General features: G+C 48.3%; 2 protein-coding genes across 3 annotated transcripts in view; both read right to left on the bottom strand.

The window, feature by feature from the left end:
• The window catches only part of ST3GAL3 (ST3 beta-galactoside alpha-2,3-sialyltransferase 3), a gene marked incomplete at its 5' end in the record, with an annotated part of 189,068 nt that extends 173,309 nt beyond the window's left edge, over nt 1–15,759 (bottom strand). Inside the window, one exon of one of the 2 annotated variants that reach the window (XM_081085824.1) lies at nt 15,535–15,759. The remainder of the gene's footprint in view (nt 1–15,534) is intronic. The other variant, XM_081085823.1, reaches the window with a different exon arrangement.
• Nucleotides 15,760–17,781: 2,022 nt separating this feature from the next.
• KDM4A (lysine demethylase 4A) lies at nt 17,782–60,421 on the bottom strand. Its single transcript, XM_081085820.1, has 22 exons — nt 60,305–60,421; nt 57,516–57,692; nt 56,494–56,669; nt 53,574–53,688; nt 52,197–52,390; nt 50,135–50,184; nt 49,289–49,392; nt 48,192–48,329; nt 47,259–47,506; nt 45,852–46,051; nt 44,369–44,754; nt 33,893–34,013; nt 29,502–29,683; nt 27,799–28,003; nt 27,269–27,345; nt 26,541–26,596; nt 24,833–24,941; nt 24,225–24,410; nt 21,971–22,141; nt 19,526–19,645; nt 19,164–19,256; nt 17,782–19,035 (listed from the first exon to the last, which is right to left on the bottom strand). Exons 2-22 carry the CDS (start codon nt 57,651–57,653, stop codon nt 18,895–18,897), a joined length of 3,210 nt encoding a protein of 1,069 aa, XP_080941946.1. The 5' UTR covers nt 57,654–57,692; nt 60,305–60,421; the 3' UTR covers nt 17,782–18,894.
• Between the last annotated feature and the right edge of the window lie 11,104 nt (nt 60,422–71,525).

The raw sequence follows: 71,525 nt of genomic DNA, 5'->3' as shown, positions 1-71,525 counted from the left end.
CAGAAATGTCATAGTCCTGGAGATTCTCCTTTCGGTGAAGACCATTGATTTTGCCTTCACTTTCCTGTCCTCGATGCCCACTTTGTTGCCACACAACACGATGGGGATGTTCTCACACACTCGCACCAGCTGGCTATGCCAGTTAGGCACATTCTTCTCAGTAACTCTCCAAGTTCCTTCAAACACTGCAATGGCTCACGGGGCTTGGATGTCACAGCCGTCTCGCAGTCCCCTGAGCTTCTCCGGGCCGGCCGTGTTCCCTTTGTCGGTGTGGCACACGAGGGAGGGAGTGCACCTCCATACCCAGGGTGGCTACGTACTTCTTCTCAAATTCACCCGTCAGGTGGTGTTTCACCCAGGTCACTGTCCCAGTCCCACCGTCACCAACCAATACACGTTTGAACTGAACTTTGGGCGGCCATGGTGATTGATGTCACTTCTAGAACCGTCTTGAAAATATTTTAATAATATTAAGATACAAAAGTATCATATACTCAACTAAAAAATAAACTAGAATGAAACATAAAAGGCTAACCGATGAGTGCTGAGGACTTTTCTGGCTGGTGGGATGCACCTGGCCGCCTTGCACAGCCATAAAGGCACACGGGTGAAGGGGGCGGCTGCTCACAGGCGGCTCCTCAGCGTGGACCAGGCGCACAGCAGTCTGGCCGTAGCCCCTGCTCACATACTCATCTTATCTCAGAGGTGGTGTCCCTCTTCTGTCCAACACCAATGCCACAAACACGAGTGCCAGAGACTGTGCAAGGCACAGAGGATGCTAAGACCATCCAACTCAGACCCCTGCCCTAGGCGCTGTCGGTCTTGTCACTTCCTGTTCATTCTTCAACCCAACACGACCCGACCTGGCTTCCGCCTGGCATCTGAAACTGTGAGAAGAGATACCGCATGGTGCCGAGAGCCCCTTCTCTGCTTTCTTTGCCTCGCAATGCCAACCCACCTTCCAGGCCTCTGTCCAAGTCTTGGCTCCTTCGGGACGCTTTCCTTAAATACAGCCCTCTCCTATGGCTGTGTGCGCTCCCGTAACACCCCATGCTACCTCTGTCACGGCATTTATAAAAAAAGTTGTTTATTTTGGCTTTGCAAAGAATCAGCGTACAGTTTAAAAGCAGAATCCATAACTTAGGTCTCTGAATCATCTGCATTTAACAGCATAGCATCTAAGGCATAGCAACAGTGTGTTTAAAATTAATTTCTAATTAATGGCCCAATGTAGACATAATTAATATAGTTTGTACACATTCTAAAAAGTAATATGTACTAGAGGTATAATTTGTGTATGTCTATGTATATATATAAAATTTATATGTATATAAATTTTAAATATAGAGAAAGGTTTGGAATGCTAAGGCTTTTTTAAATTCTCATTCTACAGATATCTCCAAGGCAATCTCATTCCACTTCTGTGACTTCGTTTACCATCATTATCCCGAACTTTACATACTCTGTCTAGATATCTCTAAGTTCCATGTCCATTTTTTAACTTCCTACTCTATACGAAGATCAAGCACGTCAAACTCAAAGGCTAACACGAGCCAAATAAACGAGGTATGAGGCCCATGGGCCGCGAGTTTGACATGCTTGATCTAGATGTTTCACAGATGCCTCAGACTTCCCCTTAAGCCTCCTCTTTCCCTGTGTTCACTATCTCAATAAAAGGCAACACCTTCACAGATGTTTTTGTCAGAAGCCTGGAAATTATCCTTGACACCAATCTCCTTCTCACTCTCATCTCACCTTCCAAATATAATCAATCATCAGGTCCTATGAGTTTTGCCTGTTAAATACTTCTGAAATCCGTCCTGCCACCATCCCATTTCAAGTCACCATAATCTTTTGCTTGGCCTACTACTATAATCTCCTAATAAGCCTCCCATATCTATTCTTGATCCTAATTCATTCTCCACATAGTAGCCAATGTGAATTTATTTCACTTTGTAAAATTCCCACTATCTGTAGGGTAAGTCCCAAACCCCTTAACAAGGCCTATAAGACTCTGCATAGCCCTGGCCAGTTTGTCTCAATAGACAGAGTGTCCCCCTGCAGACCAACGAGTCCCAGGTTCAATTTGGTCAAGGGCACATGCCTGGGTTGTGGGCTCAATCCACAGTACAGGGCGTGCCGGAGGCAGCTGATCAATGATTTTTTCTCATCATCATTGATGTTTCTCTCTCTCCCTCTCCTTTCCTCTCTGAAATCAATAAAAAAATAAATAAATAAAGACTCTGCATAATCTGGCCCCTGCCCACCTCTCGTCCCACATCTCTTGCCACCTCTCACCACCTCCCCTCTGTGAGTCTGCAATATGGCATGTTTTGAACAGGTTCTCTCCCAACGTCAGGCTAAATCTTCCTTGAGCCCAGCATTTCATCTAACCAACTCCCAATCATTCTTTAAGTCTCAGCTTAAAGGCTAATTCCTGAGGAGCCTCACCTGTCTCTACACTTCAGGTTAGGTCTCCCTCTTATAAATTCTCACAACCCCTATATATTCCCATCCCGTTACTTAATACACTTATAATCTTACTAGAGGCCCAGTGCACAGATTCGTGTACCAGTGGGGTCCCTCGGCCTGGCCTGCAGGGATCGGGCCAAAACTGGCTCTCCGACATCTCCCGAGGGGTTCTGGATTGCGGGAGGGCACAGGCCAGGCTGAGGGACCCCACTGGTGCATGAATCCATGCACCAGGCCTCTAGTACGCATATAAAATCTTTGGTTAATCTCTTCCCACCTTCCCCCCTTACCCCCTTCCTCTGAGATTCATCAGTCTGTTCCATGTTTCCGTGCCTGTGGTTTCCACTCCTGCATTGAGCATCTAACCCCTGATGGTCAGTGTGCATTATAGCTACCAGTCGATGGTTGCTTAGGCTTTTATATATATAGAAGAGTATTTGTTAAACATTTATATTCTGATTAATCCAGGCAGGAAACATGTCTATTGTATCACTGCTAGGTATTCAAAAATTATCTGTTCACTAACCGAATAGTCAGTCAGTAATAGTATGCACAAAAAAGGTAAAAAGGAAGTAAGGTACATAAAGCTAGGTTATTATAATTAACCATAAAAAGAAAACTAAAATTTAAACTCACTGAAACAAACTCACCAAACTCCTGTCATTTCTGAAACATCCTACAATAGGGTTTGTAGTTTTGGGGTTTTTTTGGTTTTTTTTTTTTTTTCCAGAATTATACCAAGCAACAACTTTTTGTCTGAAATGTCAGAATTTTGCCAACTTTCAAATATCAGCCATAATGGATATGAACTCAATTATAATAAAATTACACAGCGCAAAAACCACAAAGTATTTCCTGAGCATGTCTCCTGTGAATATTTTTGAGGCAAGCTAATTAGAAGTTATTACGTACTATCTATTATCCAGCTTCCCAAACAAGTTACTGAAAAGCTCATTAATTTTTTTATAACATTTTTGTTGAATGCACACCTCCTATTCAGACTTTATGCATGACTAAGCAGATTTAAGTAGTCAATTAATATGCAATATATTAAATTATCCTATGCAAAAGAACTGTACGTTTTCTAACTGCAAGTCAACGTAAGAGATAAAATAATTCATACTGCTAATATTCATCTATCACTTACTATGAACCAACTACAGTTCTAAGCATTTTGTATGATGTAACTCACTGAATCTTCTCAACAATCCTATGAAGTTATCATTCCCATTATACAGAGAAGAAACTGAGGCCCAGAAAGGTCAAATTGTCTTACCTAAGGTCATAGTGTTAGTAAATGGCAGAGCCAGGATTCAAATCCAAATGGCCTGGCTTCAGTTATATAACATTTTTCATTTGAAGAGGCAAGAGTTTATCCGAACAGTAATAAGAAGGAATCAGTACAGGATTTAAACAAAAATACTGCAACAAAAGTGAAAAAAAGGAATGGGGAAGGGGAAGGAGGAACATGGTAGAAAAAATTTTGTCACAGAACAGATAAAGGTCATTAACAAAGATCCTCCCAGCTGGCCCACACCCAAGTGGCTCTTTAAGCCAAGAGCAAACTGAGAGCAGAGAGATTAAAGGCAGAGCTCAGGGAAAAACCAGTAAAACAACATTTTAAAAATAAAATTCAATTAGCCCTCATAAAAGTGAACAAAATCTTCAATGGAAGAGAGCATAGTGGACATTGCTGAAAATACGAGTCATGAAGGCCATGCTGGATTAAAAAAAAAAAAGAGCAAGTTAACATGAAAAATAAGTTTAAAAGGAATGCCAAAACAAACCCCAGAAAATATGTAGCAATGGCAGTTATAGGAGACCCAGCATAAGCATAACTGGTATGTGAAAAACAGAACCAAGCAAATGGAACCAAAAAAGATATGCAAAAATGGATGGAGATGGGCGAAGGGGTAAGCATCTCACTGTGGTGTTGCTTTGCATCCCCCTGATGGCTGATGACGTTGGGCATCTCCTATGTGCTCAATTCTTTATTTCTTATCAGCCTGCCTCGTGTTGCTCCAATTCTGTTATAGCTAATAATTCTTACACTAAAGTTTACCTGCTCAAAGTACCATGTGGTTTCATTCTCCTGACTGAACCCAGACTCCTGTAAATATGGGCAGTCAGTAACTTTCTAACTAGAACTCAGATATCTACCAAGGTTTAAAAAATAGAAAACAGTCACGGCCGGTGTGGTTCAGTGGTTGAGCGTCAACCTACAAACCAGGAGGTTGCAGCTTGATTACCGGTCAGGGCACATGCCTGGGTTACGGGCTCGATCTCTAGTGTGGGTGTGCAGGAGGCAGCGGATAGATTCTCTCTCATCATTGATGTTTCTATCTCTTTCTCCCTCTCCCTTCCTCTCTGAAATCAATAAAAATGTATTAGAAAATAGAAGACAGAAAAGCTGAAAAATATTTTGTCCCTGATCAAATGCTCCCTTTAGAAGTACTAAGAAAAAGCCTGGGGGGGGGAGGTGGTGGTGGTGGTGGTGGTAAAAGTCCAAGGAAACGAAAGCTTTAGTTTTCATTTTGTATCTTTTTTTTTTTTTTTCAAACCAAAAACAAACTTTCTGAATAGGAGCTGTGAAGGTTTGGTTTTATTGGGTTTTTGCTGATTTTTGGAACGGTGTTCAGAGGATGAGGGTTCTAGGCATACTGTTTTTAACTGGAGAAAGGTGACTTCTATGTGAAAGATGTAAAATGCTGAATGCAATCGGTCTTGAGAAAGTTTACCTGGAATGTTAGAAAAGATAACCTTCCTTTGCCGGGCCAAATGAACTAAAAGGATGGCTAGTGTTAAAGGGAGATGGCAATATGTCCAGAAAACTAGCAGCAGAAAATTGTAGCACGAAAACAGTCAATACCAATACTGAAACGAATGGGCATGGCTGTGTTTCAATAAAGCCTGCAGGCCAGGTGGCCAACCTCTGCTATGTTCTGTATATGGACACACAACATGTAGCAAAAGCATAAGAACACGTGTGAGAATTTAACACTTTAAATTCAACACAGTGTATTCTCTGGTGAAACAGGGAGGAGACTGGCAGGAAATACACAAGAGGCATTTGCTAGAAATGTAATATTCTATTTATTTTTTTAAAAACCTGACACAATAGGAATATTAAGATTTAATGATAACTATCACCATATTGTTCTGTTCTTGTATGTGTGAAATATATCATAAGAATATATGACATAAATGTTCCCTTTCATAACTATTATTTCTCTGAGACTTTAGATGTCTTAGACCTAGGTAGTAGTTCCATACTATTTATCTGCCCATATCTTTAAAAAAAAAAAAAAAAAGCAGGGAAAGAAATTAATATTGCAGAATTATTATACTGAACTATGCTGGAAGCTATGCCATCTTATCAGTCCAGGAGGAAGCCATTATTATGCACCTGAGTAGAGCAGTGGGAACACAGTGTGATGCATGCAGCTAGAGTATAAACAAGGTACAGGCATTATGAGATAGTGGAAATTAGTAACTGGCTGTGAGGGTTAGGAAAAGCTTCAGCGAAGTAGATGAACCAGCAAAAGGCTAGGAGAGGCCTTGGAGGCCACGCTGAGGAGTCTGAAATGTATCCCACTGGCAGTGAAGAACCACTTAAGGGATTAAGTAGAGAAATGACCTCGTCAGATCTGTATTGTAGAAAGGTCACTCAAGTAACAACATGGAGGGCAGACTGGAGAAGGCTCAGGCGAGAGCAAGAAGACACCACGTAACAGCCAGGCCCTTCGCTTCACAAAGGATGTACAGCCCTAAGATCCCGTGGATGCCCAAGGGCCTTACATAAGATGGCCGAGTATTTGCATAAAACCTATGCACATTCCCACATATACTTTAAATCACCCCAAATTTTTTATAATACCTAATGCACTGTAAATAATAGTTGTTACACTGTATTGCTTAGGGAATAATGACAAGAAAAAAGTCTGTGCATGTTCAGCACAGACTCAACTACCGATTCCTAACTACATAGTACATGTCAGCAACAACGTAACACTTCACCACCCCCACGCCCCAAATGTTTGAGCCTCTGTTGATTGAATCCACAGACAGAGCAAGCCAACTGTTCTCTCAAAGGGTACGCAAAATGATTCACCACGGTAGCAAAGGAAAATACCAGCACTCAACCTGAAGAGTATCATGCTAAGTGAAGTCAGTCAGTTACAGAAAGACAAGTATCACATGATCACACGCATATATGGAATCTAAGTAACAAAATAAACTGATGAACGGAGTGGATCCAGAGACACGGAAGCATGGAACAGAGTGCGGGATCTCAGAGGGAAGGCGGGGGGAGGGTGGGTGGGTGGGAGGTAATCAACCAAAGGCCCTGTATGCATGTATGCATAACCCATGGACACAGAGAACAGGGTGCTGAAGGCCTGGGGCGGGGCGGGGCACATGGGAGGGGGTTAATTGGGGGGGGAGGGTGGGGGAACATATGTAATACTTTCAACAGTAAAGAATTATTTTTTAAAGAAGAAAATACCAGCCGAAACCGGTTTGGCTCAGTGGATAGAGCGTTGGCCTGCGGACTGAAGGGTCCCAGGTTCGATTCCGGTCAAGGGCATGTACCTGGGTTGCAGGCACATCCCCAGTGGGAGATGTGCAGGAGGCAGCTGATCGATGTTTCTCTCTCATCGATGTTTCTAACTCTCTATCCCTCTCCCTTCCTCTCTGTAAAAAATCAATAAAATATATTTAAAAAAATAAAAAATAAAAATAAAGAAGAAAATACCAGAACTCTTGTTTATGAACTTCATTGACGCTGGCCTCCTCACACAATCCCTATGTCATACGTCTGTGGCACATGGGGTTCAGGAAGTGGGGAAGCTCCACAGCCTGGGGGGTGGTGGTGTCATCACTCTTTGTTTTGTGATGCAGTGCAGTTCAGGTGCCACACAATGACACCAATGTGGTCAGTTCCAGAAGAAAACGGATCTTTTCAATAAGATCACAACCAAACTTGACAATGAGGTGGTGAGTAACCATGAAACTCTTGCAGCTCAAAGAAGTTCTCTGGTTATCATCTGGTCAAGTGCATATAAAATTTTTGGGACTTAAAGAGCATATGTATATTTTTCTCGTACAAAAATACTAGTGTTCCAAGTTCAATGAATGACCTCTTCTGGGATGACAAATGTCTATTAGAAGGATGCACCTAGCAGATATTCCAAAAATACACACATCTGTCCTTTCAAAATAAAGGAGGTCTAACAAGAGGTGGAAACTTTAAAATAATAAAATATGCGGAGTACATTTTGAAAATGTGTCAATTTTTCTATCCTTATATTTTCGTTGCAAAAAAGATGTAAAGGGCCCTAACCGGTTCGGCTCAGTGGATAGAGCGTCGGCCTGCGGACTCAAGGGTCCCAGGTTCGATTCCGGTCAAGGGCATGTACCTTGGTTGCGGGCACATCCCCAGTGGGGAGTGTGCAGGAGGCAGCTGATCGATGTTTCTCTCTCATCGATGTTTCTAACTCTCTATCCCTCTCTGTAAAAATCAATAAAATATATATATATTTTTAAAAAAGATGTAAAAGAGTTTTTTTGGTTTGAGCCACACATAAAAGCTCTCACATCTGCCCTGCCCAGGTGGCTCAGTTGGTTGGAGCATCATCCCATACACCAAAGGGTGGCGGGTTTGATTCTTGGTCAGGACACATACATAGGTTTCAGGTTCGATACCCGTTTGGAGTGTGTACAGGAGGTAAGCAATTGATGTTTCTCTTTCTCTCTCTCTCTCTCTCTCTCTCTCTCTCTCTCGCTCTCTCTCTCTCTCAGGAGGTAAGCAATTGATGATTCTCTCTCTCCCTCCCCCCGCCCTTTTCTTCCTCTCTCTTTAAAATCAATTTTAAAAAATAATAAAATAAAAACTCTCACATCTGTATGCCAGGAATTTTCAAACTGTGATCCAAGACCCCAAACCCCTTCCAGGGAGTCCACAGGTTTAAAGCCATTTTCATAATAAGTACCAGACAGTACCTGCCTTGTTCACGCTCATTCTCTCACAAGGGTCCAGCAGAGTTTTCCGGAGGCTAATGGGGTGCGTGCTTGTGTATGCTTGTGATTTAAAATCTTCTCAGTAATTTTGGGACATTAAATATCAATAGACAAACCTACAAAAATGAAAGTTCTTTGGAGTCGTGAATAATTTCTTAATTTGTAAAGGAGTCCTGAGACCAAGAAGTCTGAGAATCACTGATACACACTTTAAAACTTAGTAACTGAGTTTTCTAACCTATGTTCAACATATTTCAAACACAAGGTTTCCGTGGCTTTTCAAGTCATGTTAAGAATACATTAACATGCCATCTTTCCATTGTTCTGTAAGAAAACTGACAGCAAGAAAAAGGGAAATTTACTGACACGTAGACAAATAATAAGGCAGTAGATGACATTCAATCAGAATAACATAAATTAAGTTGTACAGGAGTTCAGAGAGGAGGAATTCCTGTCAGCCAGGATGACCAGGGAGGAACCTAATGGAGAACAAACCTAAATTAAAACCCCATTACTGTCTTTAAAAACATGTTCAGAAGACTGAGGAGGAGCAACATTTCAGGGGGAGGCAGGCAACAGTAACAATGACGACAGGCTGAAGGAAAAGGGCATACATTTTAGCAGCCCAAGCAGTGAGCACATAATAACATCAGTGTCACAAGTGTATGCACACATGCATGTGGGACTTCTGAGTGAGGGCTGGGACAGCTGAACAGCCATATGCAATCTACTGGCACTTAAAGAATGTTTAAGTTGGTATGATATTCATATCAATTCTTCCCTTCTCGATCTCAGAATAATTCCCTCAGGCGTAACAGTCCCAAACCAGAAGCATCAATCATTTAAGATGTATAAGTAAAACAATAATGTTGGCAATGGTTATCTCTAGGTGGTGGGATTTAAGGCTAAAGATCACTTATTATGAACCAGGTAATATACTAAACATTAGGAATTCTAAAGCTAGTACTTTATTATAAGAGGTATCTTATGTGTCTAATAGCATAGTACTTTATGTGTCTAATAGCACAGTACCAGGGGTTTTTTTTATTATAAGAGGTACTAGAGGCCCGGTGCACGAATTTGTGCACCAGTGGGGTTCCTTGGCCTGGCCTGCAGGATCAGGATGAAACCAGCTCTCCGACATCCCCCAAGGGGTCTCCCAGATTGCAAGAGGATGCAGGCCAGGCCGAGGGACCCCACCGGTGCACGATGGGGGCTGGGGAAGGACATGGGAGGTTGGCCAGCCGGAAGGGACCGCAGGAGGGCTCCAGGGCGTGTCCGGCCCGTCTGGCTCAGTCCCAATCGGCTGCACCCCAGCAGCAAGCTAACCTACCAGTCGGAGCGTCTGCCCCCTAGTGGTCAGTGCATGTCATAGCAACTGCTTGACCGGTCGACTGTCTGCCCGCTGGTGGTCAGTGCACATCATAGCGAGCAATTGAGTAATCTTAGCATATCATTAGCATATTACACTTTGATTGGTTGAACGGACAACCAGACCACCGGACACTTAGCATATTAGGCTTTTATTATATAGGATATGTCTAACAGCACAGTACCTACGCATTTCACTGAGCCAAGCAACCTTGAAAGATGAGTATTTTAATCCCAATGTAACAAATTTGGGAACCAGAACCAAGAAGAAACAGAGGTTCTGCCCATAGTTGCACCATAGAAACTGGTGAAGCCATGACCAAAACGCTGGCCTACTGACTCATGTATAGTCCTCTCTTCTACTCCTAGGAAGGACATGGGCACAGTCCTCATGTTTCTGCAGCGGCCTAACTGGTATCCTTCCCGCCAGCCTCACCTCATTCTAATCTCTCCTCGTACATAAATATTGTATGGCTCTTGTGTAGGAGGCACGGTACTATGTTTGCAAACCTCAGAACTTCCCATGTCAGGGAAATAGGATATTCGCTACTCTGCTTCCTTCGCGTGCAGTAATCTTCTGAGAAGGTAAAGCTGATCTTTTCCTACCTTTGAATCCTTCAAGTGGCTCCTGATCATCTGCAACACAGAGCTGTAACTCCAGGACTTGCAAAGCCTTCACCATCTGACTCTGCAGCCCCCACACACTCCCCAGACACAGCCTGATCTCTTACCATTCAAGCATCTTCAGGATGCAGTCGCTCTTTCGTGTATCTAGGCCACTGTACACACTGTTTCCTGTCTGAAAAGCCTTTTAAACCCACATCCACCCAGCTAATCACTAGTGATTCTTCAAGACTGAGGTTAGGCGTTAACTTCTGGAAAACCATTATTTATATTCCCAGTGTGACTACAGGAGAGTCCCACAGGACCCACAAACACCCTTGTTACAATGTATGCTAACTGCTCCTTTACTGGCTTCTGGTTCCACCCACTATAGGGTCTTTGAGGCCAGGGACATACCTCTCATGTTTATCATGCCAGCAGCTGGCATAGAGCCTCGCACAGAACTTGTGTTCAATAAATATCTGTGGGATGACAAGAGTGCCTAGTCTAGTGGGAGACACAAACATATATACAACTAAGTAAATTAAGCTAGATGGCAAGAATGCTATCCAAGAAAGGGAAAAAACGGTAGGAAGCCCTGGGGGGACCTTCTACCTACATGCCCGGAGTCGCCTTACCTGATTTCTCAGTTTCTTCAAATCCTGCTGCCGCCGCTGATGACAATAAGCATGACCATGAGTGCGTACTCTGACAGGGACTGTGTGAAGCGCTTTACATCAACAAACTCACTGAATCCTCCTAACTGCACTTCATTGGTAAGGAAACTCAGGCCCAAGAAGGAGGCACTTGCTCAGTGTCAGACAACTGGTGGCAGAGCCAAGATTTCAAACCAGGCCTCATCTCCTGAACCAAGGCTCCAAAGAGCACCCTATGCTGCTATTCTTCATCAAAAGTGAAATCTCCTCCCCAGTTATCAAAGTTGGAGAGACTCAACTGAACCCAATTAAAGCAATAAGGTTGAAGTAAGATGCCTTTTGATGTTAACCATTCAAGTGAAAATGTATCTCAAGTTATTACACACCTCCGGGCTTTTTAAAATTATTATTATTTGATTTTTAGAGAGAGAGGAAGGGAGATGGATAGAGAGGTAGAAACATCGATGAGAAACATCATTGATCAGCTGCCTCCTGCACACCCCCTAGTGGGGATGGAGTCTGCAACCCAGACATGTGCCCTGACCAGGAATCAAACCAGCAACCTCTTATTTCATGGATCGACGCGCAACAACTGAACCACACCGGCCTGGCCTGGCTTAAGTTGAATATCTTAAACATAATTTAACTTTTGTGGATGCCTCATGACCATTCTTGTGCTCATCACAGAGGATGCTGTGAAACAGTGTCCCCTTAGGAATGACTGCGCTGGGGTAGAACCGATTGCCCTTGTATCCTGTGAGCACGTATAATGCTCATAATGGAGTTCCCAATCCACCCGCATGCCCATGCCTAGTTGAGCTATTATTTCTTGCTACTGTCAAAGTTTGTCTCTAGTAGCCAATCCGCTTTTGCTCCCTCTAATCTTCTATGAGCCATGATACCCACAGAGGTGTAACAGTCATTTGTGCTATTCACAAATCATTTCTGGCTCTTTGCTTCCCAAGCACATGCCAAGACTGCAACTCCCTGTGCTCTTTAAAGTTAGGCATGGCCAGCGCTGGCCAAGGAGCTCAGATGGATTGAGCATCATCCCGATATGCCAAGGAAATGGGTTTGATTCCTGGTCAAATCTCTCTCTCTCTCTCTCTCTCTCTCTCTCTCTCTCTCTCTCTCTCCCCTCCCTCTCTCTTCCTTTCCCATCAATAAATTAAAAATAATTTAAATCTAAAGTTAGGCATGGCCATGTCAGCCGATGAAATGTGAATAAAAGTGACATATGCCACTTTGGGACAGAAACTTTAAAAGCCAGTTACCCTGAGCACCATCTTTCAGTCGATCAAAATTATCATGGAAATATCATGTCAAATGGAGTTTCCATCAGCCCGGGTCCGTGTGACTGTGCGGAGCAGAGCTCTCTGTGCACTCGTGTGGGACATGTGGACTGAAAGAGAGGTCCACTTTTATTCTGTGAAGCCACTGAAGTCTTGAGGTTTTTGTTAATGCAGCTTAAACACAGGCTCCAAACCAATACCCCAGATCTCTCAGGAAGCAATTCTCACACACAAGTCACTTTATTTGCAGATTTTATGATGAATATTTTTTTGGTGCAAAGAATTTTTCTTTGCAGCCATCCTGGTCCAAAGCTATATTCAATATAAAATATATTGGCCAAACACCTACTATGTACAAAACACTGTGCTAGATGAGAAAGAAGACAACCCATGTCTTGAAAGAACTTAAGTCTGGGATTGGCAACTGTGACAAAAAAGGCAGACTCTGGTGTTATAATGGTTTAAATGAGAGGCAAGTCCCATCCAGATGGGGAGAAGAGTACAGAAAGGTTTCACAAAGGAAATTTCTTATCAAATGGCCCTGAAACATGAGAACCAACAACTAGAGATTGAAAGGGGTCATTTAAGATAGAAAAAGCAACATGAGCAAAGATATAGAGCACAAAGAGCAAACAGTTCCACTGATCTGGAAAATATAATGAAATCTAAGGGAATGGCAAAAAATGAATTTACCCATACTGCCCATGCCAGGCTTGGTCTGTGCTTAATTCAAAAGACAGTAAAGAGCCATTAAATCTTGGCTGGGGAAGTGATGGTAGTACACAAGATGAATGGGAAGAAAGAAAAAAATTAAGGGGGTTTCTGCAATAATCCAAGGGAATGGTATATCGAAGGCCCTAAATCAGTGTGATGAGAGGAGGAACAGAAAGAAGCAGATCCCAGAAACAGCGCAGAGGCAGTAGCAAAAGACTGCGTCCCAGCTGGTTTGGCTCAATGGGTAGAGCGCCAGCCTACGGACTGAAGGGTTCTGGGTTCGATTCCGGTCAAGGGCACGTACCTTGGTTGCAGGCTCGGGAGGCAACCAATTCAATGTGTCTCCCTCACACTGATGTTTCTCTCCCCCTCCCTTCCACTCTCTCTAAAAATCAATGGAAAAATATCTTCGGGTGAGGGTTAAAAAAAAAAAAAAAGAAGAAGAAAGAAAAAAAGACCCAGCCACCAGCTGAACCCAGGGGGAGAAAAAAGGCAAGAATGATTCTTGAAGCATGAACCCCGAGTAGTGGAGAGCACTGTTATTCCACACAGCTGAGGTTGATCAGCAAAGTCACAAGGCAAAAAAGGTGGCGCTGTGCCTCTTTTCTAGTGGCTGGCTCCAGCGTCACCTGAAGTAAATACTACTTGTTTTTCTTTTGCTCCATCTAGGAAAAGTTGCCTCTTAATTTGTTACTAGCTTACAGCCTGCTTTTTCCAACAGGAATCTCCCTGGAACCACCACAGGCATTCCAGGTTCTCCCCTGCCGCCTTTACCATCCTCACTTTCTCATCTCTTCACTTCTCCTTCCTCATCATCCACCCAGGCCTTCCCACCCGTGCTCAACTGCACTCCTTTTCCTGCAGTCTTATAGTGTCCACTGCCTCAGAATCCTGGAGACCATATCATTACTTAACCAATTTCCAGTGTGCTCTTTATCCCCACAACTTATAGGCCCATTAGAGTAAGTCTCGAGTTCCCCACATCTGTATTGCTTTGCACCCAATATATACTCAATAGACACTATGGATTATCCAAAATCAGTTGGTTTCTAAGAATATGCACTCTTATTTCCTCATGTGACATGTGAAATGGAGAGATTCATCACTTCATACTTCAAAATGTCCTTTAGTTAGTCTTTAATCTTAGGAGCTGCTATTGCCTTAAGAAATTATTTGAAAATATCATTTTGTCATAAACCTTCATGCCAGCTTCCTTTTAATCCTTTTGACTTGAAGGTATACCTCAGTTCAGTGATCATCACTGCAGGGTGATTATGACCTAGAAATAACCGAATTTTCCATGCTGGTTATTTTACTTTCAGAATCCTAATAAGTGCATTTTCCCCACCTTCCTGTTCAACTCGCTAAAGTATATGTATAGATTATGGATTTTCAACCTTTTTCATCTCATGGCACACATAAACTAACTACTAAAATTCTGCGGCACACCAGAAAATGTTGTTTTTTGCTGATCAGACCAAAAAAAAAAAATGGTGACATTTTGATTCGTTCACACCGGATAGCTATTGTTGTGTTGGCTGATGTCCTTTGTTATTTTACAGCCTAAGGGAAAAGAGTCAGTACCCCTGACTCTATAGTGAGTTACTGCATGTTTTAAAAGTTCTTGCCGCACACTGGCTGAAAATCGCTGGTATGGATCACTCAAGGTGTATCCATAGAAAAGTGTTGTGAGTGTGTGTTAACAAAGTAACAGCTGTCTTCCCTGGTCCCTCTCCCAATTAACTACAATGACTCAATTCCGTTTCACTCCTTCCTCGTGTCAGGGGAACACAAATAGAAATAACGTTTATTCAGGAATTATAAAAATAGCCCTGCTGTAAAAAGGAATCCAAAATATTCGTGGGACACTGTCCTAACCAAACCTCATCACTAAGACATTTCCTCGTGCAAGCGCGAGCGAGTCAACAGCGGGGAGAAGTGTCGCGGGAGAGGAAGCCGGGCGGCGTACTTGCCGATCAAACTGGCCCCGGCCCCGAACACCTGGTGCCAGCGGGGCATGAGCACCGAGCCCGCTCCCCGTCCGCCGAGGCCCGCTCGGCTGCCCTGCACTTTCCCCCCCTCCCCACGGCCAGGCCGGCCTGACCGCGTCCTCCCTCCGCGCCCAGGGGCGCGGCGCGGCGGGGTCTCGCGCGCGATGACCTCAGGCCGTTCGGTCTGGGCCAGCCGTCCTCTCCCGCAGGCCTGGCAGCCCCGGGGTGGCCGTCCAGGGACGCGTCTTCCCGCCCGAACCCCCAGGCCCACCCGGACCTCATGATCCCCCTGCGTTAGCGCGCGCCGGCTCCGCGCCCGGCCCAGCCCGGGACGGCGGGGGAGGGGAGAGCGGGGCGCTCGGTGACCGTTAGCTGCGGTGGCGGCTGCACCCCGACGCACGCAGGACGGGCCCTTACCGCAGCGGAGAGGACGGCAGCGGGGAGGCGGCGCCCGGCCCGTCGCGGGCGGGAAGGCGGAGGCGACGGCGGAGGCGGCGGCGGCGGCAGCCGCGGGGGACCCCGGAGGGCGCCCGGGACACGGTGGGCGGCATGGGCGCCGCCATAGTGGGGACGCAGCGCCAGGCGGAGCGCGCGGCCGCGACCCGGGGACGGCGGGACCACCAATCCCGCTCTCCGCCTCAGCGCCTCGCCGGGAGTCGGGCGTCCGCGGCCAATCGGCGCGCGCAGGCCGGGCAGTGGGCAGGCGCGGGCACCCGTGGCCCAATGGCACGGCAGCCCCGACTTTCCCGGCCCGCCCACCGCGCCCTCCTCGGGGGCTGGGGATGCGGGCGGTGCGGGGCTGCCTGCGGACGCCGCGGTCCCGGCGTGCGCGCTCGGCAGGCGCCCCAGCAGCACGTCCCGCCGGAGGCTACCTTCTCGCCTGGTTTCACTGCCCAGCGGCGCGCGTTCTGGTGCCCGCAGGCCTCGCTGGCCTCCGGCACGACCCAGCCTCCCCAGGGCCTGTTTCTTCACCCGCGCGGTGGCCACGGGCGTTCCACGCCGAGGAATGCTGCCAGTGTTTCCCGAGGCCCGAGGCTTTGGACCTCCAGGGGCTGGGAGACCCTGCCCCATCTTGTGGGATGAGAGCGGACGGGGTTCCCAAGCTGCGCTTCAGTACCATCAGTTTCAGAGCCTCGCAAAAAGATTTTGTCGGGGGACAGGACCACTCCTCCCTGCCCATCCCGGCCCAGTCCGGTTAGCCTTTGCAGCTCTGGAGGTCCTAGCCCTCTCCCACTCCCCCCCCCCCTTTCCCGCTCAGCCCGGCAGGTGGGAAGAGGTACGCCCCGCTGCAATCCTTGGTTGCCAACCCAAAAATCCTAAAAGGAAGGCAGTTTGCCCTGGCAAACAGGCCTCGGAGGAGGAGCCTGCCTGACAGGCTGGCACAGTGAGGGAGTTCCGAACTGCAGGCTGTGTGTGATCTAAATAAAATCTCATTACCCCTTTAATCGTTGGTTTCCCCGTCGTTACCAGGCTGACCAAAATAAAAAGCATAAACTTTCTAGAAAAATTGATAAGAACTCTGCTGGGATAAGAGCAAGAATCCCAGCTATGCAGGTGCTCAAAGGCAGTTGGCCGTGGAGGTGGTGGGACCCTGCCAAGTCTGAGGAAGTGTTCCTCTCCAAAGGTACTGCTCCCCAGGCTCGCCAATCCACTAAGGCTTGCCTCTGCCCATCTTACCAGTGACCCCTGGGAATCACTGGGTGCTGCACAAAAAGGCCAGCCTCCTTTCTTGGCCCCAGGAGGGAGCTGGCATAGAATAGTGTCTTTGAGACCTGCTGCTCCGAGCCCCAGAATGAGACCCCAGGAAGCAGCCGCCTCCCAAGCCCCAGGACCAGAGAAGCACTGAGAATTGCTGAGCTGACCCACGCCTCTCCTGCACCTGGACTGGCCATGGAACCAAGAGGCCACCCAGGGACCAACGAGAGCAGCTGTGTTGTGCCAGGTCCGGCACCTATTCCCCGCGCCTCCCTGGCCTGCTGCTGTGCTCTCCCCGTCCACCTGGACCTCAGGGGCCCACCAGGCACAGGGACCAGGTCTTCCTGCAGGAAAGCTTCTCACCCACTAGACAGCTCAGAGCAGTTTCAAGACCCCCCTGGGGTTCCTCTGGGGGTCAAGTCCCTTGCTCTTCTAGCACCTAAAATGTACTCCCTTTCCAGCTGGCTCCACAATTTGTACGGAATAGAGATTCTGGGATGAACTTGACCAGCTCAGGAATGAGCCAGAAGTGAGAGATCAAATTCAGTTCTACAGGCTGAGTGGTGGTCTGGTCTTTCCTTGACTCCTCCTCCTTCCAACCTCTAAAGCATCTGTCCCCGTCCCACCACACTACAGCACCAGAACTTGACGAGGAACTCATGTTCAGGAGTCTTCTTAATACATGGCCCTGCGCCAGAGCCTATGCCTCTAGACCAGTGGTCGGCAAACTGCGACCCCTTGAGTGTGGCTCTTCCACAAAATACCACGTGTGGGCACGCATGTATAGTGCGATTGAAACTTCGTGGCCACACTCAAGGGGCCAAAGAGCTGCATGTGGCTCGCGAGCCGCAGTTTGCCGACCACTGCTCTAGACACACTCTCAGCCTGACCCTGGGCCACTCCGGCTCCTGGGGGCAGACACAGCCAATTCTCTGCTCAAGACATGTTATTGCTAAGGACAAGGTGATGCACCAGTTTTCAAAATAATTTGGTTTATAGCGTTCATAAGTAACAAAAACCAGGGAAATATTATAAATTTGATTCTTGTATACACAGGGTACAGGTGTGAAGACCTCCAATCCTGGGCCCAGGCAAACAAATTCATGAGGAGCAAAATCAGTGGGCCCCTTCAGTGTTGCCCCCCAGCCCCACCCTCACCCCCCCATATCCACTCCCTCCCACCCCCAGACCAGGGGCAAACCTGCCCCTGGCCACCAGTGGCCCCAATTCATCTTAACCCTCCCAGCTCCCACACTGATTGCAATTTTCTGTCAAATCACCACCAGGCTCTGCCTGCTTCCATCATTAAGATCCTCCTGCATGGTATTCCCCACCCACACCCTCTAATACTGTGCCACAGGGGTTCTGTGTCTAGAGAGATGTGGGCACACACCCATGTGACCCCCCTCTTCTTCAAGAGGGGACAGAAGAGGTGGCCTTAGCTCCTTAGTATCGCAACACTGCAGCTCTGCCAGCATTCCCTTGAGGCAGTTCAAGGGACAGACGCCACACCCATCTCCAGCCAACCCCAGGGGCCCTTATTCAGCTCAGCTGAGGGCAGAATTTCACATTTTGTTTGCCCTGGATAGGCAAAGGAAGGAAGTAAAGGCCAGGGGCTGGCAAAAGCTGGTCCAGACCAAACACACACACACACACACACACACACACACACACACACACACACATAAATACAAAAGGGGGAAGGGAGGGAGCAAGCACCAGCACCTCTTCCTAGTTGGTGCAGGTGATCATTAGGAAACTAAGTTCTAGGCCGAGAACAGGGCAACCAGTCCAGCTAGCAGAGTCGACCCCATTAGAGACCATGCGGCCACAGCATTCCTGTGCTCAGCCCCTCGGTGGGAGCTCAGCGGCTGCTGCCACAAGTCCAAGAACGGCTTATCCTTTCACTAGAGGTGAATGCGATGAGGGTGGGGTGAGAAGACGATGGGGTTGGTTATTTCATTCCTTTGCATTTTACAACTTCATTTTAGAGACTTCAGAGTTCGAAGGGTCTGCTGTGCTGTGGAACCTCCAGAGTGTTCTCGCCTTGGTGGCTGGGAATCTCTTGGCTCCTGGAAGCACCTACTCCATGATGGCCCGGTAGAGTGCAGGCTCAATGTAATCTTCCCGGTATCTTGAGTTGATAACTCGCTGCCGTTTCTTTTCCTGTTTAACCTCCTTCTCTGTGAAAATCTCGTTGAAGCGCATGTCTGAGGCTACTGACTACAGAAGAACAGGCAAGCCAAATGAGCACTTTGTGGCCAACCACCATGCGAATAAAACAAAGGGCACATCCTTGCCTTGTTCCCTTCCCCCCAGTCAGGGACCAAGGGCACACAGAACACACTCACCAGTCTAGACTTGACTCTCTTGGGAAGCTCTTCATCCAGCGTGTATACATCATCTCTCTTAACCACAAGCTGTGAGCCATCCTCAAACTCCACCTACCAAGGAAACACAGGCTTTGCTAAGATATCCCTGACTCTCTCTCTGGGCCACCATGCACACTGGCCATTTCCTGCAGTCATGGGAAGAAATCAGAACACTGAAGGACTGCCATGTTAGAAGCCACAGCTGGACACAGAGCAGCCCCTAGCTCTGAAAGGGTTATTCCTGAGTCCCTCAGCTCTCTGAAGAGCAAAGACACACCTCTGGCCCGAGAGGAAACACTGAATTAATCAGGTACTTTCCCAACCCCCAAACCTTTGGCTACCTGGTACATCTGGATGGGGTGGGAGGCCACGAACTTGGCTCCATAGACTTGGCCATCTGTCCACCGCACTTGAACCACTTCCCCTTCAGCAGGAGGACCCAATTGGAGACAATCCTGACTCTGAGGGAACAGTAAGAGAAAAGAGTGAAAGGATGTCCATCTGAGCACAGTGGTAACCACCGTCTACCTCAGGAAAGAATAGACCAGGACGAATTCCTGCTCCTGTGGAAATACTCAGGCACTGGCTCATGCCGAGGCATGATGCTGGTCTTAAGTGAAAATACTGTGTAACTGTTTGAGTTGTGAGTTGAAGCAGCTGCTCATTGCATGGAACATAAGCTTTACTTGAAAAAACGACAGAGAACTAACTATGGTTATGGTTACAAACGTATCCAGATTGGGTATTGGCAGACATCTTGAAAATGAATGAAGTGAACCTGTCACTTCAAAGAAAACAACTGACATTATCAAGTATTGCCAATGACAAAAATCTAAGCTTTCAAACACAAATTAGAATTTCAGTAAAGTTTTATCACCAAATTGAGCTTGAAGCCTCCCAAAATTTAAAGATTTTTCTGAGATTAGTTATACAAATGAATGTGATTTTGAGAGTGTATAAGAAAATTTAACATTGGAAAGGTCTGCAGACCCCTTGCACCAATATGTACAATGTTATAAAATCATGCACAGGTGAGAAATCCATTCTCAGTACAGACAGACCAATGGACTTCAATGTAACAGACATGCAAAGTTCACTGACCTGCTTTCAGATTCAATTATCTGAAAGGCTAGTAAAATACTCCTCCCCTTTCCAATTCCATTTGTCTGCAAGACTAAATTTTCTTCATATATTTTAACCAAAACAATAAATTGCAACGGAATGAAGACATGACATTAAAGATATTTTTAAAATTATAGAAAAATGTCATTCTTCCTAATATTTTTGTTTTAAAAGGAAGTTAATTTTACCCTCAACAATAAAGATAAGTAAACTTTAAAAAAAAATTAAATAAAAGAAAGTTATTTTTCATTATAGATTATTTCAAATCAATCAATCTCAATTTTAACTTCTAATAGAGTAAATACTGATAGACATAACCCACAAAACACAAGTTGTTTGAGGTCCTCAGTAACTTGTAGGGAGAGTCCCGAGATCACGGTCTGTAAGTTAGCGATAATACCGCCCACTTCTCAGGGTGGGTGTGAGAGCTGACAGAAACACTTGACGTAAAGCACTTAGCATACTGCCGGGCACACTGGAGAGCTTAATAAATCATACGTATTTTATTCCCATAAACACTGTTACTATCATCTTTTCTACCTTGTTATAACTAATGAATGTGCTCTTAGTAACTGCATTGCTAATGTGGGATAAACGGGGAAAATAGCTGATTTGTTAAAAGGAGTGGCTCAGTCCCACTACCTTGATGCTTAGTTTAACACATGAAAAAGCAAGGCAGGGGTAGGGGAAACCTGAGCTAAGTCCTGAATACTGAGCCAGGAAAGCTAGGATTGGGTCCAGGCAGGGCTTGTGTCTCAGGTGTTGATGAGATAAGCCGGCCAGAGGTGTCTCCAAGCAGTTTCTGCTCAGCCCCAAAACCTTCTGCTGTAAAACCCCAAAAGCTGCCCAGTAGGTGTGGCTCAGTGGTTGAGCATCAACCTTATAAACCAGGAGGTCACGGTTTAATTCCTGATCAGAGTACACGATTTCGGGTTCCATCCCCAGCTGGGGACATGCAGGAGGCAGCAGATCAATGATTCTCTCTCATCACTGATGTTTCTATTTCTCCCTCTCACTTCCTCTCTGAAATCAATAAAAACATATTTTAAAAAAATAAAAAAAAAAAAAGAGAGAGTTAGCTGGGTAATTCTCCCAAATCCACACAGCTACTAAGCAATGGTGCTGGTTCATGAACACGGGCCTGATCCCAAAGCCTGGGCCCCCTCACGGCAGAATGCCTTCAAGGGTAGTTTAGACCGAAATACAAGCATGTTTCAGAGAAATGCAGAAAATGCTGACTCCTATGAGCTCCTAGAGAAGGTGCAGGGAACCTTTTCTGCCAAGGGCCATTTGGATATTTATATCATTCACAGGCCATACAAAATTACCAACTTAAAAAATTAGCCTGCTATATTTTGTCAAACATTTAATTAATTACCTCACGTCTAAAGCCTTGGCAGGCCCAGACTAAATGATTTCTCAGGCCTTACGCAGCCCGTAGGCCAGACATTCCCACCTCTGTGCTGGAGGAAGCTCCGTACCCCAGCAGCAGGCAACTTCATTTGCATGGAAAGACCAGTACAGTACAAAGGCTTTTTTTGTTCTGGGCCCAACTGATGAAATCATGGGTTTGACTAAAAAAGGAAGGCCCACAACCAGTCTCCCAGCCAGACCTAGAAATACTCCAGTCCCAAACTGCCCAAGAGGCTCCTTTCAGAAGTTACCACTATGTCCTCAGGATAGAGATTGTCGCTGAAGGAGCCATCATCAAAGTTGACTTCATAGAAGGTCTCGGTGGTGAGCCTGACCACCTCACACTGGTAGAAGCGGCCGTTCTTGTGCTTGCTAATGACCTTCTGGCCTGCGGTGATGCTCTGCAAGGCCCCCTTGGCACGCTGGAAAAAACAGAGGCTTGAGTTACTCCCACATGGACTTGATAGGTCTGGCAAATGGGGCCCAAAATCAACTGGTCCCTCTTTACCAGGGAAAGACAGCAAAGGAATGAAACAGTAAACAGGAGTAAGAGATGGGAATTGAAATAGGTCTTTCCAGATATCTACACCCCAGCTAGGACCATGGAAGAGACTAATCTCCTGCTTGCCTGTATAAATGTAGCTCTTTTCTAGCTCCTAGTCCACACCTATCTTCGTACCATACTGTCTTACCCCAAACTCCCTGAACAGACTCCTCTGACTTCCCTATTTGTTGACAGGAACTGACCAAATAGCACCTATTAACACACACCACTTAAGCACACATCAACGTAGGCCTCCAACAGGTGATCCGAGGCCCAGGCCCCCGACAGTGCTCCACACAGACCTTAGCACTAGCTCGGCCCCGCCGCGAGGGCACAAACACTGCGTTTCCCTGGACGCCCTCGGTTGCACACGACAGTGGCTCTCCAGTGCAAGTGCCCTGCCGTCTCTGGGACCTGCACGTCACCCTTCTCATTCTCAACTCGTCTTTGACGTGAATGGGCTCCCGGAGCACCTGTGGTCTCATGTCCACTCTTCCCCAAACTGCCCATGCACTGCCCATGCTGGTCTTCCTGCTGTTCGTGGAGCACATGTGCCAAGCATGCTCCACCTTGGCGTGTTTGCACTGCTGTTCCCTCTACCTGAAATGCGATTCCCCAGTTCTATGCATGCTGTTCCCTCACATCCAAATGTCAACTCATCGATGCCATTCCTCACAACCTCCTCTTCCACTCCCCTCATCCTGCCTCAATTTTATCCATCGTACTTCTCCCATTGGATATAAGTCTACTTGTTTCATGACATGTAGTACATGCCCAATAAATATGTGAAGAATGAATTAATAAAAGAAATACTCAACAGTACCCCCGTTTTCTCACAGCATCAGTAGCCTAAGGTCACCCATTTAAGGATGTAAGTGCAACTGATAATCACAAAATCACTACCGTTTTACAACAAAACTTCTACTTCCCTCCCAGAGCCAGGACTCAATGCTACCTCAGGCTTTTACTCCTCCAGAGTCTCATTCTTACATCAACTATTTTTCCATCTTCCTAAGCTCCTAACTAACCGCAGACCACCACTCATGCTCAGAAAAAAGTGCTTCTATGGAAGACAAGAATCCAGCCAGCCAACAGGACTTCAGTAGAGGGAAAGGGTTAGATGTGACCCCAAAGCTCTACCTATGTGTTCCCATTTCAGACCTCATGTCTCTCCTAGGCTAACTGGTCTCCCTGACTCAAAGTCTTATTATTCCTTCAATCCACAACTATCCAGACTGACAAATTTTTAAAATGTAGCTCAAAATCATAATATTGGAACAGTTCTCCTCGTCTAATGGCATTACAGAGTCCCGGCGTTCACCCTACAGAGCTGCTTGCCCTTCAGTATTGTCCCCGCCAGGGGCTCAGGACCAATCTTACATGTTCATTCTCCTGAGACTGACCTGTTCTGTTTCTGAAGCCTGGAATGCCCTCCCACTGCCAATTACTACTTATTGTTTAAGACGCACTTCAAACACTACTTTCTACCCACACTCTTCCATGAAACTCCTCTAGCTAAAATTACATGGACCTTTCACTGAGCTTCAACATTTAGAGAAGTTCAAAATCTCCACTGTATGGTAGCAGATGGTTAACTGCTGGAAGTGCTCCCCATCAGTTCACATTACAGAGCTTCTGCTATGTCCCTGACACTGTGTTAAGTAGTAGGGACACTCGGATTAATAAAATTTGGACCTCAAGGAGTTTATCTTGGAGGAGAGGCAAACAAGTAAACAGATGATCAGAATGAATCAACCACAAGCAGTTTGGTGCCACTGAATTAGGAAGCGCCAGGCAGGGAGTAGAGATGGACAGGGGCCATCTCTTAATGCCTCCCTCATTAGCGCTCTTCATAAAGCACAATGCTTGAGGAATATTTGCTGACACAATAAGCGAACAGCCTGCAGAGAAAATGATCCTGGAAGCTGTCAAGAGGATGCTAGAATGGCACCCTCCCTCACCTCCAAATTAGGAATCCTGTGCCGAAAGCAGGTAATGAAGACGACAAAAGGCCAGTCATCCGGCTGCATCATCACTCCTGCAGCCTGGGCACAGCTCACGTGGAAGGCAGTTGGGCAGCGGCCGTGAGAACACTGCACACAGCAGCCGGCAGTTCTTTTCCTCCGCTTCTTACAGAAGACGCATTTCTACGACACAGGAAGCAAGCTGATGATTCCAGAACTAGCAATGCAGTCTCCTCTATCTCTTCGCCCCCACCCCCCACCCCAATGCAGAGCCAGGCCAGCAGGAGTCAACCTCCTTCCCAAACAGGGGGGCGCACACACCCTCTTGATCTCATGTCTGATTCTGGGTGTCCTCATCAAGTACTTTAACCACAGGGTAAGTATCACAAACCCTGGCCAAAACCAAGGGGTATAAAAAAATAAAAATAAATAATAAAAAAATAAAATAAAAAACATAAAATTAAAATAAAAAAAAATTAAATTAAATTAAATAACCAAGGGGTAAAGGCTGGCCACTGGCCGAGCAGAGATTGCCCTCAGAAGTGCTAAGTGACTAGGAAACAGAGTGAGGATGTGAGTCTGCAGGCCCATCTTGTCTTCCTTACCAGCTTGAAGCGTGGCAGGGGAATTTTGCTCACGTCCACTGGACTTCTTTCTGCGATGTTGACAAACCTCGCTTCCAGAATTGCCACAGCACAGGAGACATGGACCCACCTGCCAGAAGGGAAAGGCTACCTCAGTCACGTCTGGCTCCAACGCCCTGCGGCCTCCTCACTCAGGCTGGCCTGCAGACGGTGCTTCCGCCCTTGCCCAACATGACCTCCAACTCCACCAGCAGGCTCCCGGGACCCCGTGAGGTAAGAACCACAGTGTCTCCACAATGAGTGTGCAAACAGGTCTGCCCTGGGTTAGCACGGGGCTGCACGTCTTCTACACTAATGCGCTCACAATCTGTTGCACAATGAGCAGAGCTAATTGAGTGTGGCAGGTTTGGGGAAGTGAGAATAAATTAGAGAGCTCTAGCTACACCTCTTTTACTTTAAGACCTGGGTGCTTCCTCAAATGATCTCCAACTGTGCCCCATCTGCCAATACTCACAGCCTTCCCCTGCAGCCTTTGCTCAAACCCTCCCCTGGGCTGAAATGACCTCTTCCTTCTGCTCCCTTCACCCACAGCAGACTCACTCTTTAAGGTCTGGCCCAAGCACCCACTTACTCGACAGGTCTGTTCAACGGACATCCTCAGAGGGTGAAGTAAGTTCTGGGCATTACAGGAAACTGTCGTGCCCGAAGATGAGAATGAAGATGGTGAAAGCACTTATAATCAGCCAGGTGGAAACCTACCACAGACAGCGGTAGTTGGGACTACATGGAGCTGTCTGCTCTGTAACAGGGCTATTTATGAGAGTGGGAACAGATTTTTTTTGCATGGCCCTACAGGGCCGAACAGGGATCATAAAGTAAAGGTGCAAAGCTCAAGCCGAGCCATTTCCACTCCAAATACGAAAGGACTTTAGTAGCGCTATCTTGCAATTGTGAGGAACACGAAGACCTCAAGTAATGCCAGCAAGTGCCTTTAAAGGAGTGGGAGCAGCAAGCAGAGCAGCGTCCATCTGAACAGCATGAAGGTGGTCCCTGTGCGGCAGGAGGCTGGACAGAATGCTGCTCCAAGTTCCCACAGGATTTTAGCTAGAAGCAGGGTATGAACCACGGCTGCCCACCAACCTGCGTGCACCAAACCCCGTTCACCTCAGAACCAGGAAGCGAAGACCAAGCACAAAGACTCAGCTCAGTGAAAATGGGCTCCTGACAGCCGAGAAGCCCAGCTCCGGGCTAAGGCCAGAGAGTTCTGCAGGTTTGGTTCAGCAGTGAGTAGTCCTGGCTGAGCTCTCCTCCACGGCCCCCTCTCCTCCTTAAGGACACTCGCCCTCGTTCTGAACAGGTGTGAGGAGGGAGAGCCCGCCTGTGGAAAGCGCTCACTAGCCATGGCTGCGGCCCCTTGGCACCGGCCCGGCCACAAAATAACTGCCCTCACTTCCAGCCCACAAAGTCCGGCAACCATCTCAACAGGATCCTCTCGGCCTCGAGCGTCCATCTCAGCACCTGCCAAGGAGCTGCTCACAGCTCTTCCTCACATGGGAAGATGGACTTGGAAAGGAGACCTCTTGAGTCCCCCGGCATCTCATTTCTAAATTAGTCTTGAAGATGCTACTCCAGCTCCAAACCTCCTCAGTCATGCTGATGAGCAGCCACTGCCCGAGCGCCTCGCACGCTGCCGCGGAACTGCATGTTTCAGACACTGCTCCAAGCTCACCTGTCGTCGTTGGCTCTCTGCAGGGCTCCTCCTCGTAATGAGCATAAACAGCAGTCCTGCCAAGAAGGGAGGGGAGGGGATGGTTACCACCAAGTCATCAACACCCAGTCTGCTCCCCCTCGACTTCCTTTGGGCAGCTGCAGCCTCCATATAAGAAAGCAGCCAGTGTCATGTGGGCTTCGCCCACACAGCCCTGTAACCAGGACTCCCCGGAGGAAGACGGAGAGGCCACTCGGGGCTAAAGTGCACCAAGTGTTCGCTTGACTTAACATAATCCTCTTTGCTGTTACTGTTAATAGCAACAACTATAAGCAAAGTCACGAAGGGCACCCTGTTCAAACCAGAGGCACTGTGGGGTTCTGCCTCTTATGTGGGTACTGCCAGGTTTGGGGGGTAGGGGGTGATGAAGAGAAAGCTAGAAAATGAACCATCCAAACCCCATTCTGGTGCTCGAACCCAGAGCTAAGTTCTTTAAAGGGGGTTAGGGCTCGTCCACAAGAGGATCTCTACTTGGTCCTGACACCACAGAGCAAACACAGCTTCCAGATTCCAGCCAGGCCCTGCCATGGGCGGGCAGCACCCATCTCACTGTCACGGCAATTTATTCTGAGAATCCTCGCTCAGGCCCCGTGTAGACTGCCGGGGAGAGGAAGTCCACAGGAAATAGTCTGGTCCTGAGCGGGCCCCAGGTCTCACAGGGAAGAGAGGAACAGTGTGGGCGCACTCACCTCCTCCAGGGCGTTGGCTGAACATCGAGAACACATCCAGTCTTCAGAAGCCTTTGCAGGGGGGACGCCATAGCAACCTAACAGGGATACCGAGGTGAGCAAATGAAACCCAGAGGCCAGAGACAGAATGAAGATTTGCAACACTATCTATACAGCACGTCCCAAAGCCACAACCAAATTTTACAGAAACCCCTGAATTCCAGCAAGGCCCCTAAGGTTTAGCCTCAAACGGTCAGAAACTGTAGATTCACTGGTTCCAACACCTACTGAGGAGTGAGGACAAATCCCTCCCAGCAAGTGAACCAAGAGGCCAGCACAGAGCCGGCTGTGAAAGCACCGACCCGTAGTCACAGGAAACTCAACCTCCACCATAACCAGCTCCCCAAGGACGACAAGCAACCTTTGCTCTGGGAGCCTGGGGGACTGGGGAGGCCACGGGGAGGCTGGGGGAGAAGCCAATGGGGGCAAGGACTTCGACGAGCCGGCCCACGCCCCCCGGACCGGAAACCGGGAAAAGGTGAGGCACTCACTGGCGTGGACCCGGACACTGCACTTCTTGCAGGAAACGAGGATGCTGGTGCCATCCTCCTCGAGGTAAGGGGTGGAGAGGTTGATGTCCGTGCTACAGCCAGTGGTGGTGAAGCACATTTCTGGAATCAATGGCTTGGTCCTCTGCTTCTGGGGGGCTAAATCTGGAGCATCCGCACAGTTCTGACTGAGGCCTCCAAACTCAACCTACGAGAGAGCGAGAGCACACCTCAGTGAACATGCCTGCGCCCTGGGCCTCCACCTGCTCCGTCAGCAGGAAGCTGGCTCTCTCACTGATATGACTGTGGCTGCGGATCCCGGGTGCACAGCCATTATCCCCGAGCTGCTAATTGAAGTTACCTCTAATGACTCAAATTCAATTTCTCACAGCAGCACCAAACAAAGGCCCCTCGGGGACAACTGGGAAACGGGAGCGAGGTAAGAGGCAACTGGGATTTCGATCTCCCCAAACCAAGTGGCAATAAAATGCACCGAGACGTTAGCAAGGCTGCTACTGTGGGCTCCCCTATGTGCTGCACCGCACAGCAGCCCCACGCAGGCAGCTCGCCCAGAGCAGGTGCCACTAGGGCCAGCACTCATTTCCCGGGTGGTCCATGTCCTCAGGTCACCCGCGCTGCAGGGAAGCCTGCGATTCCCGCCTGGGGGCCCTTCAGAAAAGCATTATGTCCACGTACTTCTCCTGGCAAACATCCTGACTACAAATATCTGCCGGCTCTGCCGCTGGGTGGCACCATCACCCCCACTGCAAGGATGGAACCCAGACACATGTCATCCCTAAGCCCACGCCACTCATGAAAGTGAGCCGCACTCGGTAGATCTGCTGACAGTACAGCCAGGACTTTCACTTCACCTCACAGGCAAGGGCACACGTAGATCTTTTTGTTTTGCTTTTCGTCAACGGAAAGAAGCAGTGAGTTCAACCCAAAATGTGTTGGTCTGAAGTTCCATTCTTTGGCAAGCATGAACCTGACGCCCTGCCAGGCTCAGTGGCAGCCACGCCACTTTAACCGCCATCGGAAGACTGGTTATTTACATGCCACCCTGGGCAGATCACCGCTGAGACGGAGCTGGTCACCTGGGGCATGCTGCTATGGGTACCTTCCTGGCCTCTGAGAGCTAGACCCAGAGAGACCCATAACGGTGAAGCCATCAAATGCCCAGTAGCGGGAGGGGCACAGCCGGGCTCAGCCTCAGCACCTCCCCACCCCCTCTCCCCATAAGCCCTCTGCTCCTACCCTCCCAAGCCCCTTTTCACTACTGCCAATATCCACTGTGGAAACGGGACCGGGAAGGAGAGGATCTGGCTTTTCATCTGAAATCCAGACTAGAGTAAAGAAACTTCATCCTCCAGGCTGACTGGTCAGGACTACAAACCACCCGGAAGGAATAATCACTGACTAGAATGATGATGAAAGAGCAGATTCCTCTGCAAACAGTGTGCGTGCCAAGGGGCACCCCCACGCCTAAGCCCCATCATCAGCTCTTCTTCAAAGCACTCTCCCATGAAGACTCGCATGGTCGGGTTATCTGCCCACGAACGATGACCGGCACGTGGAGGGGGCGGAGAACAGCAGCAAAGCGTGCCTTCCCAAGGCGGCCAGTGACAAGCTGTGTACCCACAATTAAACCTCGCTTCCCTCTGACTGCTGGTCCTCGGCAAACAGAGGGGATGGAGTGGGCTCACCTGATGGTAAGTCTGGAAGATCATACAGACAGAGCAGTGAGGGGCCTGCTGGGCCATGGTCTCATTGAATTCCTTTTCGGCCTCGAAGTTCGGGGGTCGGTTCTGCCATAGTTGGCTCAGGGGCTTAGCCCAGGCCTCGGTCTCCTCAGCCTCCTCCTCGGGGGTCAGCTGCTCAGATGTCTCTAGAGAAGGAAGCAGAGCAGGAGTTAGCACATCCACGGCTCTGCCGGGGAGCACATGGGCTCAGCCAGGACTCTTGGTCCCAGGTGTGGCCTAAACCCAAGACCCTATGGTGATAAAGGCAAAGGGCAGAAGTGATTTTCCATAAACTGTCAATACTTGGGTGACGGTGCGGGGAGTCCTGCCTGCAGCAGCCCTTTCTCTGGCCAGAACCGTTCAGGGTCTCTGCTCTCCCACTTGGCGCAGAAGTCCGCCTGCTCTCCCCGCCCGACGGCTGCCCGCACTCACCCCTCTGCCCAAGGGCAGCGGAGTGAAACCCTGCCTAGAAGCCGTGCTACCTGCAGCCTCCAATGTCAGCCTGTTGAGTCCTTGCCTTTCAAGTTTTCTCTCTAGTTGCACTGCAGGGAAACAAGGATAAAAAACAACAGGGGGGGTGCCGAAACCGGTTTGGCTCAGTGGATAGAGCGTCGGCCTGCGGACTGAAAGGTCCCAGGTTCGATTCCGGTCAAGGGCATGTACCTGGGTTGCGGGCATATCCCCAGTAGGAGATGTGCAGGAGGCAGCTGATGGATGTTTCTCTCTCATCGATATTTCTAACTCTCTATCTCTCTCCCTTCCTCTCTGTAAAAAAAAAATCAATAAAATATAAAAAAAAAAAACAGGGAAATGCCAAGGCTTATGAGTGTTTAGATCACTGCCTCTGGTCAGAACTTTCCGGCTCCCTCTGGAAAGGTCAGTGGGCTCTGCCTTTTCTGGACCGGGCTCACCAACCCAGCTGGCTCTGCCTCCGAGGAAGGCAGAGTGTGCCCAAGATGAAGCCTTGACCCAGGTGCAGGAGTAACACCTGAGTCTACCAGGGGCTGGCAATGGACCAAATCCGGCCCACTCAGGGAGCTAAGAATTGTTTGTGCTCACAAATGGCGGTGTTGTATTAAAATAAGGCTTATTTCTTTTCTAATTAAAAAACCACCTTTGTGTCTGTAAAGGAAAAAAAGAATTGTTTTTGCATTTTCAAAGGGCTGGGTGAAAACCAGAATATGTGACGGAGATGAGGCCCACAGGCCTGAAATACTTCTATCTGGTCCCTCACAACCCCTCATCTAGATAACAAGGCATCTCTCTTCATTAGTCTAGACAGCAGAGCACATACTTCATCGGGCCTCAGTACTGCCTACAGAGGAAATCCCCTCTGGGCACCTCTCCCCAAAAGAAAGGGACACACGCCGAATGAACACAAAAAACTGCTCACAAAACAAGCTGCACACTTTCCAGTTCCCCCAAATCATCGAAAGATGGCATAGCACACTAGCTGCTCCCAGTAGAAATAAAGTCAAGAAGGTAGGGAGTCCTAGCCGATTTGGCTCAGTGGACAGAGCGTCGGCCTGTGGACTGAAGGGTCCCAGGTTCAATTCCTATCAAGGGCACATGCCCAGGTTGCGGGTCGATCCCCAGTGTGCGGTGTGCAGGAGGCAGCTGATCAATGATTCTCTCTCATCACTGATGTTTCCTTCTCTCTCTCTCTCTCTCTCTCTCTCTCTCTCTCTCTCTCTCTCTCCTCTCCCTTCCTCTCTGAAATCAATAAAAACACATTTAAAAAACCAACAAAACAAAGAAAAGAAGATAAGGGAAGCCCCATAACTCTAACATGATGAATGAGGGCAATCATGGCCAGAAGCAGCAGCCAATCCCCAATAAACTGATGCCCAGTGTTTCTCCTTGTGCTCCCCCCAGTGAGGGAAGTCTGAGAAATTATAATCGGGATGCCCCTCTTGGACAAGTATTCAAAAAAAGGCTCCCGAATGGAGCCCCTGACAGGAGCCTGGCTGTGCCAGCCCCACATGAGGGCCTCATGGGAGCACTACACCTCGCCTTGTGTGGGCACGGCAATCCCCAGCTACAGCCCCTCCGAGGGCCTTCTCGGTTCTTCCCACACGGAAGTGCTTCCCAAGAGGCCCTGGAGACCGTGCAGCGCAGCCCAGGAACGCTCTGCAAACGGTGCACTAGGTGCCCATCCACCTGTTCCCTCTGGCAGCTCGAGCTCAGGGCTCAGTGCAGATAACCGCTATCTAGTCCACCTATAGTCATGTTTCATTTACGGGGATCTGGCAGCTGCCATGAGTGTGACCTCAGGGAAGGAGCAAATCGGAGCAACCTGAGGCCAATGCAGACAATTAAAATCAACCCCAGGCCCCGCCAGGAACCATGGTGTCAACCCAAAGCACAGGTATTTTCTGCATCCCGGCCAAACTAAGAGTGACCAAGACAGGACCGAAGAAACGGAACAGCCTCACAATCACAAGAGAAAAGCTAACGCACCGACATCTGTTCTGGTTACAAAACCATGAAGTGGCCAAAAATCACCCCGTTTGTGAATATTAAATGATGTAGAGAAATGTTCACTGTGTTATGTGAAAATTGCAGGACTCAAAGGTTTACAGTTTACATATATAAACTTCATTGAGCTGTACAGTTAAGGCGTGTGCATTTCACTGAAGGTTATGCCTCACATGAAAAAGATTTCAGTGGGGAGGGGCACACGAGGCTAAAAGAGACTAAAGAAACACAACTTCCGAAAGCGTGACCCCAGCTTGGATCGTACTGGTTTAAAGGGGAAAAGCTATAAAACGCATTTTGGGGATAGGCAGGGAAAAATGAAGATGGACCGAGGACGGGCGGCTGTTATGGAATTAGTGCCTATTTTCTTAGGTGTGATCACAGTAGTGTTTATATAGGAGGCCATCCTTCTTAGCAGAAGCTGTCAGTGTATTTTAAGTGAAGTGGCTTTATGACTACAACTTACTTTCCAGCAACATGGCAAATACGTACACAGTACGCATATAAATAATGCAAGTGGGACAAGCCATTACGGCACAATAGTAACAGCTATTGAATACAGGAGGCGGAACGGGTTTTTATTCTTTCAACTTTTCTACATTTGAAATGTTTATCATAAAAAGTTGGGGGGCTGTATACTATGATCTCAATTACATTATTATGAAGCTATACATGGACATAATGTCTGACCAGAAAAGTCAGTAAGATTAACGCTTTAAAATGTTCAGTATCAAGTAAAATGACCTTTACAGGTCATTTTGTTGTCCTTCTTATAACTTTTCTGTTCCTCTACAACCTACACTGCTTTAGAACACCGGGGGGAAATTATGAAGCGAGGCTGTTGCCGCCCAGAGAACCTGAAGCCCCCAGGGGGCGAGAGGAAGACCAGAGGATTTCCTAAGACTCTGGCTCAAGGTCCGGCCTATTTCCGACTATAGGGTCTCAAGACACTTTCCCCACCCAGCTTATCAGGACCCTTCTACCAAGGAAAGCAGTGGAGATGGGACTGACATTAGATCAAAAAGGACAGTGGGACCAATACAGAAAGCTGGTAAGGCCCTGGACCTTCCCACCCAGCCTGTGGCATGAGGAAGGACAGGACAGGACAGAGTAGGAAAGGGTCTGGCAGCCATCAGGAGTGACAGGGGGCCTGGTCACGGACAGAGGCTCATCAGCGCTAATCCTACTGGACCTCTGGGCTCCTGGCAGCACAGGGGACAACCACTACCTGAGCTCCAACAACACCTTCCGGGTTCCCCACATCCCCACCTACTCCCCTGTCTCCTTCACAGGCTCCTCTTCCTCCTCTGTCCTCCCAACCCCAGCCTCTGCTCACTGCCCTCGGTACCTCTCCCTGAGGGGCCAGCTCTGCACAACCCCAAGCCTACACCCTCCAGACACTGATTGGAGGTGTCCAAACCCAACCCTAGCTAGAAACCAGGGAAGCACTCAACTCCTGCCTCTCCCCTCCTACCACCTTCACAGCTCCACACCCAATTGCCAAATCCAGCTGACTTTATCCCCACATCTTCATTACATCCCCTTCCCCATGCCTACTTCCTCCGTCCCCTTCAGACCCTCAGACCTCACAGAGACCACGACAGGAGCCCATCTGCTCCTCTCAAAGCCATTCTCAAGATGCAAACACTCGGAGCAATCTTTCTCCTGTAAATTTGACCATGTCACTCTTCTGCTTAAAATGCTTCAAACAAATCAGGTATCAAATGAAACCCTGCCCTCTTTATGGACTATCTGGAGGAAGAGCTAAGCCAAAGGCCCACCCTCGGCCCTCAGCGTGGCCTCCGGATGAGTTGTGAGACCAAGTGCTAGTGCGGCGAGCTGCTTTCCTCCTGGTGAAGAGAGAAGACAACACTTACCATCATCACTGCCGCAATCCTGCAACACAAGCGGATGGTGGCGGGGGAGCTTGCTCAAGGGCTGACGCCGGCCCTTGGACTTCTTATTCTCCTCCAGGGAAAACATGTATTCATTCGCAACCTGGGCAAACCACAGAAGACATCAAATTGGTCTTGTCTCCACTTGGGGACACAGCAAAAGTCAGTCTTACAATGAAAGCCAAGGGAAAGAGCGGGCACAGAGAAACACAAAAATAGAAAACCAAACAGAAAACACCTGTTTAAGAAAAACAAAATGACAGTGCCTTGATGCAAACTAGTCTAAACTAGGATTATGTGAACACTTTGCAGCAACATTTGTATCTCGTTAAGTGTGGGTCCCGGCAGCCCGAAACCAATGTACCAAAAAGAAACCTACTCCAGCTCTAAAGGAGAGTATGCCCCCCACCCCGCTCCCAAGCTCACTGCCATGAGCCCCAGAGAAAGCCAGGTACCCCTCTCCTTGGACCGAAGGCCAGCAGGCACCTGTTACAAAGTGCCAGGCAGCTGACCACCTAGGTTTGAAAGGCTAGAGGACATTTAAAAGGGTGAGGAGCAGCTGACCCAGTAAAGGTAAAATAGGCCTGTCATGAAGTGCACTGTCGAGACCTCAGCTCTAGCTAACACCACTCATTCCTCTTTCTCCAGAGGAGAACATCAGCCAGGACAGAGAGCACATCTTAAATTCTGGCCTAGCTACAAAGGGGAAGGTGGATTTAACGCTGCATTGACATAAAGTCAGAGCAAATGTGATGAGGTTCAAGACGTATAGGATTGAGTCAGTAATACCACATAGAGTTTCTTTCTCATCCACACGTTTATAAAACTTGGTTATGCTGACATTGGGAGACACGGGGTTAAGCAAAACCTATTAAGCAAGGGAATAAAATGAGGCCTGGAAGAGGGCCACCTTGCAACTGTGGGGAACACCCGAGTGCGGCGGAGACGCGACAGCACTGCAGGGCCACCGCGGAGTGCCTGGGCCTGCAGACGCCCCCGTGACCACACAGAACCCCAGGACTTAAGAACCGCACTTGGAATGTCAGGAAAAACTCAGAGCAGGCCACATCCAAACAGAACAGAGCCTGCTCTCCCAAACATACATGTAACCAACAAGTTTTAGACAAATATTTACAAAGAAAGGCCTGGCCGAGAAAGGAGCAAGGTGTGGGGAAATGGTCTAATAGAACGTGACCCCTGCATGCAGGAGTGATGCCGACTCCGTGTGCAGGAATGTGCTGGAAGAGTGAGGACGTCAGGGACCTCTTAACTGATGTCCCTGTCTCAGATGATCAGACTTTTAGTGAGATCTGAACCACACTGATTAGTGCCAGTGTCTCCAAATGTACATCAAAAAGGCCCTCAAGAGCCTCCACTGGAGTGAGCAGGCGGGGGCAGGGCGCAGGGCTGCAGGCCTCGCCTCCATCCCACCAGAACAACCCTGCTTTTGATTCACATTTTATGAATTCACTTCATAAAATGATTAAGATCTCACTTAGCCAAAGGGTTCTTTGGCTAAAACAAACAGGAAAACCCATACTCAAATTTGATAGTGCTATCATAAAAATAAAAAATTTAGGAACACGCACCCCAACATATGTATATTCACTAATGAATTATATACACTAAGGTACTTAGACACATTTTAAAACAAAAATAGACTGTAAAAGAATTTTTTAAGTTCCATTCTTATTCCTGTACCCCAGTAATCTTCCTGCATTCCCCACTTTGAAAACCATCTAGACAACAGGCCTAAACTGGGAAGTGCAGAGACTAGAAGTAAAGGAATAAGAAAAAGGAACCAGAGGTGGTGGGGATTCCTAGCCTGAGTCACCACGGGGAAACGTGCGAGAACTCACGGGACGGAGAGGGAGTGGCAATAGGCCGAGTTAAACATGCTGCATGGGGTTCACACAGCCTGTAGCTGTGGCCCTTCATTTGGCAAGAGAGACTTAATAAAAGAATTGAGATGGGTTCAGAAACGAGGTCAGAGTAAGAGCTATGGATCTAGGAATCCTCCGTATCTAATTAGCAACCTTAACAAGCCTTTGTCATGTTAACACATTCATAGAGATTATGGGAGTGGAGAAGATTATCACTGGGAGATACACTGATGGGAGACCAAGCCTTCCAGGCCAGGAAGCAAGAAAAGAAAGATCTGGCAGTAGGTGGGTAAGAGGAACACAAAACAAGGAGGGTGGGCCGCCAGCAGGGAAAATCCGCAGGGACAAAGAACACAGAACTACTGAGCAGGAAGTGGCCAATGGCCCGGGAGGGGGAGGACAGGACGTTTGTTGAGAGACAAATTCCAGCAGAAAGAGTAAGGCATGAAGGAGTAAATACATCACAGAGGCTATTTTGGAGGATCAAGGGAAGGAATGAGATCATAGCTTGGGAAGGAAATTTCCTCCAATCCTATTTTAGGATAAGGGCTATGTGAGTACGGTCTATAGGCAGAGAGCAAAGAAGTTTGTGAGAGAAGAGGTATCAGGAACGATCCCCCCCCCCCACACCCCCCCCGCCCCAAATGGCCAGTCCTAATCCTCGCAAATGTGTTAACATGACAAAGGATTGTTGAGGTTGCTAATTAGATGACCTGAAAGTAGTGAGATAATCCTGGATTACCCAGGCGGGCCCAACACATCAGACCACGCTTAACAATGAAGTCAGTGAAGTGATGGAGAAACCTGGCCGGATGCTGCTGCCTTTGAAGGTGGAAGAGGGCGCAGGCCAGGCAAGGACCCGGCTCTGCCGAGAGCCGGCAGGAGGGCCGGGCCACAGCCCTGCGGACACCTTGACTTTGCACAGTGAGGCCCATTTCAGACTTCTGAACTGCACAACTAGAAGATGATAAATTTGTGTTGTTTTACGACTTTAAGTTTGTGGTTAACTTGTTAAAGCAGCAACAGGAAACAAATAAGGGGTGGGAGGTGAAGACAGATCCCTCCATAGGTCCAAGGACTGGAAGTGGAGGGGCCGCGATTGAGAGCCCCCGAGTGCAGCTGTGGGAGAGGAGGAGGACGCACACTGGGTGATGTGGCGATGCAGAGACAGGGGAGACGTCATCTCCTACCTCCAGGAGCTTAGGACCCAGCCGGAGGGCGGCCTGGTGCGCCAGCCTCAAGTCTGTGCCCTTCCCCCGACCATCAAGCTGCCTCTGAATAAAGCAGTCGGTCTATTCAAATTCGAAGATCATCTCCGGGTTAAATGCTCTGGCTGCCTCAGGGCATCCACACCCTTCCTCACAGGGTGGCCTCTCGGGGCAATGTGCTGGGACTTCTCAACTCCCTCAGCAGCGCAGAAACCCCAATTTAACCAACTGGCGGAGTGAGCTCAGGCAAGCAGCAACCCACTGGTAACATGGGGGTCAGGAGTGCCCCCCCACAGGGCTCTGTGTGAGGATGGAGGGGGGAGCATGTAGGGTCTGCCAGGCCCCTGCCCCCTGAGAGCTGGAGCTCAAGCCCCCCCACCCCACCCCCCCAGTCCTCTGTGCCTCCTTCTCACACTGGGCACCCACGGCCAATGTCAATGTTCCTTACAGGAGGGACCAGTTGTTCTCTCCTTGCTTGGGGAACACTAGCGAGAACTTTCAGAGCCAACACACCGCCGAGGCCCAGTGTGCTCGTAAATGAACCCCCAAGGCTTTGGTGCTCCGGCAGTCACTCACCAAGGCGCTTTTACCAGGGCCCCTGACATAAGACTTGGGACACAAGCTGATTACCAAGAGGCCCAAATTATACCTTGGGGGTGGCTAAAGGAGGGGGTACACAAGGGTGCTCTTAGAAACCCAGCTGTTTCCAAATACAGATACAATGTTATCAGAACTCTCTAGGGACAGGCCAAGTGACTCAGCTCCTGCCCCTAGCTTGACTGTCGCCCCCCCATTCCACCCTATCAATTAATGCGAATGGCAGCGCCTCACTAAAACGAATCCCCCATTCCTTCCACGCTTACGGAAGGCTCATGGGCCAAGCCCTCAAGAAGCAAAGCTGAATGTGGCCCAGGGCCTGGCTCCTGGAAGCTTCTCTCCCTCACCAACCTACGATAACTGTGCTGAGACCAAGACCGTCAGAAAAAAGGAGCCAAGGGTGACGGATCCAAAGGAGAGAGGAAGGGAAGTGATGGGAGGCCACGAAAGGTTTCTGAGAGCAGCGGCTTCTGCAAGGGGCTGGGCCCCCGTGAGCAGAGGAAGGTGTCTGACTGTTCCAGGAGACCCGTGGAGACAACTCCTGTCCCTCCCACCCCGAGGCCATCTGCAGCCTGGTGAGAGCTGCACAGCAGGTGAATGCAGGTAAGGCCACTGAACTGTGCACTAAAATCTGGTTAAAATTGTGAAAGAAAGGGGCCACATGCTGACCTGACAAGCTCAGGAGAGGCCTGCATGGCAGTGTTGCAGACTCGGAGACCTAAAGTAACCACACAGGATGGTCTGAAATTAAACCTTAACTAAAAGCAGTTATGGTGGGCAGTTACGTCCTAGGCCGGTATCTTCACTGACAAGGTCAACCTTTACCTTAACTGAGCCTATCTGTCTTTTTGCATCTATGATAACATGTCCCTGGGATGTCTGGGTAACTTGTGACTTCCCTTTTTATGGAGCCCCTGGGGCACAACCAGGTGTGCTGGGTCCCAGGACAGATACCACAGATTCCTTCATCATCATGTTAATTGTTCCTGCACCCACCTAAGTATGTGTCCATCATTTTACTTTTTATCCTATCACAGAGGTTCCCCCACTTCGCTTAATCCCACCTCCTTAAATCTGTCACCAATGAATTTCATGTATAAATACGGATGTAACCCTGCCATTCTCCGGAGCACTATCTCGATTCCTTGAGGTTCTGCTTCCCGGCATATGTCGACAGTTTGGCTCAAATAAACTCACAAAAATTCTTTACAGGCCAGGACCGGTTTGGCTCAGTGGATAGAGCGTCGGCCTGCGGACTGAAAGGTCCCGGGTTCGATTCCGGTCAGGGGCATGTGCCTGGGTTGTGGGCATATCCCCAGTGGGAGATGTGCAGGAGGCAGCTGATCGATGTTTCTCTCTCATCGATGTTTCTAACTCTCTATCTCTCTCCCTTCCTCTCTGTAAAAAATCAATAAAATATATTTTAAAAAAAAATTCTTTACAGGTTTCAATGGTATTTTACGTTAACAAAATGAAAAGATTTTATGTCATGTACACAGTATCTTATCACAATTAAAAACCAAATTAACCCAGCCTCAGCCACCCCCTCCTGTCTCCACTTGTGCTGGAGGCCCACTCCCTCCCTCCTGCTCAGACCTGAAGGATCAGGTCCCTCCCCTGGCCTTCATTACCTCCAAACCTCCCCGGGGAATCCCCCCACCCCCAACCCCCACCCTGCTCCAGCTCCTCCTCCACCAGAGGTGAGCTTGGCCACAGCTCCCACTGTTCAATCTTCCTCCTCCCATGGCTCTGGACACACACTCCTAGGTCCCTCCTAGTTCTTCAAAACCTCTGGCTGTTCTTCTGCCTGGGCCTCTAGCTCCACCCACACTGTGAAAATTGGTCCTTCCGTTTCACACAAGAGCTCTTCCATGCCCACTGATACCCACTCGGTGACTCCCAAACCTGAGGACCCCTCCTTAGCTTCAGATCGGTGTGTACACACCTCCACAGCCTGCCTCACAAGCAGGTCACACTCCACATGGCGCAGACTGAAGTCCCCTCCTGAGTCACACCCACGGATCCCTTCACTTTCCACTGATGCACCCCCTCCATCCAGTAACTCCGGCCAGAATCCCAGTCAAGCCCGGTCTGCCCTCTTCCTCAGCCAGCGCCCAGTCCTGTGTTCTTCCCTTCTGAGCAGCTCCAGGCCACCACCTACTCCCATCCTTTCCTCCACCCCACAGCTCAGGTCCTCACTGTCCTGCTTTCAGGAACGGACTCCAAATGGGTTTCCCTATTGCAAGTCCTTTTTCCTCCTTTCCTGAAGAAGTATTCGATTGTAAAAATAACACGTTAATCACAAAACTATTCGAGCAATGCATAAATGTAGGAAGTGAAAAAAATCCATAACTCCACCTTCAAGAGAACCTCTGCTGTTTCTAATTTTGACTCATTCCCCCCCTCCCCCACGCCGCCACAAAAAACCTTTATACTGATTCCAAAATGAACTTCTGAAATATCAGTAAAGAGCTTTAAAACCCCTCCACTGGACAATCTAAAGAATTAGCATGGTCTCGAGTAAGTCAATGGTGATAAAAAGGGAGGGGAACACTTTGCTAGATTAACGTAGACTTAAGAGACATAATGAACAGATGTAAAGTGTAAGACTAGATTACTCCTTCACTCAAACAAACCTGCCATAAAATAAATGTTTAAACAATTGGGAAAATTTAATTATGGAGTGGGTATTAGATGATGCTAAAGAACTTTTATAATATTGTTGGGTGTAATAATGGCATAGGGATTAAGAAAATATCCATATTTTGGCCCTAGCTGGTTTGGATCAGTGGATAGAGTATTAGCCCTCAAACTGAAGGGTTCCGGGTTCAATTCTGATCAAGGGCACGTAGCTCAGCTGCAGGCTCAATCTCCGCCCCGGTCAAGATGCATGTGGGAGGTAACCAATCGATGTCTCTCTCTCTCACATCGATGTTTCTCTCTCTCTTTCTCTCTCCCTTCTACTCTCTCTGAAAATCAATGGAAAAACATCCTCGGATGAGGATTAACAAACAAAAGTCCTATATAGTAAAAGGCTAATATGTAAATCAACCAAATGGCAGAACAACCGGTTGCTATGACACACACTGACCACCAGGGGGCAGGCACTCAATGCAGGAGCTGCTCCTGGGTGATCAGTGCACTCCCACAGGGGGAGCACCGCTCAGCCAGAAGCCAGGCTCATGGCTGGCAAGTGCAGGGGCGGTGGCGGGAGCCTCTCCCACCTCCGCGGCAGTACTAAGGATGTCCAACTGACAGGAGCAGGCCTGAGTCGGCAATCGGACATCCTCCAAGGGCTCCTGGACTATGAGAGGGTGCAGGTCGGGCTGAGGGTCACCCCCCCCCCCAAGTGCACGAATTTCATGCACCAGGTCTCTAGTAAATAAATACATAAACAAACAAATAAATAAAAATAAAATATCCATTTTTTAGAGATACACACTGAAGTAGGGGGAAATGACATGATATCTCGGATTTTCTTTAAAATACTTCAGCAAATAAAAAAATAATAGATGAAGCAACTGTGACAAGATATTGAGAACGGTCAGACCTAGGTGATGAGAATTTGTGGGTTCACTATATTATTCTGTACACTTCTTTGTGCATTTAAAAAATGTACTATGGAGCCCAGCTGGCGTGGGTCAGTGGTTGAGCGTCGACCCATGAACCAGGAGGTCACAGTTCGATTCCCGGTCAGGGCACATGCCTGGGTTGTGGGCTCGATCCCCAGTGGGGGGCGTGCAGGAGGCAGCTGATCAATGATTCCCTGTCATCACTGATGTTTCTCTCTCTCTCTCTCCCTTCCTCTCTGAAATCAATAAAAATATATTTTTAAAATGTACTATGGGAATCTTCAATCTTCAAAACACATGGCGGAAAACCTCCCACTGCTCCCCATACCACAACTCTGAGGTCAGATTGCTTCTCACAGCAGAACCTCCCTGACCTGGGTCCTGACTCACCCTCCACCAACACCTCCCTGGCCTCTCCAGCCCCATATGCCTGAGGCAAATGGAACCACTTAGGCCTCCCCACCACGTGCTCTGACCTTGGCATGAGCTACCACCACCACAGAGGACGCTCTCCTCTCCCAGACTCCCCCTCCAGTTTCCTTCTACCCACCTGGCATACTCCTGTCAGCCTCAGGCCTAGAACGCTTCCTTCTCTGCAGTGTCCCTGAACACCTCACCCCAACCCCAGGCAGGCTGTTAACTCCTCTGCCTGTGCCACATCATGGATCACTAAGTATCAGAATCATTTGCTCCCATCTGTCCACTCATCTAGACTGTGAGCTCCTTGAAGGCACTGTCCTAGCCCAGAGTAGGCACGCCGTAACGACGACAGAGTAAAGCGAAGAGGTAGGCAGCCAAGGTATTTTTAGAGAAGTTGAAGTAGTTCAAAGATGCCAGCACATCAAGGTGAGGCAGAGGAGAGATGGTTGGTGTGGAGTGAAGGGTGTCACCATCACACAACAGCTAAGAAGTCGATACAGAAATAAAAAGGAGCCCTAGCTGGTTTGGGTCAGTGGATAGAGCATCGACCTGCAGACTGAAGGGTCCCGGGTTTGATTCCAGTCAGGGGCACATGCCGGGGTTGCAGGATTGATCCCTAGTAGGGGGCATGCAGGAGGCAGCCGATCGATGATTCTCTCTCATCACTGATGTTTCTCTCTCTCTCTCTCCCTCTCCCTTCCTCTCTGAAAGCAATAAAAATGTATCAAAAAATAAAATAAAAAGGAGCCAGGAAGACCCTCGATGGTGTCTGAGCAGGAATCCAACAAGAGAGGCATGCTGGAGAGTGGCCTCCTGCCCCGGCATATCCCCCAGGAGGCCCCGGCTCTGGGATGTCAGTGAGCATCACTCAGCTGGGACCTGCCTTTGGCAGGAGTGCGTCCTGATCTGCGTCCACGACACATGGGAGACGAGTGGGGAACACTGCGGGACGAGAGGGCCTGCGTCCTCCAGGACTGCCTGTGACGAGGTAGGTCATCTGTCTCACCGAGGGCAAATGAGCAGCAGGGCCACTTGGCCACGGGTTAAAATCCACTTCCTTCAATTATTTTAACTGGTAATGAAGTGACACTCTGAGCTCCAAATGCCACACTCCTATATCCATTACTTAACTGGTTCGTAATTTGGGAGGAAAAAGATAGTGTTGCCCTGGCCAGGTAGCTCAGTTGGTTAGAGCACTGTCCCGAGACACCCAGGTTGTGGGTTCGATCCCTGGTCAAGGGCACATACAAGTCAACCAATGAATGCATGAATGGGTGGAACAACAAATAGACGTTTCTCTCTCTTTCAAAATCAATAAATAAAAATTTTTAAAAAGATGGGTGTTATTTATTGGCTCCCCCCTGTGGTTAGATTAAGCAGTAATACATAGTCTAAGCCAGCGGTCGCCAACCTTTCGAACCTCACAGGCCACTGGTTGGCGACCGCTGTGCCGAAGGTTTCCTTAAACCAGCAGTCGTGACCGCTAGCCTAAGCAATGCATAGGAAGTATCCGCATACAGTAAGTCCTTGCTATTGTTAACTGCTTTTGTGGTTGTGATTCCAACTGGAGGCAAGGAAGTCAAGACGACACTGCGAGAGAGGAACAGCGCGACCTGTGGTGTGACAGCAGGATGAAGAAGAGGGCACGGAGCTTGGTGAAGGAAGAATGCGGATGCGGCAACGGGAATGTGAGGGATTCCAGCTTCTAAGCTGAGAAGCCCTCTTGTGCGGGAGCTGCCGTACAGAGACAGAGAGCAGCAATCAGAGGCCATGAGGAGGAGGTGAGGGGCATGGGCTCAGGAGCCTGCACCCACTGCGAGGAGGAGGGAGGGGGCACCTGGAAAAAGTCTACAGACACTGAACCCCGAGATTCAGAGACAGCAGAAAAATTACACGGATATTAAAGGCAGGGGGCAAACCAACCACAAAAGGGCACCAGAGGGATTTTCATATGGACTGTTGGTACTTCAGCCAAAGAGATAAAGCCAAGAGGCCGAATGTTTATGTGTGGGCAATGAATATACACAGGGGGCTTGTGATGGTATTCGAGCTGAATATACTTTAGAAATGTTTCATAATCACAACTTTTAAAAGATAAATTCTCGAAGGTAAGGTGAGGGGATGGGGAATAAAGAAGACCTTCTGCACACCCGCCTCACCCACGGCTGCAAGTGGACCCACAGAAGCTATGAGGCTGGGGAGGAAGAGCAGGTCACTTGGGTAGGTGTGAGCCTGGCCGCATCCAGCCCAGCTCTGCTCCGTCCCACTCAGACCGACCAAGCGTGTTCCCGGAGGAAGCCTGGACAAATGTCCACGTGGATGGCTTTGGGGATTCATCTGTCTCCAGAAGGATACCCTACCAACAAGGTAATTCTGGGAGATGAAGAATCACGTGGGGGGGAGGGAAGGGGAGTGGAGGGAGAATTCTCATGGGAGTCTACAGGGAAGACACGATTTTTAAGGGGAAAAAACGAATTTTAGAACAAGAAAGGCCATCTCATTCCCAACCCTCAAATATTTGGGCTGCAATCACTGCCACTCTAAAACCCTGTGCCTCTAAGGCAAGGAGGTCAGAGGATGCACCCAACTGATCCGCCTCTGTCCCAGAGGCTGCTGTGTCACACAGAGATAAGAGAAAGGAACTCCTTCCTGGAAGTGAGCCAGTGCCACCTGGCTTTCTACTCCACACCACGGCAGACTGAAGGTCCACCCCACGGTTACTCCTGCATCCTGGACACCGCTGCACCCCACCCACAGGGTCCCTTCCAGGCAGCCTACCTCCGCCAGCTCCCGCTCGCTGATACTCCTGCTGGCGCTCCTTTTCTTCCGCGTGCACGGCTCTCCCGCAGCGACCCTGCCGTCCCCTCTGGCATAGCTGTGCACGGTGAGGACTCCCGTCTGCCCTGGGCCTGGGCAGGACAGGGGCTCACTGGTTTCTGAATCGGAAGAAACAGAATCCTGTGATGAACTGGAGCCCAGGCTGGAAGATGATTTCTTTTTGGAGCCTGAGAAGACAAGGCGTCCCCCTATAGAGGCAGGATTCACAGAAAGATCCAAGGCAGCAGCTGCTTCCTCCTCCTCTTCCTCCGCCTCCTCCTCCTCCTCTTCTTCGAGTTTGACGTTTTTCAGCTCTTCAAATTTGACGTCAGTCGAGTCAGAATAATCTGCAACACACATACACATTGGACAGAGCCAACTTCCTCCCGCACGTCTGAACCTCGAGAAAGGCAGTGACAAAGCACAAAGAACAGGGGCAGGGTGAGGCCCGGCCTTGAACCCCGGCTGTCACCCACAGGTCACTGTGATGAGCGGCTGCTGATCCTCTCTGGGCTTCCAGTTCCACCCTCTCTAATGCAAGGTACCACCAGGGCTCTGCGTAAGATGGAGCACAGCCTGGCACACATGGCAGACGCTCATTAAGTGACAGCTGCCATGTCCTCAGAAGTCTGGCCGGAAATGAAGGCCGAGCACAGGAGACCTAGCACCCCAGGCTGGACAACCTGAACGAAGGCAGCCCAGACCCAGGTCGAGTCCATAGAGCCGTCTGGCTCTCAGCAGAGGTACCGACAAGGTGTTGTCAAGCCTGACTGGACACTGATACAGCCCGTGCCCAACAAACCTACCCTCACAACCATCCGCCCGAGGGACTGCTCTAGAACAGCGGTGGGCAACCAGAGGTCCGCGGACCACTGGCGGTCCATGAGGTCCGAAAGGTTGGCGACCGCTGCTCTAGAACACTGTGACCACTCCACTCCCCTTGAAATACAAACGGCTCCCGGGCCTCCGTGTGAGCCAAGCTAAGATGGCAGGCAGTCCCTACATCCTCTCGCTTCTATTTCTCTAGCTCATTTCCTGGTAACACACCTGTCTTCCGCCCCCATATTCAAATGGCAGGAAATCACTACCAGCCCCCCAAACAGCTCTGTCCTTTCACAGCTCCATGCCTTGGCCCCTGCTGTGCCTCTAGGGGATGCCCTTTGTATGTCACCAACGCTGCCTGGAAAATTCCTACTGATCTTGTCCCCTTCGGTTCATCGTCACTTCACCAAAACCTTCAGTGTCTCCTGGACCCCTCACCAGGCAAAAGGAGGGGTGGGGGCTTTCCCCGATGTTCCTCACCTGCCCTGTGTGTTCCCAACCAAAGTGCTCCTCACACTCGGGCCTGTCTCTCCCCTTTTTCTCATTGGTGACCCAGCACTAACATGGCACCCGACAGAGAACAGAACAGTCAGGGTGGGGGAGAATACCGTAACCAGCTGACCTGGGAAGGGGAGGCCATCCTCGACCTGCCGCACGGAGCTGTGGGTGGGCCTCACGGGGGCGAGCGCGGCCTGGCACGCCGTCAGGTCGTACTGGCCGGAACTCAGCTCCTCCTTGGGGAAGAGCTCGCTCTGACTGACCTCCTGCGGAATTTCGAGACAAACTCGGTGCCTCTTCGTCCCTATGCGGTGCTTGGCGAGGCTGCAAGGAGGAGAGTGAGCTGTGTAAGGGCCCATGTATATATCCACTTACACAAACACATCCACACACAACCCCAAAACCAGTGCCCAGAGCCTACAGCCCCCCATTTGTGGGACCTGAGCCCGTCCCATCAAATGGAAAACAGGGGTATCACCACCCACCACGAGGCTTAAGAAAAGGCAGGCAGAGTACCCGAAAGCACCTGGCGTACAGCAGGAGCCCGTCAAAGTCCCTCCTTCCTTCCCCACGGGGCCTAGGATAAACGAGCCTTAGGAGAGATCCTCTGGCTCAAACACTGGCAAGGCCAGGAATCTCATTTCCACTACCACACGCTCTTTTTTCTTTCTTTCTTTTTTTTTTTTAATATGAACCGCTTCACAAATTGGCATGTCGTCCTTGTGCAGGGGACATGCTAATTAATCTTCCCGTAGCGAGCACCACACTCTCCTTCTTTAAAAAGCTCTCACGCCCGGCCGGTGTGGCTCAGGGGTTGAGCATCGACCTATCAACCAGGAGGTCAGGGTTCGATTCCCGGTCAGGGCACATGCCCGGGTGGCAGGCCCAATCCCCAATAGGGGTCATGCAGGAAGCAGGCAATCAATGATGCTCTCTCACTGATGTTTCTCTCTCTCTCTCTCTCCTTCTCCCTTCCTCTCTGAAATCAATAAAAATATTTTTTTAAAAAAGCTCTCATGCCGTAACCGGTTTGGCTCAGTGGATAGAGCATCGACCTGTGGACTGAAGGGTCCCGGGTTCGATTCCGGTCAAGGGCATGTACCTGGGTTGCGGGCACATCCCCGGTGGGGGATGTGCGGGGGGCAGCTGATCGATGTTTCTCTCTCATCAATGTTTCTGGCTCTCTATCCCTCTCCCTTCCTCTCTGTAAAACATCAATAAAATATATTTAAAAAAAAAAAAAAAAGCTCTCATGATGAAGATGAGAAATTGTGACTTTTCTGGCCCAGAGGGAGCAGTACCCTGGCACGTGTGTGCCCCTCGCTCCAGCAGACCATGGGCGCACCACCATGCCATCGCTCCTGGTAACAGCCACCGGGGGCCTAAATGCCCTCACTCTGAGGACTCTGGAGCCTGTACCAAGAAGGAAACTCCCTCATCTGTGGCTCAAACGCCTCACTTAGTAACAGCCTCTCAGTCCTGCCTCCACGTGCCTCCTCAGACAGCTGGGCCCCGAGGGCTGCCGCCTTACCTTCTCTTCAGGTGGCCGTCCTCGCCGTCCTCGACTCCCTCCATGTCCTCCTCTGGGCACTCCTCCTCACTCGCGGCCCTTGGAGGCAGTTCACTCTCCTTAAGAAACTCAGCGGCTTCTGGCGTGGGCAGCGTATGGTCGATAACTGTGCTGTCCTTCCCAGCTTTCCAAAGTTTGTACCTTTCTGGATGGAACTTCCTCACAAACACGTCCATGGAGATCTTCACCATATCCTTCCTACAGGAGCACTGCCACGAGTAACCAGACGAGCCCCAGGTGAGCACACTTCACCTGCTCCCACCTGACTCCATATCCCATCTCCTCCCCTCAGGTGGACAAAGGTCCAAGACAGCTTAAAGCCAAACCATTTTGGGTTCAGAGGCTGAAGGCATATTGTCCTTGCAGAGCTTCAGACAGGGAGGGAAGCAGGGGAGAAGGGCGGAGAATGCATGGCACTATGGCGCTGGGCAGTCCGCCCAGGCACTACAAGGGTGCGTGAGAACCGATCGATAGGACACTCAGCACTCAGACCCCAGATGGTCAACAGCCACCTTCGCGTTGGTATCTATCCAAGGCCAGGACCACACGAGCAAGGCTACTCCCAATCAAAGGTCCAGCCCTCTGCTTCCCTCAAGTAAAAGTAAACCCCTCAGAACTTCTCAACAGAGAAATCCCCGAGTGGCTAAAGCCCGAGTATCAATGTGTGTGGCTGTGGTTTGAATGCCCAATGGGCTTACGCACGAAAACCTCACTTTATACGTCCCGAATCTGAACAAATTTTTAACGAACGCAAGATGTTGGGCACTTTTGCACATTCGCAGGCACTTGGTTTCTGAACTGCAGAAGATCAAAGAGACGTTCTAACCAGCAGCCAGTGCACCTAACAAGAACCAGACATGTTGAGGCAGAGGGACAGAGAGGCCAAGCACTCACCAGCACTGCCTGTTTGCCATACTCAATCCACCGCCGCGTAGCAAAATTGGTAGACTCCGCACAGTTGAAGCCGTGGTTGAAGCCGGCGTGGTAGCCATAAGGAAATGTGATCATGAACTCTCCAGCTTCCTGAGTGACCTGCACAAGAGCAGAGTTGAAGCAGCTGCATCCAACTGCAGGAGTCTGCAGAACTGGACGTCTGAGCTCCAGCTCTGCCTCAACTTAGCTGAACAACCAAGGATAAGCCATAAAGCCACTGGCATCTCAGTGTCTTCTACAAAATGCAAAGCCCTAACATATCATACTAGGAGCCCAGCGCGCGATTAGAAATTGCGCAGCGTGGCCCACCCACCTGCACCCCTACCTTGACACCAGAACCTGTCCACCCAGAGCTCCAGCGCCCCTGGCCCAGCCCCCAAACCCTCTGGCCTTCTCTGGCCACTTCAAGCAGGACACTCAGTCCCTCCAGCCGCCTCAGGCTGGTCCCGCCTTCTCTGGGTGCCTCCCTGCTTCCGCCCCGTTTCATGCAGCGGCTCCACCCCGTCATGGCACCAGAGGAGAGTGTGGAAGCCTCCCACCTGCTGCGCTGTGCTCCTTCCCCTGGCAGGTGGGCCGCACAGCACTCAGCGTGCGAGGGGTGGGTGGCGAAGGACTGGTGAGGGGGGTGCTATGGGCTCTCAGCCCTGCCCTTCCCGGCACGGGATGGTCCCGCCTCCTCCTGGCACCTCCCCGTCTCCAGAGCAACGCACCAGCTAATATGCACCAGCTAATATGCTAATGACCTAGTCGTTACCCTTACAGCAGATCGACCATCAGCATATTAGCTCTTTATTAATATAGATTAGAATGCCACGACTATAATAACCCTTCTTCCAAAGGAACTCTGTTCACGGGGATTTGACTCCCATCTGGTCCCGGGAAGGTATAGCAGCCCCACCTTTAATACCCTGATGCCAAAGTGTTGTTATATATGTCAGCTTTGGCCCACACCTGGCACAGGGTAATGAACGAGAATAAAGCTCCTCTCTGTGAAACACAGACCAGAAAGGGCGGTTTCCGTGTGAGGCTAAGGATTTCCATATGTAAAGTCAGCTCACCTTGTCAAAGGGAATTCCGTATTTCTTCAGCATTAAAGGGGAAATCAAGGTCATCTTATGGCGGAGAAAAGCCTCACAGCTTTGAGCACTTCCTGGGAAAAAGCCTGTTTAATTGAAAATAGGCACATGTGAACGGTGCTCCACACTCGCTCTGTAACCCTAGCATCCTACCCCTGTGCATCTCGCCTGGACAATATGGGGATAAATCACCAAGGTGATCTCTATGGATCCTTCAGCCCCAGCCCAGCTCTAAGATTTCACAGTGAACCTCTGGGCTCTCGCGGGTAGGCCGCCCATGGGTAATCAGATTCTGTTTGGGGACGTGAGATGACCCAGCAGCCCGTTTTCTGATAAACAGCTTTGACACGCTTTCGGGCCTTCCTCCATGCAGCTGCATCCTCAGTCTTTGTTAGTAACATGTCTACTACAGAACAGACTACCCAGCTCTCCTGAAATGGGCTCTCTGGAGGAATCATCTATCAAAGGCCACTTTAAGGAGTCAAAGCATTAAATAATTCCATCCTGACTTGAACATTTGGGTTTCTGGCAGAAGAGTCAGACCCAATATGACAGGCATACTATCTCCGGTCAAATGAATCCGTGCTCGATAAAACCAAGGCAAAGACCGTCTAAGAAGGAATTGCCGAGTCCCTTCCCAGGACAAAGTGCGGAAAGGCTCTGTTTTTAGTTGCTCCATTAGGATAACTAGCCTGGCAGTCTGGCTTACCCGCCACCTGCAGGCCTGAGAAGGGACACGAGAGAACCTGACCACAGAGAATGGACGCGTTACAGCAATGAGCACAGCGCACAGGAGGGTCTGAGCCCGCTGTGGAGGAGACACAGTACCTTTGGCGAGGCGCTCCAACCGCTTCCCGTGCTCAGGGGGAACAGAGTACCTGCAATCACATAAAGGCATTGCACGCTGAGCAGAGGACAGGACGGGAGCGGAAGGGGCTGGTTCCCACTCTCAAAACAGCTCAAGCTATCAGGTTTTTCAACCTCCCAACTACAAAAACGAGAAAGGAAACCTGGAGAAATGAAATATTAGACTGTTTGGGCAGAGCAGCGGGGAGCCCACAGAGAAGTGTCAGTGAATTCCTCTTTTCTATTCGTTAATGAGACATTGCTGTTTACTGTGAGCCAGGATTTAGGTATGCACTCAGTGTCGCTCTCTATGATGTCCTAAATGACATGAAATGAAATGAAAATGAAAATGAAATGGGAGAAGGATGGCATTAAAGTGCCCCAGGCAGGCCTGATGGCCGAACAGTGACAGGATAAAGAATAAAAAACCAGGCAAAATGGGTTAGACCTGGCCCCATATCTGCTGCTGAACCCACCTCCCCTTGTCCCCAGTTATACTGATCACCCAGTGGTTACTCCTGCACCCCGACACCATAGAAACTGCTCTTCATAAAAAAGGACCAAAAAACCAGGTAAGACTATTCAAAACTTTTGCTAAACTGCTAAACATTACAGTCTGAAAAGCACAGTAAGTCTATTCTAACCTTTATAATCAAGTCTAAAGATTATTCCACAACAAACACTTCCCATCCCAAAAGCTTCATTATGAAACAAAACAGACGCGGATGTTTGTCACTGGAAGCACTGTGGGCAACCGTGCACGGCCACCTCTGGAGGTCCCCCTGATGGCCTGAAGAGTGCATGTATAACCAGAAAACCTGTTCTCGACACGGCAACAGAAATCCATTCTCAGGGAACTTTGGCGTAAACGTGGTGAAGACACAAAAGCTACACTGACAGAGTCTCCAAGTCTGGCCAACTAAGGAAGGTCATGGGACAGTAGGTCAAAAAATTTTGCCAAAATTAGAAACTCAAAAGTATTTGAAAGAAGGAAGGAAAACCCCTGGGAAGGGATGTGGCTTTAGATGCTGGAAAAGGGCAGGAAGATGGATCCAGTGCCCATGACTCCTCATGGTCAGGCCCATGCTGTTCCTCTGGCTTCCTCGCTCACTTCAATCATAGTACCTGGCACCCAAACCACAATGATCTTCCCCTAGTTCACTAAAGACATCACGCTGGATCTTTGCCCGGGTTTTCCAACCACTGAGACACACTTCCCTCAGCCTCCCTTCTCCTGAACCCACCATCGTCCCACCCAGCTACTCAGCTGCGTCTTTCTCATTTGCTAGGTCTCAGCTTCATTGTCACCTCCTTCAGGGACACCCTCTCTGATCGCCACCCCTCATGTGCCCTCTCCACATGGACCTACAGCATCCACCGTCTCCCATCAGAGCTTCCCTCACACTTTGCATCTCCTGTCTGTGACAGTAGCTACCTCACCTGTGCCGTTGAATGTAGCACCTTCACTAACTGCTGAGCCAGTTAGTGATGGACCGGCAGAGGGAGAGAAGAGAGAACACATCTTTGTCTCCCCAACTAGACTAAGGACATCCTGGAGAGCAGGAAGCATATGCTGAATAGCCTTGCATCCCCTCTTGCGTTAAGCACACACTGCTGCTCACCAAATATTTTTTCCCCACGAGGGAAAGGAAGCTTTCTATCATCTGCAGGCGGGGCTCTAGCCTTGGAAGTCTGCCTCTAAGAAATGCCTCGGGCCTGCTCAGAAAAAGAAAGCAGAAAGCGGTGGGAGAGGTAGGAATAGCCTCTGTGGCTCACAGTCACTCGGCCAGCTCACGCTTACACGCAGTGGTACGAAGTGCCCCGCCCTCTACGGTAAAGCCTGCTACTCCAAAGGCAGTCTGAGCTCCAACAGCATCTCAGCACTTGGAAGTCTGTTTAATATGTAAAATGCCACTCCCACCCTAAGCCTACTGAACCCGAGCCTGCATTTTAACAAGCTCTGGAGGCGTTTTCTGGGCACAGGAAGGCTGAGGAGCCCCCTCCCTCCCGAGAAGCTCCAGCGCCAACTGCAGGCTGACTGTACCAGGACTTGGGTTCTCCGAAGTGCAGATAATTGATGCTGTATAGGTCCATGTCTTCAGTGTGCCAGGCAAAGGATGTCTTCCACATGCCAAAGTACAGGTATGGGGTGTTCACACCCTCGATGGTGATCCCACTCTCCTTTTCCACCAAGTCCAGGATGGTTTTCAGCCGGCCAATATTCCACTCATCAACATGCTGCAAAGGAAATGACAGTCCAGGGCAAGTTATCAAGATTATAAACCGAGGCTCCGAACCTACAAATCATGGAGTAGGTCCCAGGTGAGCTGTCACCTCTAAGGAAGATGTGGAATAATGTCAAAACAGCATGGACATGAAGACCACAGCGTCCCTCACCCACTTTTCACACCACCACTGGAAACGATGCCATTATAACCTCTGAAGGACAAATACCACTCGTATATGAAAGATGAATAAAGCGGTGACAGCCACATATTCCAAACCCCAGAATAAAGAGTTTTGAACTGAAGCTAAAGAAACTTATGACAAAATAGAAACTCTTAAACCATAAAATATACAAAACATGAGCATGAACTAGATCAATCTGTGACTTTTCTAGCCCCACTTTCCACTGAGCAGTGTTCTCGGTAAAAAGTTTTACCCAGTCCTTTTCCGAGCTGTAATGGTCAGCAAGGCGCCCACCGCCCATGGCATGTTATGGATTATTATTCCCTGCTTGTGTCTCCCCATCCCAGGTCCTTACAGCATCTTCCCACAATTAATGTCCCTGCTTCACTTCCCCACCACCCAAAAAAGCTCATCTATAAACTTAGAATCCACTTTTTAAACTCCTTCCTTCCAATAATTTACAAAAAAAATTGGAATTAATCTGAGTGATAATCCTTGAAATGTGCTACAAATTTTTTAATCGTCCAAAAAAACCTTCCAAACATTCCTTCCTTTTACATTCCAAGCCAGTGCAACTGGTTAAAACAGCTTTTGCTACAGAATGTTGTTTGCTGGTTCTGAAAATCTAACTGAGTTTCACTTCTTAAATATATATTACTTTTATTATAGTCAGTGATCTTTTTTCTGCAGAAACCACACTGCTTCTCCCCCAACAATTCATCTACTGTGATCCCACCCTTTCAAGAACTCATCAGCTACCACCCACAGACTATTCTAACAGCCCTGGCAAAGAACACCACATCACCCGATTCACATGTAGAGTGGGAGAAGTAGCATTCAGTCACATGCAAAACTACCCCCAATTAAGCGAGCACAGCACATCAGCTGGTGGTGGATCATTCCCCCATTCAGCAAGCAGCTTTCAGGGACCTACTGAGCGCTGGGCAGATAAAATGTCATTCCACTACAAAATTACAAAAATGCTGCGCAGAGAGTTGCCAGAGAGCCTCACCTTTTCATAGAGAGTGCCATTCACGTCTGCGCCATAGATTGGCGGATTGAAAGTAAGATTTTTCCAGTATTTCCGTTCAAGCTCTTCAAACTCACTATAGCGTGGGGTACAGTACCTTTCAAACATAAAAGAAGTGTTAACCACTTATAAGGGACTAAATTCTTGAACAGCACAAGACACAATCTCCTATTCCAGAAACAGCAAGATATTTCAAACAAATATGACATAACCTCAGCCTTCAAGACTCTAAGATAGTAACTCCCTCAATATCCCTTCCGTGAGCTCTGGGCCCAAGGAAGGTGATGTACATGAAGATATAAGCGCATCTTCCTTAAGAAGCATGGTATCTTCAAGTCTTTGAAGAGAATCTACTAAAGCTATACACTCCTCTAGAATCAGAAGTGGCCTGGCCACCCAAGGAAAAAACAGCTTACAAATTTGTGAGATCCAAAAACTGCAAATCCCTATAGAGCTGACCTGTGAACAACACAGGTTTGACCTGTGCAGGTCCACTTACATGCGGGTTATTTTTCTGTAAATATATTTTCTCTTCCTTATGATTTTGTTAACATTTTATTTTCTCTAGCTTACTTATTATTATAAGACTACAGTATACAATACATACAAAAATGTGTTAATAGACTATTTATGTTACCAGTAAGACTTCTGATCAACAGTAGGCTATTTATTAGTAGTTAAGATTTGGGGGAGTCAAAAGTTATAGGCAAATTTGACTTCACGGGTGGGGGTGGGAATGGGGAGTTGATGCCCACTCCAACATTGATCAAGGTCAACTGCATATCAACAGACAACCGAAACCCAGCAGCCTGGGAAGAGCGGAGGCCTTCCACGGCTCACTTCCCTGGTAAGTGAAGGAATCGGCTCCCAAAGGCTCGTGTGTGCCATCACTGCCACACTTCCAGCATCCAAGGCAGCGGCTAACATTGAACAAATAATCGTGCTTACAAACAAAACAGTTCAAAACCCCTTAAAAATGATTACACAGCAATTTAAAAAAGAATAATATATAGACCTAAAGGGTATTTGAAAAACGCACATTCTAACTCGAATGGCAAAAAATATCATGAGCAGATAAAGAGTGGAAGCAGAGACCAAAATGAAATTGTGTGGAGATAATGGGATGAGTGAGGAAAAACAAATCTTACTTTAGATACTGGCTTATGTGTTCATGTCAACCTAGTGAATAATAATGTTTAGAACTCTGCAGTTCCCTTTTAAACATAAATAACTTTTCCACCTCCAACTGATCTGCTTTATAAATTTAGATTTTTTTTACCCACTGCGTTTTGCTGACCATGCAGATAGAAACCAAGGGTAAGACTTTGTTGTATGCCAGATGAAAAGAAAAGACACGGGCTGGTAAGCGTCAAAAGAAAGGCGGTATTGCGAGAGGAGAAAAGGCCTACCATATGTTGACAAGAAGAGAAGGCGGGCACAGGAGGCTGAAGCTCATGTGAAACAGAAAGCAGGTGTGCTGGGGGCCGCCACCCCACAGACACACTGCACAGACAGAAGCCAGACACAGGGCGACACAGCCTTCCGTCCAGAGCATGTCACACTTCTTCAACATGCTTGCACATAAATTATCTCATTAGACAGCCGTTGGCCAGCACTATACTAGCAGACGTTTAAGCGTTAAGCTGTCAATAAAACTGGAAGACCATATTTAGAATCATAAGCCAACGGAAAAGAAGGCAAAGCGCAGAAATAGAGTGAGATCTGATGTGAAAGAGAGAGAGAGAGAGAGAGAGAGAGAGAGAGAGGATAAAGCGCATGAAGTCACGCCCCCAAAGTGTGAAGGCTGGCAAGCTTCAGATCCAGCTCTGGGCCCGTTCACAGTGCAGGCACATGTCTGACTGGCTGAAATCAGACATGCAAAGATCTGTAAGGCTCAGGAGAAAAGGGGAAAGGAAGGAATCCCTTGTGGAAACTCAAAATTATGGAGTGGCACGGGAAGGGAGAAGATCCAAGGGAAAGGATTAAGAAAGAGCAGTGAGAGCTGATGAGGGGAAGACAAAATTCATTCGCTGAGATCAAATGAGAGCTAAATGTTACAAACGGCAGAGAAAATCAACTGAAAACAGCAGGCCTCAACAAAGACAGACGTTTCTAACACAGACAAGAATGTACACATGAGGAAGAATGGAGTCAGAAAATAGCGACCAGCTTGGCAGTTCATTCACATCCTGTTAATGTCAAAGTGGAAAGAAGCCGTGGCCGGGTTGGCTCAGTGGATAGAGCGCCAAGTGAAGGGTTCCGGCTTCGATTTCAGTCAAGGGCATGTACCTTGGTTGCAGGCTGAATCCCCTGTCTTGGTCAGGGCATAGGAGGCAACCAATAGATGTGTCTCTCTCACCGCAATATTTCTCTCTCTGCCTCTCCCCCTCCCTTCCATTCTCTCTAAAAATCAATGGGAAAATGTCGTTGGGTGAGGATTAACAACAACGACAACAAACAAAAAGTGGGAAGGAGAAAGCAGTTTTATGGGTAGTGAGGATTTTGAGCATGATTAAAGACAGAAGGACCCAGAAGGAAGAGATTAAACTACTGAGGCCACTTTCAGATAAGCAAGTGATTATCAATACATCTGGCAAAAGCTCCCTTTGAACCAACTCCAGCGTTCTCCTTCGGAAATCTGCAACTTACCGGAGTCAGAAAATGGTTCTCCTTTTGATGGAAAAACAATGGGACTACTTTATCTGAGAATATGGACAAGCTGAGACTGTGACACAGTCCTGAGAGGAGGGAATGCTTCCACTAAAAGGTGAGAAAGGGAGACAGAAGCTAGAGCTGGGACACTGGTCTTCAGCCAGACAGCAGTCGTCTTGAAGACAGCTTTGAGGAAAAGTTAAGTACTAGACGCTAGGACAGATAAAGGAAGAAACATGTTTCCACTCACTTATCACTATTGGCTATCTTGCGGAACTCTCGAACAGTCATGGCTTTCTTCTGAATGTTGTACTGAGTGAAGAGCCCAGACTGCCCGGTCACCAGCTGCTGGATGGGAGCCGGAATGACCAGCTCATCAATGTCATCATAGGACGCTCGAGGCTTCCACTCCTTGGGAGGAACAACCTGTCGGGAACACGAGAAACAGAGACGGGTCGGAAACCTGGCGAGCTGGTCGGCGTCCCGGCAGTGTGCAGGCTGCTACCCAATGGTAACAGTCAATTTTACTAGAAAGTTACTTTGCTTTAGCCAGGCCCATCCAAATGCAGCCAGTCACACCATCATGCCAACCCTGATCCAGTTCTGCCACCGACTAGCTGCCTGGTTGCCATGCACTAAGGCAGTGGTCGGCAAACTGCGGCTCTCTGGCCCCTTGAGTGTGGCTCTTCCACAAAATACCGAGTTCTGTGCATGGGCCACGAAGTTTCAATCGCACTCTACGTGCGCGCCCGTATTTTGTGGAAGAGCCACACTTAAGGGGCCAAAGAGCCGCATGTGGCTCGTGAGCCGCAGTTTGCCGACCACGGCATAAGGTAAGTAATATTGTTTCTCAGCCTCAGTGTCTCATCTGGGCACCAAGAGAGGAGGATGAAGAGCTGATTCTCTCTCACTGAACAGAGTCCACACGGGAAGCCAGATCACTATGAGAGTGCTGGCTGCGCGTGAAATGAGAACAAGGGAAGTTTAACGGCATAAGCACGCAACGACAGATAAAAACACTCAAGCACCATCTCCACCAGGAGGCACCCAGCAGTGGCCCTGACACACTGGCTCTAAATAGCCCTTTTACAGATTCCAAGCAGCTCTCCCCCTACAGAAAAGAAATGCTTCAGATGCTAACGAAAGGAATTAACTTGCAAATAGGACAGCCCACGCAGCTCATCACCCTGCCAGCCTTTCAGCAAAACTCAGTTCTTCCACCTTCCTGCTGCCCTGGCACAGAAGCCATTGCCGAACAAGCCCACCCCTCACCTTGGCCAGCCCAGCCCGATGAGCTCCCTGGGATTCAATGTAGGCAATGTATCGACTGAAGTTCCGGAACTCCTCCATAGTCGGGTAAAAGGTCATTATCCGAGCGCTGGGATTCAGGGTTTCAGATTCAGAAGCCATTTTCCCTCCTTTTTGAGGTCACGTTGGTCAGGCAGGAATCTGAAGAAATTCATAAGAGCACAAAGTTGTAATTAAAATTAAATGCTGGGAATGTCAGTGCTGAAAACAGTAAACGATAACTTAGAAATTCTGAAGAAGTATTAAGACCTCACACCTGGCCCTGGCACGTGTGCTCAGTGGTTAGAGCATGTTCCTGCGCACCAAAGAGTCTTGGGTTCGATTACCCGTCAGGGTGCAAAGGGGAGGCAACCTATTGATGTTTCTCTCTCACATCAATGGTCCTCCTCTCCTTCCCTCCCTCTCCAGAATCAATGAAGAACAACAACACATATATCCTAGGGTGAAGATCAAAAAAAAAAGACTTCACACCTGGAACCAGCCTCTAGATAAGTTATTTAAATGAACCAGAAATAGACAGAAAAGGCTCTGCTTAAAAGAACCTGATGCATCAACATTGCATGTATTCAAATCTTATTTAAATAGAGACATTGTTTAAACTAATAAAGGGAAGTGGTAACTATTTGATTGTTGGTCCTATCTAACAATACAGCCACCCTGCCCATATTTTACCCTTATCTTTCAAGTCACTCCCACTCCCTTATTCTCACCTTGCTAATTGCTTTTCAGAGTATTAAACATAATCTACTATAACCAGATTTAAAAAGCAACCTATGGGCTCCCTTCTCAGGAACAGTTTTAAAATAGGATTACAGATTCCTAAGAAAAGTTACTGGGTTACAAGATTACAAAATAAAGTTTAATGTAATTAAAGTACTTTGAGCCCTGGCTGGGTAGCTCCGTTGGTTAGAGTATCATCATTGTGATACATTTCCGGCCAGGGCACATATAAGAAGCAACCAATGAATATATAAATAAGTGGGACAGCAAATCGATGTTTCCCTCTCACTCAAATCAATAAATAAAATTTTAAAAAGAAAAGATATACTTTTTTTTAAAAGTACTTTGATATTAGTAGCATAAGCTATGATTTTTAAAACTATATCTAAACCAAAATGCGGTTTCAGCAGCACTTAATGAAGTCAAGTAGAGACTGGTGTGATTGCACTGTACCCAGAACTCAAAGGACAGAATTTAAACAGGCAATAAACTGGCAACACAGGGCAAACTTCATCACTGACTAGAAAAGGGGAAATACTTTGTTTTTAGATGAGGCCTCCAGCTGAGTGGCTACATCCCCGTTACCAGGCACTACAAAAGACTATTACAGCTGAATAAGAACCACGCATATCGGCTCAAAGGAGCCAGTTAAAAAGCAAAAGGAAATTCTAGAACTCCCCCAATCTGGGCCCCAGAGCCATGGCAGTTCAGCTCCAAGAGTGCCTTTGGGAGCTCCAGAGCTCAGAAGTGAGGAAACTGCCTCCAAGTTTCCATGGGAAGACAGCATGGAGGAGCGCTGTCTCAGGTAAGAGAGAAGACAACTCAAACCCCTCCCTCCCCACCGCCACTCCCACCCCCTCCCCCCCCCCCACCCCCGCACACACACACCTATCTCTCCGGCTTCCATTTGCGCCCCGCCAGGTGCCCTTCATGTACCTTGCCAAGCCTTTGCATGGCAGTATACTATTATCCCTGATTTACATACCAGGAAATCTGCCCCCAGTCCTGTAATGAACTCCTGGCGCTCCTTCCATTGCTCTGTGCTGCCTACATAATAATAATCTCCAGCTAGACTAAACCCATTAGAAGGGCAGACCCAATGGTAGAGGAGCCGGAAGTTTATTCAATTTTGAAGACCCTCTCTTTTAAAAAGAATACAAAACACCTTACTTTTGCAAATTTTAACAGAACATACAATCACGTGAAAACAGTGTTAAGGCCCATCCCCAGTGTGGCCCATCGCCTCTGGACTTGCTCATTTCTGTGTGCCCGGAACCTAGAACAATGCACGGCACAGAGTAGGCACTCAGAAACTTGAATAACTGATTCCCCTGCCCTCGCCTCTGTTGCTCATTTCCTTTCTTCAACCCTCGGATTCCCTTCCCCCAACCTATCCCCTGGGGAAAGCTCCTGTTCCCCCAACACCTTCCTGCTCCCATCCAGCAACAAAGCCTGGTGGCTCCAGAGCACCGCTCCGGAGTCCAAGCAACTCTGACTACAGATCCGGCCTCTGCCATTTACCAGCTGCGTGCCCTGGGCTGTGTGAGCTGCCAGGGCCTCAGTTTCCCCACCGTAAGACGGGGATCCCCACCTCCTTGCTGGCAGGGTCGCTGTGATTAACTCAGATGATGCAAGCAAAATGCTAAGCACTAGGCCCGGTACTTAGCCGCTCTGTAAAGGCAGCTATTGCTAAGAACCACTTCAAACGCCCGCCCCCTCCCCACTCGGCAGCTCCCGCGGGTATCGCTCCCAAGATCCCCAAACCTCACCGTCTCGAGTCCCAGCCCCTCCTAGCCCCGCCGCCCAGGCGAAGGGGGCCCGGCCGCAGGAAGAAAATACTGCCCAGTACGCCCGCCCCCCTTCCCGACGACCATTGGCCATAAGAAATTGGAAAGGACCAATCCCAGGATGCATTTTAGAAGCTCCTGCTTCCATTGGGTGAGAACCGTGCCCATCACTCACTCCCCCCCCCTCCCCCACCGGATCTCACGGTCAAGGCCACAGCAGCAACAACTTGAAAAAGATTGCCAAACCTTACGGTTCTCGCCGAAAGCCCACCGGCCCGGCAGGGCTAAGACCCGGCTTCTGCTGCAGCACCAGCCGATCTCGCCGCTTCTCCTGCCAGCGAAGGACGAAGCCCCGCCTCCCCTAAAGTCGGCCTCGGCGCAGCCGCACAGCGCCCCACAAAGTGAGCCAATCCTAGGGCCACTATAAGCCTTCAAACAACCAATGAGCACGCGCTGCAAGCGCCCCAAACTCTGGGCGTATCAATCGGCTCTGCCTATGAGCACCCGCTCGGGCTGTTGCCAGGAGGAAACGCGGGGCCTCGGGACCGCGGCCACTGAGCATCTCCGCCGAGTGCGGAGCTGGCCTATCGGAGGCGGGCGCCTGGCCGCCCCCCGCTAATGAGGACAGAAAGAGGCGAGTGCCTAGCCGTGGGGAGTGGGGAGGGGGCCGGGCGAGGGGCTTCCTGCAGGGTGGCTCTATGCAGGGGTGGGCAGAGGCTTTAGTAAGGCCCTTGCCTAAGGCAGAAGTGTGCTTGCTGGGAGCCCTGAAGGGGCAGCTTCCGAGGTCTAGGAGCTCCTGGTAAGGTGACCAACTTGTCCTGATTTGCCCGGGACTGGCTCGGTTTTAAAACCGAAAGTCCCGTGCTCTGGGAACCCCCTCATTCGCTGGCACACCCAGGCATTTCTTGAAGAGAGCAGTTCCTGAATGGGACAAGCTCTGCGGGTCATTAGGACAGCCCTAAGGGGCGATGTCCTTAAGCGTCATTAAAAAGCAGTTCCCCAGTGAGCGAGGATTTGGGGGTCATTAGGAGCAGCTCTTGGGGAGGAGATCCTGGGAGTCTTTAGACACGCGGGGGGGGGGGGGGGGGGCCGGAGATTCCTAGAAGTTTAGGAGCAGTTCCTGAGGGGTAGTGAGTCACCTTAATCGTGGAGCTCCCAGATTGATGGGAAAGGAGGTGTACATGACGCTTTGGTGGGTCAAAGAGAAAAGTAGAATACCCACAACCAGTCATAAAAAATGCACAAAATTATCCATGGATGAGTAATGCTGTAGAGCGCTGGAAAGGGCTATGGAGTCAGATTTGTGTTCCAAACCAGTGATCCTCTGAGTCTGGAATTTCCTGTCAGTAAAATGGAAAAGATAATACTACCCTTGCAAGATGGTTATGTAGATGAGAGCTCATATATGCTGGCAAAAAAAATGGTGTAACATACAATGATATGGACTTGGACCAATCATACATAATATATCCCATGCTTCCCTCCTCCTACTCCCAAAAAGCAGAGTTCTGTTTCCAGAAAGACAAGGGAATGACTGTTAAGTAGTCAACCAATCGTTTTTCACAATTATAAGGTTTTTCTCTCTTGACCTAGTTGCATGAAATTCCTGCAAGGGGCTCAGCCCCCACAGCCTCGGCTTCGGCTTGCCTTGGCCCTCACAGCCCCGGCTTCGTCCAGAAGGTGGTTCGGCTGTCCGGTCTAATTAGCATATTATGCTTTTATTATTATAGATTATGTTGGGGCTCTAGCTGGTTCCTCAGTGGTTAGAGCATCAGCCCACAGACTGAAGGGTCGTGGGTTTGATTCCTGGTCAAGGGCACGTACCTGGGTTTCAGGTTTCCCAGCCTGGTCGCTTGCGGGAGGCAAAGAATCGTCTCTCTCACACCAGTGTTTCTCTATCTCCCCTCTCTTCCACTGTCTCTAAAAAAAATCAGTGGAGAAAAATATCCTTGGTGAGGATTTTAAAAAAAAAATTATGTTGGATAGCTCACAAAATTGCTGAGTCTGAAGAACCCAACTTGGGGCATATAGCATGAGGAGAATAGCACGAAGTCATTACCCACCACTGTCCTTGCTGCTGCCACCAAGCACAAGATTCATCTCGCTTCACAGACTCCACTGCCCTGCACATGGATGTAGTTACTAGCACTGCTGCCACTGCCATCTACTTCACGATAATCTCCTTACATTTCCTGCTGCTGCCAAAGAGGATCTTCTAAAATCAGTGCTACTTTGTATCACCAGCCTTCAACTGGAGTGTGCTTGAGAGTGTGTGTGTGTGGTAAGTGGAGCTTAGATTAAGTTCTTTTGACATCCTCCCATTTCTGGCCAGTTTATCTGTTACCTTTTTATTTTTTTAATTCATTGATTTTTTACAGAGAGGAAGGGAGAGGGATAGAGAGTTAGAAACATCGATGAGAGAGGAACATCGATCAGCTGCCTCCTGCACACCTCCCACTGGGGATGTGCCTGCAACCAAGGTACATGCCCTTGACCGGAATCAAACCTGGGACCCTTCAGTCCGCAGGCTGACACTCTATCCACTGAGCCAAACCAGTCATGGCTATCTGTTACCTTTTAAAAAAATATTTATTTTTATTGATTTCAGAGAGGAAGGGAGAGGTAGAAACATCAATGAGGAGAGAGAACCATTAATTGGCTGCCTCCTGTACGCCCCACACTAGAGATCGAGCCTACAACCCAGGCATGTGCCCCAACTGGGAATTTAACCTTGACCTCCTGTTCACAGGTTAACGCTCAACCACTGAGCCATGCCGGCTGGGCTCTCAGTTACCTTTTTATGCCCAGCTTTCCTTTTCCACTCCTTAAATGTTGATATTCAAAGCAAAAAGTCAAAGTTGTGGTTACCTTTGGGTAGGTGACAAAGAGAAGGGAAGCCTGGATAGCGTAAATAGTGCTTCTGGGAGTGTTGATAATGTACTGTTTCTTAATCTGGATGTTGGTTATTACACTGGTGTGGTAACATTATAAAAATTATTTGAGCCCAGCTGGCATGGTTCAGTGGTTGAGTGTCGACCTATGAACCAGTAGGTCATGGTTGGATTCCTGGTCGGGGCACATGCCCAGGTTGAGGGGCATGCAGGAAGCAGCCAATCAATGCTTCTATCTCATCATTGATGTTTCTCTCTCTCCCTTCCTCTCTGAAATCAATAAAATATATACAGATATTTAAAAATTAAAAATAAATATTCCTTGAATATGTAAGTTGTACATAACATACCTAATTTTTAAATTAATTACAAAACTAATAATTTTTATTTTAAATTCTTTTAAAAAGAAAGAAAATCACGTTGATGTTCTCCGTGTCCTTTGTCCTCTTCTCTCATGCTACACAGTCTCCTTCGGTGCTTCTGGTTTCACAGCTCACCACAGTATCACCTAAGGTCGTCTAATAACTAAAACTGAACAGTACTTCCCTTTCTTGGTTGTGAGAATTAAATGGGATAAGGCAGGCAAAGCACTTTGATGTTGAACTGGCATGTAGTAAGTGCTTAGTAAATATTAGTTGCACTGCTGGATGATGGATGATGACGGTGACGGTGGTGATGATGGTAATGATACAAAGCACTCAGCATAAAGTTTGAAGCAAGAGCTCAATATACGTTCACTCTGCTTCACTCATATGCCCGCTGATGACACCCATCCTGTACGCCAGCACAATCTTCTCCCCTGAGTTCATATCCATCTATCCTCCGAAGTTTAGACTCCTCCCCCTGGGTGTCCTTCAAGTACCTAAAACTCACTTGCCCAATAAAGAACTACTCTCTAGCTCACAAGTGAACTCTACCACCTAAGTTTCCTCTCTCAGCTAGTGGGGCAGCCACCCACCCAATCACCTACTAGTAAGCCAGAAACCAGTATACAGCTAGGACAGTGGTCGGCAAACTCATTAGTCAACAGTGCCCAATACCAACAGTACAACGATTGAAATTTCTTTTGAGAGCCAAATTTTTTAAACTTAAACTATATAAGTAGGTACATTGTTATTAACTGAATTAGGGTACTCCTAAGGCTTAGGAAGAGCCACACTCAAGGGGCCAAAGAGGCGCATGTGGCTCGCGAGCTGCAGTTTGCCGACCACTGAGCTAGGAACTCCTTCACGGGTCCATTACCTCATCTTTGAGTTCCACAAGTTTGTGGTTTGTGTGCATGCCCATCTTCCTCCACTGGACAAAATCTCTCCAGAGTATCCCATCAGTCTTGTTGGCAGTATCACGTAGAAATGTGTTTCATTGTCGGAAATAATGCGAGCAGCAGTGGCTTAAACGAACATAAAGTTATTTTTCCATATACCGTAGTAAGAAGTCTGAAGGGGGACATTTATTGGCAGGGTCTCAGTGTTTATCAAAGGCACCAAAGATACAGGCTCCTTCCAGCTCTCTCCATCATACTTCACAACCTGGGTTTGGCCCTCATGGATGCACTGCCTGGTTGTAGGGTGATAGCTGCAGCTCCTGGCATCCTTTCCGTGCTCATGGGATTGAGGAAGGAAGGAACCCTATCAGGAACACCTGCCCACTCTTACTGAATGCCCACCGTCACTGAAGGAGCGGGACAATCCCTTCCCTGACTTCATGGCGTTTACAATCTAGTGAGGGGGACGGACCTGAAACAAGTGCTCAGGCAAAATAAAGAAAACCACAGCAGCCCTAGCTGGTTTGGCTCAGTGGATAGAGCATTGGCCTGCAGACTAAAGGGTCCGGGTTCAATTCCAGTCAAGGGCACATGCCCAGTTACAGGCTTGATCCCCAAGGGGGGGGGGGGTCAGGGGGCGGCCAATCAATGGTTCTCTCTCATCATTGATGTTTCTGTCTTTCTCTCTCCCTCTCCCTTCCTGTCTAAAATCAATAAAAATATGTTTTTTAAAAAAAAGAAAAGAAAAAGAGAACCACAACAGTTGTGCTTGGTATGAAGGGAAAAAACAGGGGAGAACACCTCTTAGAGTGAAGTAGCGGTGGTGGCAGGATTTGGAGATAAAACCCTGTCATTACGGCATAAAGTACATGCCATGCTCCTACCTCAAGGATGCTTTCCTGGAGCTTCCCTTGATCCAGCTCCCAGCACACAGGAAGCATTACATCAGTAATTATAAAGGCAGTATTCCTGGCTTTCAAAGTTAACTGTATGTGCTCAGCCATATTATGTTCCAGATCCTATACTAAATATTTTATATACACAAAAGGTGTTTACATTGTCATTAACATTTTTCTTTTTATAAAAACTTTATTGAAGTATAATTTACATACCATAAAATTGGCCCATTTAAAGGGTATAATGTAATTATTTTTTAATTGATGAGAGCGAGAGAGGAAAATTGATATGTTGTTCCACTCATTTATGTAGTCATTGGTTGGTTGATTCTTTTTAATCCACACCCCAAGATATTTTTTCCATTGATTTTTATTTTTAAATTTTTAAAAAATTTTTATTGATTTCAGAGAGGAAGGGAGAGGGAGAGAGAGATTGAAACATCAATGATGAGAGAGAATCATTGATCTGTTGCCTCCTGCACACCCCACACTGGGGATGGAGCCCGCAACCTGGGCATGGCCCTGACCAGGAATTGAACCGGGACCTCCTGGTTCAATAAGTTGACACTCAACCACTGAGTCACGCTGGCCAGGCTCCATTGATTTTTAAAGAGTGGAAGGAAGGGAGAGAGAGATAGAGAAACATTGATGTGAGAGAGACACACCCACTGGTTGACTCCCACACATGCCCTGACTGGGGCCAGGATCGAACCTGCAACCAAGGTTCATGCCCTTGACCGGGAATGGAAAACAAGACCCTTCTGTCCGTGGGCGGGTGCTGTAACCAATGAGCAACGGTCCAGGGTTCTTATATGTGCCCCATTCGGGGATCGAACCTGCAAACCTGCTGCATCCAGACGTTACTCCAACTAATTGAGCTACCTGGCCAGGGCTAATGTGATGATTTTAAAATTTACCAAGTCATGCAACCATTACCCAATCCAGTTTTAGAACATTTCCATCACCTGGACAAGATCCCTTGTGCCCAATTACAATCACTCTCTGTTCCCACTCCCAGCCCAGGCAGCCATTCATCTACTTTCTGTCTATCTAGATGTGACTTTTCATATAAATAGAACCATGCAATATGTGCTTTTTTGTGTCTGGCTTTTTTTCACTTAGCATAATATTTTTGAGATTTACTCGTATTGCATCAGTATTTCATATCTTTTTAATGTTGAATAGTATCCCATTGTAGTATTGATTGACATTTGGGTTGTTTCTACATTTTTGCTATTATGAACAGAGCTCCTATCAGTATTTATGTGTGAGTCTTAGTGTAAATGTATGTTTTCATTTCTCTTGTTTAGATAATTAGGAGTGGAATTTGTGTTGTACAGTAAATTTGTTTATCTGTTTAAGAAACTACCAAACTGTTTTTTCAAAGTGGCTGTACCATTTTGCATTCCCAGCAACAACAATATGTGAGGATTCCCGTTTCTCCATATCTTTGCCAACATTTGTTATTATCTGTCTTTCTGATTATAGTTATTCTAGTGGGTATGAAGTGGCATCTCATTGGGGGTTTAGTTTGCATTTCCCTAATGACTAATGATGTTGAGCATCTTTTGATATGCTTATTAGCCATGCACATATCTTCTTTGGTGAAATGTCTATTCAAATCTTTTGTCAATTTTTTAATTAGGTTGTTTGTCTTAATATTGAGTTGTAAGAGTCCTTTATATATTCTGGATACAAGTCCTTTATCAGATAGAGGCGTTGTAAATATTTTCTCTCATTCTGTGGCTTGTCTTTTCATTCTAATTGTGTCTTTTGAAGTGTAAGAGTTTTTAATTTTGATGAAGCCTAATTTATCAGTCTTTTTCTTTTATGAATTGTGCCTTTGGCATGTTAACATTAACATTTATGTGGTTCTGTGCTGCCTCCAGAATCCCTCCACCACCACGGCCAGCAGCCTGCTCCCAGCCACTCTCCTCTGTAGCCTGATGAGGATAATTCTTGCTTCTGCCCTTGCCCCCTGCCATCTCCTCCACACAGCAGTGACTCTTGAATACTTAAAGCCAGATCGTGTTACTCCTTTTAAAACCATCAAATGACTTCCATATCATTCTGGATAGAGGCCAAGCCCTAGTAATGGCCCAGGGGGGCTCTCCCTCTGGGGAGCCTGCCCACCCACACCTTTCCCTTCCTCCCTCTCCTCCCCTCCCTCAGGCATTACATCTGCCTTTCTTTCTCCTAAACTCCAAGGGCTCTTCCACTGCCTCTGTAACTTTCTAAATAAATATTCTTTTATAATTTGAAAGAATACACATAAAAAGGCCTACAATCTTCCTCCACCCTCATTCCATCCCATGTGAGAATGGCTTGCTCCCCACCTCCTTCAGGGCCTTGCTGACAAGATACCTCCTCAGTGAAACCTTCCCTGACCACCACTGTATATATATATTTTTATTGATTTCAGAGAGTAAGGGAGAGAGAGAGAGAGAGAGATAGACACATCAGTGATGAGAGAGAATCATTGATCGGTTGCCTCCTGCACGCCCCACACTGGGGACTGAGCTCTCAAGCCAGACCTGCGATCTGACCTGGAATCCAATCGGCAATTCTGGTCCATAGGTCAGTGCTCAGCCACTCAGCCATGCCAGCCAGGCTATACACTCTGTCTTTCTACTCATTCGAATGTCTTCTCCATGAGGCCGGGGCTCTGTGTTTTGTTCATCGCTATCCTCACCACTTAGGACAGCCCTGGCTCTTTGTGTGAGCTTACTAAGTACTTGTTGAGTGAACAAATGATACTCCTTCACTTCATCCTCACAATGAACAAGGTCAGCTGGGAATGGAGCTTCATTTCTGACGCCATTTTATAGCTGAGGAACCTGGGATGCAGGGAGGTTAAGCAACCTGAAATGAACACTGGGCCTGAGGATATCTGTTGAGTAAATGCATGAATGATGAACTGAATGAGTAAACAAACAGGAAGGGTTGTGTTGATACTTCAGTGATGCCTTTGGCCTTCACCTCTGGGTCACTCACATCCCACTTTGCCTGGGGCACCAGCTGCTGAACATTTTTTTCTGGAGCTTTGGAGGCTCTGGTCAAAGGGACTCAGTGAGCTGCAGGCAAAGCCCTGATCCCCAAGCACTGGGAACACGTTGGCACACCCTGACCTGCTCGGTTCAGTGGGAAGGGTGTGGGGACGGGCCTCTGCAAATAGGTAGGTCAGTCCATGCAAATAGAGAATTCAGCCTAACTCAGCTTTGCAGAGAAGGTCAGCTGGGAAAGACCAGGACCTTCTAGCCTATGAAATACAATAGAAATATAAAAATGTTTACACCAGACATGCACGTGCCCACAAACACACCCTGGATTCCTCTGTTTAACAAAAACATAGCCTTTCTCTCTAGCTGTTTTATTCTCCAGCTCTGGGGAGGATGACTCAGTGTTACAGGCAAAAAGCCCCAGTGAGTAGCACCAAGAGGCACCCCACTGGCTGTTTCTACATCCCATTCAGTCCTTCTCTTTGTTTCCACTAACTGTTCTGTTGGGTTTTTGTTTTGATCTCAGCCACCAACATACCTCCGCCTCAAGGCTAAATCCCACCCATTCTTCAAGACATCATTCAAGTTCTACCTATTTGTGCATTTTTTATTTAAAGAGTTTAAAATAAACAACTGACAACTCTGTCTCCCCACTTGGACAATTACAGGCACCCCCAGAACTCAAAAGCCAACCCTTGGTCCTCCCCTAAATCTGCTCCCCCCACTGTTCCCCACCACAGGAGCGGCACCAGGACACGTCCAGGTGTGATTCTTCTCTCTTGCAGCCATGTCCACAGCTTCTGGCCCTACTTCCAAACTATATACTGAATTCTACTCTTTTTACCTCCTTTGTCACTACCATCCCACTTCAAGCACCATTCACCTGGCCCACTGCAACCAATCTGTTTTGTTTCTAAATCTGTTCTCCAAACAGCAGCCAGAGTGATCTTGCTAAAAAGCAAAGCTGAATTAATTGCTCTCTTGAAAACCCATTAACACTTCCTGTGCCCTCACTGTCAATCCCAAGTCCCTTGTCCTGGCCTCCCAGGCCCCTGCCCACTCTCCACCCCATCCTGCCCCATTTTTCCTTTGCTCTCTGGGCTCCAGCCATGCTGGCCTTATTTCTGTGTTGTTGTTTTATTCCTTTTAAAAATACATTCTTATTGATTTCAGAGAGAAAGGGAGAGGGAGGGAAACATCAATGATGAGAGAGAATCATGGATCGGCTGCCTCCTGCACGTCCCCTACTGGGCATTGAGTCCACAACCTGGGTATGTTCCCTGCCTGGGAATCAAACCGTGACCTCCTGGCTCCTACGTGGACGCTGAACCACTGAGCCCCGCCAGCTAGGCTGTTGTTTTCTATAAGGAGCTATACTCCCTTCTGCCACAAGGCCTTTACGAAAGACCATCTCCTCGCAGCAGCCTCTCTAACGTCCTGTTTCCTGTATTGCTCTCGCCGCATCAGGCACTCTTCCTCAGAGCATCTGACTTTGTAATTACACACGTGTACGATTTCTGTGACTTATGTCTGTTTCCCACAGACTAAGCCTCTAAGAGCAGGGACTTCGGTTTTCCTCTATTGGGTCCATTGGCCTGTGCATGCCTGGTTCATAGCAAGTGGTCGGTAAACATTCCCAGAACACTGTTTGTGAAAAGAATAGATAAATGAAGCCACATGGATTGCAGTTTGCATAGTAAAGCATTCGGGCTCTGGAGTCACACAGATCCAGGTTCAAATCTAGATTCTGCTCCCTTCCTAGCTTTGAGACTTAGGGTGAGCTGCTTGACCTCTCTGAATCTTAGCCTTCAGCTGCAAAAGGAGCTATAACACAAGCTACTATACAGGGCTGTTGGGGGAATTAAATTTTAACAATTCAGGTAAAATGTATGTCACATCAAAGTGCATAGTAATGTTAACAGGTATTATGTAACATGTTAGAGGTGTATACCATGTGTTTGTTGGATTAAATCTTTAGGACCACATAGGAGCGTACACAAGAGCAACTGCAGAGAATGCCCTGAAAATGGGCCAGAGAGGCTGGAGGGAGCCATCCCTGGAAAGGAGTCTGGGACACAGGTCTTTGGGAGGAGATTGAGAAGCATCCCAGTTCTGGGGCCAAGAACCTCCCCCCAGGTCAAAGTTCAGTCCAGGTTCTAGGTGACCCCTATTTATCTTAAAAATGTTGCTGGTAAGTCTCCATTTGAGCCATTGCTACCATTGGTGTGTGAAGTGAGGAGAAACGCAACTCATCAGGGAGAGGCGGTTTGGTGTGGATGCAGGAGCCTTCTGAGTGGAGGTGGTTGGGGATGGGAAGTCCTCCCAGAGCTGACTGGGATGTGGGCTCAGGGTCAGAGCAAAAGCTGGGCCTCCTGAGGAGCTGGGAGGGACGGTTCTGAGGCCTGAGTGACTGCTCAGGCAGCTCCAGCTGTAATTCCTCCCACAGTCAGATTTACTTCTCGCCGTAGGGCCAGGTCACACACTTCCCTCTTGGTCCAGTTAGCAAACATTTATCCCTGCTTTGGGCCAGACAAGGCTGGGAGGCAAGGAAGACATGGCCCTTGCTTTCAAGAAGTTCACAATCCAGCCCTAACTGGTTTGGCTCAGTGGATAGAAGGGTCCTGGGTTCGATTAGTCAAGGGCATATGCGGGTGTGTGTGTGTGGGGGGGGGGGAGATTGTGGGCTCGATCCCCAGTAGGGGGTGTGCAGGAGGCAGCCAATCAATGATTTTCTCTCATCATTGATGTTTCTATTTCTCTCTTCCTCTTCCTTCCTCTCTGAAATCAATAAAAACATTAAAAAAAAAAAATTCACAGTCCAGTGCTTACAGTTCTTTTTGAATTTGTCTAGTAGGTCTTCCGGTTTTTACCAGAAGGCCCTCAAAAAGAAAAGAAAAAAAAAGTTCACAGTCCAGTGGAGGAGACAGATAAATCAAACCATAATTATCATGTCAATTTGCATTTCGTTTCTGCACTGCAGCCTGGGTAATTTCTTTGGTATTTCCCCCTTATTTTAGTATGTGAACAGCTGAAGGAACAGAATAATTTCAGCGCGGTGCTATGGTTACTGGCCCAACAGTACAGCTGGATGTGCGGCTGTCTGGGTGAGTGTGGGGAGGAGGGGCTGAGGTGGGATTCCCAGAGGACGTGGGTGCCCAGGCATATGCAACCACAGCCACGAACACAATCTTATGAAAGAAAATGTATGTCAACCGTAGCAAACTAGAAAATGCCTTTAAAATAGGGAGCATCACCCCCCAGAAAGGAACTGCTGACATTTTGGTGTATGTCCTTGCCAGAGCTTCTCTAATTTTAATGTTCCCTCAAATGCCCCAAGGAACTGTCAAAATGCAAATTCTGATTCAGTAGGTCTGGGGCCTGCGATTGTTTCTAAAATATTTCAGCTGCAGATAGTGA

The sequence above is a fragment of the Myotis nattereri genome, assembly GCF_964212035.1.
Source record: "Myotis nattereri genome assembly, chromosome: 3".
NCBI classification, from domain to species: domain Eukaryota; kingdom Metazoa; phylum Chordata; class Mammalia; order Chiroptera; family Vespertilionidae; genus Myotis; species Myotis nattereri.
This window is presented reverse-complemented; position numbering and strand designations above follow the sequence as displayed.

Excerpts from the sequence above, each read along its gene's own strand:
- KDM4A (XM_081085820.1), bottom strand. The coding sequence starts at position 57,653 with ATGGCTTCTGAATCTGAAACCCTGAATCCCAGCGCTCGGATAATGACC. Across the intron at positions 49,393-50,134 it reads GTTGGAGCGCCTCGCCAAAG|GCTTTTTCCCAGGAAGTGCT; the intron begins GTACTGTGTCTC and ends TCAATTAAACAG. Across the intron at positions 48,330-49,288 it reads ACGGAATTCCCTTTGACAAG|GTCACTCAGGAAGCTGGAGA; the intron begins GTGAGCTGACTT and ends GCTCTTGTGCAG.